The 69,883-nt window shown below is 42.0% G+C and overlaps 7 protein-coding genes across 9 annotated transcripts; 5 read left to right on the plus strand and 2 right to left on the minus strand.

The window, feature by feature from the left end:
* Window positions 1-7,938: 7,938 nt before the first annotated feature.
* LOC105045863 (uncharacterized) lies at window positions 7,939-15,522 on the plus strand. The gene is made up of 8 exons (XM_010924288.4): window positions 7,939-8,097; window positions 9,182-9,347; window positions 9,683-9,773; window positions 9,863-9,921; window positions 10,921-10,981; window positions 12,381-12,471; window positions 12,611-12,687; window positions 15,081-15,522. Exons 1-8 carry the CDS (start codon window positions 8,070-8,072, stop codon window positions 15,195-15,197), a joined length of 690 nt encoding a protein of 229 aa, XP_010922590.1. The 5' UTR covers window positions 7,939-8,069; the 3' UTR covers window positions 15,198-15,522.
* A 971-nt stretch (window positions 15,523-16,493) lies between these two features.
* Window positions 16,494-19,582, plus strand: LOC105045862 (ammonium transporter 2 member 1). Its single transcript, XM_010924287.4, has 3 exons — window positions 16,494-17,274; window positions 17,417-17,702; window positions 18,851-19,582. The coding sequence occupies exons 1-3, from the start codon at window positions 16,636-16,638 to the stop codon at window positions 19,384-19,386; spliced, it is 1,461 nt and encodes a 486-aa protein (XP_010922589.1). The 5' UTR covers window positions 16,494-16,635; the 3' UTR covers window positions 19,387-19,582.
* Window positions 19,583-22,145: 2,563 nt separating this feature from the next.
* On the plus strand, window positions 22,146-27,891 carry LOC140858054 (uncharacterized). The gene is made up of 6 exons (XM_073257492.1): window positions 22,146-23,196; window positions 23,350-23,438; window positions 23,535-23,753; window positions 24,336-24,929; window positions 25,346-25,684; window positions 27,886-27,891. Exons 1-6 carry the CDS (start codon window positions 22,146-22,148, stop codon window positions 27,889-27,891), a joined length of 2,298 nt encoding a protein of 765 aa, XP_073113593.1.
* Window positions 27,892-31,160: 3,269 nt separating this feature from the next.
* LOC105046176 (ammonium transporter 3 member 1) lies at window positions 31,161-34,004 on the plus strand. Its single transcript, XM_010924696.4, has 3 exons — window positions 31,161-31,936; window positions 32,615-32,900; window positions 32,992-34,004. The coding sequence occupies exons 1-3, from the start codon at window positions 31,301-31,303 to the stop codon at window positions 33,477-33,479; spliced, it is 1,410 nt and encodes a 469-aa protein (XP_010922998.1). The 5' UTR covers window positions 31,161-31,300; the 3' UTR covers window positions 33,480-34,004.
* On the minus strand, window positions 33,545-51,931 carry LOC105045860 (BAG family molecular chaperone regulator 4). 2 transcript variants are annotated; one of them, XM_010924284.4, is made up of 4 exons: window positions 51,428-51,903; window positions 50,796-51,052; window positions 50,554-50,700; window positions 33,545-33,896 (listed from the first exon to the last, which is right to left on the minus strand). In XM_010924284.4, the coding sequence occupies exons 1-4, from the start codon at window positions 51,618-51,620 to the stop codon at window positions 33,699-33,701; spliced, it is 795 nt and encodes a 264-aa protein (XP_010922586.1). In that variant the 5' UTR covers window positions 51,621-51,903; the 3' UTR covers window positions 33,545-33,698. The 2 variants fall into 2 exon arrangements, with proteins under 2 accessions (XP_010922586.1, XP_073114569.1); XM_073258468.1 differs by lacking the exon at window positions 33,545-33,896 and adding an exon at window positions 45,633-46,107 and having other exon boundaries at window positions 51,428-51,931.
* Window positions 51,932-57,607: 5,676 nt separating this feature from the next.
* LOC105045859 (probable N-acetyltransferase HLS1-like) lies at window positions 57,608-58,869 on the plus strand. Its single transcript, XM_073257493.1, has 2 exons — window positions 57,608-57,796; window positions 57,883-58,869. Exons 1-2 carry the CDS (start codon window positions 57,608-57,610, stop codon window positions 58,867-58,869), a joined length of 1,176 nt encoding a protein of 391 aa, XP_073113594.1.
* A 3,066-nt stretch (window positions 58,870-61,935) lies between these two features.
* Window positions 61,936-63,806, minus strand: LOC105045858 (uncharacterized). 2 transcript variants are annotated; one of them, XM_010924281.3, is made up of 3 exons: window positions 63,279-63,806; window positions 62,331-62,449; window positions 61,936-62,206 (listed from the first exon to the last, which is right to left on the minus strand). In XM_010924281.3, the coding sequence occupies exons 1-2, from the start codon at window positions 63,702-63,704 to the stop codon at window positions 62,375-62,377; spliced, it is 501 nt and encodes a 166-aa protein (XP_010922583.1). In that variant the 5' UTR covers window positions 63,705-63,806; the 3' UTR covers window positions 61,936-62,206; window positions 62,331-62,374. The 2 variants fall into 2 exon arrangements, with proteins under 2 accessions (XP_010922583.1, XP_010922582.1); XM_010924280.2 differs by lacking the exon at window positions 61,936-62,206 and having other exon boundaries at window positions 62,224-62,449.
* Window positions 63,807-69,883: the final 6,077 nt, after the last annotated feature.

Below are 69,883 nucleotides of genomic sequence, written 5' to 3' on the forward strand. Positions count from 1 at the left end.
AGGTTCATGGTCCTTGAGCAAGAATTTTTTTTCTACTCTTCAGCTGAAGAACACACAAACAAAAGAAAACCCTCGGCAAGCCTAGAGATATGAAAATCTCTGGTGACTTGTTATCTGATCCTCATCTCTCTTTTCACAAACTCTACATGAAAATCACGACTGAGGAACTTACCTACCAAGGCAAATTTCCAACGATCCATAGAACCTTGTATGTCCTCTTCTGTGAAGCCAACTACCTTCTCAAATATGCTTTCACGCATAGCAACCTCAGTTTCAGTTACCTTCAAAGTTTTTCAGCGAAAATACCGTTATCCCTAAACAACTTGATTCTAGAGCTGCATCGCCGCCCCCGATTTACCTTTCGATGGAGAAGAAGAAGGTCGTGAAGGCAAGCCACTCTCATCCTCTGACTGCGAAACTCCACTCTTCTTCGCACCCAGCATTGCTTTCTTTTTTTCCTCCAATGATTTTCTTTTCTTTTCATCAGATTTTTCCTCCAGAGAAAGGGAAATCCTAACCTTTGTATTTTCCATCGCTGGAGCCAAAGGCGACATGGTAGACTTTTAATCAGACACTTTTTACTGCAACTGATTATTAATTCAATAAGCATCGCTTGCATTTTCTCTCTTTTCCTACCTTCTTTTTGTATTGATTATGGAACAAATAATTATATATGTGCAGGGGTTAATCTTGTTAAGTTGCTATCTCAGGGATAGAACTTATGAGCAATGTTCAAGAATAATTTAAGGAACCATATATTAACCATTAACAACAAGATTAGATGTTGCTTGAACATGACTTTCACTGGCCCTTCCAAGAAAAAATATTTTTTTAAAAGGTTATTTAATAGGATTTATGTTGTGATAAATTATAAGGTTAACACTTACAGTCAATATACTAACACTTACCAAGACTCGAAATCTGCTTTAACCTCGACTCTATATTATCTTTTAGTGCATATTGCACTTAGTGATCAGTAACTACCATTGAGATTCCTGGTAAGAAATGCTCCTAAAAAGAATTTAGTAATGCCAAAAATAAATTGGTAGGGATCCTAAACAAAGAATCATTGGCTCTAGAAAGTAGATTTTATGATGATTTAGATCTCTCTCTCTCTCTCTCTCTCTCATTTGAGAATAGGGAGGCAACAGCCACCTATTTTATTGAAATAAAAGAAATGATATGTAGATCTCAAATTATCAATAAGGATAAATATGAGTTTGAAATATTGCAATTTTTCTACGATAAAGATCTGAGTGGGCTCAAGTAAGAAACTGTTCTTTGATCTTTGTTGAAGAATGTATGAAGTGGAGGGGAAGACTGAAGATAATACAAATGAAAATTGTGAGAAAGGATATTAAAAAGCTGGAACCAAGCATGAGATGCATACTTGGTATCTTTTTTTCTTGGTGTTTTCATTAGGTTTTGCTGCCTCAAATGGATTGATGTATAAATTAATATAACTTCTTTTAGAGAGCAATTATTTACTATGTAAATCTGCTTTTAACTTTGCCAAGCATGTTTCTTTGAGTATGTTTGTCTTTTTTGCCATAATGACTGCTGAAACTTGAGATGCTGTGATAGCAGTCGGCAATAGTAGGAATAATTTTCACTTTCTGTTCTATAGAGTTACGAGATTTGGCATCCACTAAACTAATTCTTATACAAGAAAAGAAACTAGGTGTTGATTAATGCCAAATCAGGCATTGAGTGGTTGCTTCTTTAAGGCCAGTACTCTAAAAATTTGGGAACATCTAGAGTCAGCAATAATGGAAGCATTTTTTGATTCTATATTGTTACTTCATTCAGCTTCCTTGAAACTGATTCTTGTGAAGAAGTTTGGCTTCCATAACCGAACTTCTTAGGAGTTCTGTTACTTCTTTAAGGATCTGTACTATTACCAAGATTGATTTTGAACTCCTTTGGGAGCTTGACACCAAGCTTGATTTATTAGTGACCTGCACTATTACTCCTTTCTAGAAAAAGCTCTAGTAATATGGGAAAATCTTCATTGGATATAATAGAATGAACTTTAAGTTTGTGCTGGTTTGCATGAGTTTATAGTTTTAAATTTGGATAAATTATAAGAACACTCTTTCAATTTTGATTCAATTTCATGTACACTCTCTTGATTTTAAAAAGTATCAAACTAGCCTTTTAGGTTGATTCAAATCGGTCCTATCATTCACTTACAATAAAAAATATTAGCTTTTCATTTCAATAGATAGAAATATCTCTTATTCATAGAGAAGAGATCACCAGCAAGAAAGTGGTGAAGGCGAGGAGAGAAACCATACAGAGAGAGAATGGGGTCGCAGAAGTTGGCGTGGAGAGAGATAGCGATGTTGAAGGTCTCATGGATGGGATTGGAAGAGAAGAAAAAGAAAGATAAGAAAAAAAGGGAGGGAAAAAGATGGATTGTCAGTGAGGAGAGATGGAGGGAGTCACTATGGAGGAAGAAGACTCATGAATGGGCTTGGAGGAGGAGGATGATGAGGAAGAGAAATGGATGAGAAAGAAAAGGATGAGGGAGAAGAAGGAGTCACTGACAAGGGGCGAAGGTGGAGGGAACCCACCATTATGGGAGAGGACTCATGGACAGGCTTGAAGGAGGAGGAAGAAAAGGAGAATAAGTAGATAAGGAGAAAGGAGAGGAGAGGGAAGGAGTTATCGATAAGGAATGGGTGGAGATGAAAGGGCAGGGCTCATGGTTGGACTTGGATAAAGAGAAGAATGAGGAAGAAAAATGGGGGAGGAGGAAGGAGAGGAGGAGAAGGAAGAATTATTGTCGAGGAAGGAGTAGAGTTTGAGGGAGCTGTTATGGAGAGATAGGGGTTATGTATAAGTGGGCTTGGAGGAGGAAGAGACATGGATGATGAAGAATGAGAGGAAAGGTTGCCTGTGAGGAATGGACAGAGGTGGAGGAAGCCACCGTAGATATGGAGGATTTATGAGCAGGCTTGAAAGAGGAGTGAATGAGGAGAAAATGGATGAGAGGGAAGGAAGGGTTATTGGTAAGGAATGAATAGAGATAGAGAGAGCCAAAGTGGAGGGGGAAGGCTTATAAAAGGATTTAGAGGATGAGGATAATGAGGAAAAGAAGGAGGTGAGAAGGAAGGGGAGGAGGGGGAAGAAGGAGGAGGGATGAGGGATGTTGGTGATGGAGGTGGAGGTGGAGAAAGGAAACAATCGAAGAGGAGGAAAGAGGGAGAAGATAGAGATACTTTGATTATTTTATAAAATAATGGTACTATATGATAGTCATATGATATCATTCTATTAATGGAGATAAATGTGGTAGGACTGCTTTGGAGCATCTTAAAATCTTAATGGACCAGTTTGATATTTTTTAAAGTTAAGAAGGTGTAAGTAAAATTGGATTAATATTGAGGAGATGTTCCTATAATTTATCCTTTAAATTTTTTATGATCGAGAACCAGAAAAACTAATAAGCTTTAAATTTCTGAAGCATGCAGCCATGGTCCCATCGATCCTTGAGCTGGATGTGGCTTTTGGCATATTGTGATACACATGAGAGTAAACTTTCCAGCAAACTTCTGAAAAATCTATCCTTTTTATTAGCATGATTCTATACTTCTATCTCAATGAAGATTAATTTATTTATTTGTCAAAACATAGACCGGAGAACTATCCATCAAGAGTTTAGAGAGTATAAAGTAGCCCTATTTTGGAAAAATGATAAAGTAGCACCATTAATTCTTGCTAAAACAATAGGAGATGCTATTAAGAAAGTTTAGGATTCGGTGGATCAAGGAAAATGATTGAAATATCGAGTTCTTTCACCAATCTACTATGATCCGGAGATCTAGCAACCGCATCAAGCAGCTGAGGGAGAATGATAGCATATTGGTGGATGACAGTGAGGAGATTAAGGGGCTGGTCTTTCAATTTTTCAGATCGAGATAGATGGTGCCTTTGATCAAGAATGTCCTATTCCAAGGGTCCCAGCCTATGACTCGTATATCTGATCAAGAGAATAATATTCTGACTTATCTGATGTCTACTGAGGAGGTACGGGGGGCCCTATAATCTCTTGGGGAGGAAAATGCCCTAGAACCAGATGGGTTTCCTCCTCTCTTCTTTTATGGGTATTGGATTATTGTCAAAGGAGAGGTGGTGGAGACAGTATAAATGGTCTTCGACTCTAAAGATCTCCCTGAGGAGTGGAAGAGGACTCTGATCATCCTCATTCCGAAGCATCCTAATGCATCTATCTTAGGGCACATCAGACTAATTAGCCTTTGCACCACGCTCTACAAGGTGCCTGTCAGGATCTTGATTGGATGGTTGAAGCCATTGGTGCTGTGCTTGATCAGTACGGAGTATGGTGCTTTTGTTAGTAGTCATTACATTATCGATAATATCTTGCTGGTCCGAAAGTTTATGCATGATTTGTTGTATGCCTTCGTTCGCTGAAGCTTTATGGCAATCAAGCTGGACATGAAGCTGGCTTATGAATGGATGAGTTGGCACTTTTTGTGTCAAATGCTTCGAAAGCTTGGCTTCCAGAAAAGATGGATTTGCTAGATCATGGATTATGTGAAGACCCCAAGCTTTACTATTCTGATCAACAGTGCCCCGATGGAGTTCTTTCACTCGATGGTTGAGCTTCGCTAAGGTTGCCTTCTCTCCCTCTATTTGTTTATTTTATATGTTGATGCTTTGTTTCAGACATTGAGGCCAGCAGTTCAGGGGTTAGAGCTGAAACCTTACTAGTCTGCCCCTAGGGCTTAGCCTCTTTCGCACCTCCTCTTTACAGACGACTGTCTTCTGATCGGTCGAGCTTCAATCCAGAATACAAGGTGCTTCGCATCCATTGTCGAGGCTTATTGTTAGGTTTCGAGCCAATGTGTGAATCTGCAGAAGTCTACTATCATCTTTAGCCCCAAGATGAAGGTCCAAATGAAGCAAGCTATTCAGGGCTATTTAGGGATCCAGGAGTACATCGAGGCCTTGACCTATCTGAGGATTCCTATCATAGGTGAGCATCTTTCGAAAATCGACTCCAAGTCTATGGGATAGTGGATTCAGGATCATCTCGAAGGCTGGCAAGCCAACACCCTTTTCATGATGGATGGGACAACACTTGTGAGATCAATCTTAAGCTCCATTTCGGTCTACCTCTTGACAAGCATGGTTGTGCTGAGCTCTTATCTTAGAAGGCTGAAGCAATTCTTCCAAAATCTCCTATGGGGCTTGATGCACGATGATCGGGGGCTCCATCTGTTATTATAGGAGGTGGTCTGCCAGCCTGTAAGGGATGAGGGTTTGAAAATTTAATCACCTTTCATCAGGAAGAAGGCTGTGATTGCCAGGCATGCTATCAGATTTCTGATCCACTTAGATTGCTCATGGATCCGGATGATGAGAGCTCGATATGGGATATGGAGTCAAAGATCCGTAGTCCTAGCTGATCGTGGCTGTTTCATTTGGAAGGAGATCTATGCCTACACCCTCATTGCTTTGGCCCGGGTGAGGTGGTTGATTGGGGATGGAGGTTGGTGTATGTGATCTAGGATGCTTAGATTTTCAGCTTGCTTCTCGTCTGTTGGCTGACCTACATTAGCATGAAGGTGGATGACTATGTTTGAGTCTATGACCTAATCACTATCAATAGTAGGGGCAGGAGCACAAGATATCAATCGTCTTTTCGATAGCCCTCTCACTGATCGGATCCTCGGCATCCCAATTTTTATCCACTGTAGCTAGAATTTAAGGGTGTGGGGCTGATCATGCTGCCCTAAAGTTTTCATGAAGGATCTGTCCGAGATGTGCATGCCTATGATGAGTAGGAAGATTGAGGTAGCTTGGATTTGAAAAGTGGTTGCTCACCTCAAAGTGAGACTTTTTCTTTGAAAGGTTGCTTGAGACCTGCTTTCGATGCATGCGCTACTCAAAGATAGGAGAATTGAGATTCTAGCTTCTTGCCTAGTCTGTGTCTTAGAGAATGAGTTGATGGATCATGCTCTTCTGTGCTGCCCACAGGCGAGGTTGATTTGGAAGAAGATGGGTGATCAACTGTGGGAGGTGAGCAGCAGCCTTTCGCTAGATTCTCTCCTAAATATGATTCACTAGAGTACTGCTGAGGGGCCGATCTACATCTGGAGAGGTAGGATGATATATCTCACCTATCAGATCTGATTTGTTAGGAATAGTCTGGTCTTCGAAGCTGAGATGGTGCTTGCTCATTGAATACTAGATAGAGCCTTTTACTTGGCTATTTAGTACAGCCGCGCGCTTCGATGCTATTGGTCAAATCCTTGATGCCTCCAATTTTTAGGACACCTATGTTGCTCCTGCAACAATCCTAAAGGTTCTCCTTATTTTCTGGGAGACCTCTCCCTCAGGATATGTCAAGGTTAACTTCAATGGTAGCATTGAGAAGAACATGGGTGGTGCTAGTTTTATCATACGAGGTTCGGATGCTAAACTGCTGTCAGTGGGGGGCTCACACCTCTTTAAGCCTTTTGTTCCGGAAGCTAAGCTTTGAGCTATCTGGACGGATATTATCTATGTCACGTATGAGCTTCGGATGAAAAAGATCCTTATTGAGAGAGATTCTGCCACCATCATCAGTTAGATTCGACATGACATAGAGTAGTTGGAGGCCCATCCGCTCATTCGGGATATATGGATTTTCTTGCTTGGTGTCGTTGCGGTGTCTGTTGAGTATTTTTTTTGAGAAAACAAATAGTGCCACAGATTAGGTTGCTTTCTGTGTGGGTGAGCACACTAGTGACTAGATCTGGGGACAGAGTCAGACAAGTTTGCAGCCGCAGGATTTTTTTTTTTTGATTTTTTGGGATATACTCACATTCGAGCGGTGTGAGCACATTGTACCAATAAAAAAAAAATGATAAATCTATAGTTGTATCTGATGGGTAAGTTTTTTGACACGCTGAATTAGATTTTGAATGAAATATTATCTCTCATCCTACCTCAATTTATAGTTGGTTCGCCTGGCCTTGTTCTTTTCTCCCTTCACCCGCAGTAAATACTGATTGATCCCCAATATCCTACTCAGGAGCTTCTAGGAATTCCAACTTCCTTCAAGGAAGAGCCATTTCCTACAGCAGCTTGTCCTAACTCCACAGCCAAAAGCCATCATTTTGTGGCATCATCAAGTTGGGGAAGTCTGCGGGCACCTCTTGAGATAACTAGGGACAAAGTCAAAAGAGTTTAAACGGGAACACCGATGAACTACCATCCTCTGGCATTGTGAAGGTAGACAAGTCCGCAGGTACCTCCTTGGACATTAGCCAGAGATGTTACTGGTTTAAAGATTAGTTGTGTCTGATTAATTATTAAAGGAAAGGAAACTGATGCACCCCGCAATCATGTATCTCAACTATAAGAGTTCCAACCAAAACAAGTGGAAGTATTTTTGGTGCATTTGGAAAGAGAAAATTCAAATGCTTTGTATCTAGTGTTGCTGCTGAAGGCTTTTTTTATTTTTATTATTTGAAATGATAGTCAGAACAATTATATATGCATATCAGTGAATAAGTCAATAATATTAATATTTATATAAAATTTAAAAATAAAAAAAAATATGATCTTATATCTATTAAAAATATAATAATAAATTTTTTTTAAAAAAATAGATGCTCAATTAAATATAAGCTATTTTGTAATTAGTCATTTTTTTATGATCAATCAGATATATCAAAATTTTATTTTCAAAAAATATTTTTTTAAAAAATATTTATTTATTTATTTTTTTGCAAATCAAACGAGCCTTAAAAGTCAGCTCTAAGGCCTAGTGAGTTTGGATCGAGTTTGAGGTTAAACAAAGTAGGCCCAGTGTTCTGGCCTTCTGGTCCAACGTTACTTCGGCCCATATAATGGGGCCCGCTGACTCGGCCCACAATTTCGAGCCAGCCATCGTTCCTCATCCCAATTCGGCGCGCACGTTGTTGTGCCCTAGGTATAACTTAGAAGCGTCTAGAAAAACCCTAGACAAAACCCCCTCCAAGAAGAGGTAAGCAGGAGGCCGCCGTTGTTTCGCTGCAGCAGCCGCCGCCGCCGCTCAATCTATCGAGAAGAGGATGCCGAAATCCAAACGCAACCGACCTGGTGAGATATTTGGGATCGTCGAACCTTTTCTTTCTTTTTTGTGCTCTTTTATGTTGTGATTTGAAGGCCTCTGGCTTGATTTATCGTTCTCTTATGATCTGGGCATCAAATCCAAGTATTTTTGTAGTCCTAGAATTATTGTTGTTGGAAATCGCTCATGCAGAATCTTTGTCTGTTGTTTGAAGTTCCATTTTGTCGGAAATTTTGGAACTTGGAACACCTTCTTGTTTGAAGACTTTGTTGGAAACTTGTGTTCGATTTCAGCAAGTTATAATAATGAGCAGGGCAAAACCCGGTTCTAAGTTGGTGTTATGAGAGGAAAAGAAAAAAGAAATGAATAAACGAGAAGGGTTGTACTTAGGAACTTAAGCAGAATTTGTTATTTTTGGGTTTGCGTTTTGTTTTTCATGATTCTCAACTCCGATTTTTGGGTGAGGAGATAAGAGATGTATGGTTTAAGAAAAAAAGTCACAAGAAAGTGAACATCTTGGAACAATATTCGAGTTAATTTGATCACTATTTGGAGAAATTTGGTTCAAAAGTATGACACTGGTGCTTCTGTGTACTTACAAGGAATTCTGTGGTTAAGTATGCTCTCTGAGGACAACAAAGTCCCGAGTGTTCTATGGCTTGTAGGAGCCCATGCATACTTTACTCAGACATAGTTTGCTCCATCTTTACACTGGCTCCAGTTAAGACTGATCTTTTCAGTTATAACTGATTCAATTCCTTTCCGTTTTGCGCATGCCCCATGTCTAAGGCTTTATTCCTGTAGATAAATATATGCAAAAAGGTAATCATAAATAGTCAACAATTATCATATTGACCATAATTCAATTAACTGTTCCCTGTTCTCAACGTGTCTTTGATGCTACTTTTATCTTTCTTGTTGTTTTAATCCCTTGGGGAGCAAAGTTCTTGCATCAGAGGCAAATAAAGAACTCGTCTCTCTTATCAACCTTTTGTTGACCACGGCCAGCCATGAGAATGAATATGCACAGATTGAGCTCTTATTAAATTCTTTTTGCCTCCTTCCCTCTCTGGCATGGAAACAATACCTGCTTTTCCAATGTTTGATATGCAGTGACATTGTCCAAGACAAGAAAAAAGGGCAGAGAGCATAAGGAAGCAATCGTGAACTCTATAAAGCAGGCACTGGAGGATTACAGTTCTGCCTATGTTTTCACTTTTGAGAACATGAGAAATCTGAAATTAAAGGAGTTCAGGGAGCAGCTGAAATCGAGCAGCAGGTATGTGATCTGTTTTTTCTTTTCTTCAATATATATCATGCATCATGCTTCTGCTAATATCAAGTAATTAGGTTTGTTGCTGTGTTTGCACATGAAGGGTAGAACTGCAGACATTAATATATGTTATAATTGAGTTAATCTTACTATAAGCCCCTATTCAGTTCTGTGGAGCTCAGAACCACTTTAGCTAGTTCCTAACTGAAACTACCACCTTTTTGCCTTTCAACTGGAGGACCACAAATATTCTATAGTTTCATCAAGATGTTCTTGAGTAGTGTATCCTCATTCTGCTACATGTTAGTCATTAATATGCATTGTTAAACTCTTGTCTGCAGATTTTTTCTTGGGTCGAATAAAGTCATGCAGGTTTCGCTGGGCAGATCTGTAGCTGATGAAGCCAAGCCAGGCATTCATAAACTTTCTAAGGTTATTATTTTTTTTTTAAATTGCTTGCGGCATTTAAGAAATTGTACTATTCTCATTCGTGCTTATGAAAATTCTTATATTATTGTCAGTTTCTTCGTGGTGATGCTGGACTCTTCTTCACTAATTTGGAAAAAGAGGAAGTCCAAAGGTATTTGCTTTTTTCTTTTGTATGCACATGTAACGATGCTCAGCCTCACATTTCCTGACAAGTTCATGTTGCTTTTCTTTTTTTTTTAATTTGAAGAATATCAACCTGATTTTTTATTCTATTTAAATGCTTGCAAGATATAGTTTATGTGAATTGCTTTTATTTTGTTTTTTGGGCTAACCATGCATGTTTTATCATTTCTATAAATGCAAATTCTTTCAGGTTCATCATGCTTAAACTAGGACTTGCAGGTTTTTTCATTTTGGTGATCTTGGCTTGTAAATTTATGCAGTCACAGTATAATCTTTCTTCGTCTATCATTTTGATGTAATGAATTGATGGTTAACCTGATTCTATCTGTAGTAAGCATTTCATCTAGTTGATATTACTTGGTCATGAAGATTCTTTAATTCGTGATATCATAAATAGGGTGTAATTGCTTGCAGGAATAGGAAACTTGGAATTCCAAATGTGGATCCATTTTGTGTTTTAATTTATATGTTGTAATATATTGAAATTAGAATGTGCATGTTCTATTGCTTAAGTTTTTTTTTTTTTTAAGCAATATTAAAAGCATGGTGAACTATATTGAGAATCATAACAGAAGTAGTATTACTTTGATGTAACTAGCTTTGTTCTTGTTGAAAGTAAATTAAATTCAGTTGATGGGGTTGAAAACATTCTTAAATGAGATTTTTGATAAGCTAAAGGAGTCTTTTTCTATTTAGATTTGTAGACATAGATTGACATTACCACTAAATGGACAGTTTGCTAATTTGTTCTTATTGCATAATATACTCATTACATTTGAGCATTATTGCTGTCATACTTTCTTGCAATCTTGCATGCCTATGTATTTATGATGTAATTGAACTTTATTAATTTTTTTAAGGAGATTTTCCTTTAATGAAAGGTGAAAGCATATATTTGATTCATAAACTATGGCCTGAATATTCTACATAAGGCAGAGCGGAGTTTATGTTTGAATGTCTTTTGCAGGTTGTTTGAAGAATTTGAAGAACATGACTTTGCAAGGACTGGATGCATGGCCACCGAAAAGGTTTGACATTTATATTATTGGTAAAAAGCTATTGTTATTTTTTTATTATTGTCTACCCATTAGAGTATCTGCTCATTTGAGTGGTTGGGCTAGTTTAAAAGTAAACATGGATCCACCCTGTATTGTCAAAGCATTGGCCTAGGCTTAGTTCAACCACCACCCAAAGACTTGGGCTCTGCCTTTTCTGCTCATGCGAAACTAAAGCATATTGATTGAAAACTTCAGTATTTTCAATGTCTAATTTCAATAGGTTAGAGATTCAGTTTTGTGGAAAATAGAGTTTGTTCTTCGTATAGGAACAACTTTGTTTTTGTAAGACAATAATGGAATTGGGTTATCTACAGGTTGGAGAAGATCAGTGAACATATATCAGTCCTCAAATAGTTTTACACATAGCATTTGGACTCAAATGTTGGATATGTGATATTGTTCATCGCTAAAACATATGAAGCATGGTGCCAACCAAAAATATGCAACTATATTTGATAAGATCTGGTCAAGTCTACTGTATCATCTTACCTTTCAACCAAATTATGTCCAGTTAGACTTCGAAATAGTTGTAGCTTCTAGCCAGCAAGCTTTAGTTTTATGCTAGTGGAAGAGGCAACAATGTTCAACCTTAGTCAGGTAAGTTGTTAGCATCCATGCTGAAACTGACATGTGATTACTTCTAATCCTACAATGTGCTTAAGAAGTTATGAGGTTTCTTGTTTGTTTTTTTGGAGTTATTCATTTATATCACGTGCCAAGCAACTATGAAGTTGAATGATTTCTTTAGATCGATGCACGTCGGTAGTGAATGACTTACAAGGTTTTGAGAAATCCTGATGTTAATTCTATGGCTTATATTGAATTTGGAAATGTGGTGACATTGAGTGTCGATTATTGCATCATTTATAACCTATTCAATTTGTTGAAAGGCAAATGGATAAATTGGTGCTCAGTGTGTGCATTATTGGAGGTGTTATATCTGTGAGCATAGCCCAACACTTGGATTTTTGATGTTTTAATGGTGATTGAATGAGCTTGTAAGATCTACAGTCGTATGCATGATCATATATCATTTGTGGATATATGCTGTTGCATCAAGGTTCTAGCTATATTCCAGATAATTAGTCATAACCAGAAATCAGTCTCATAATACATAGTAGCAACTCCTAAGCTCTCTCTCTCTCTCTCTCTCTCTCTCTCTCTCTCTCTCTTTTTGCCTTTTTAACCTAAGTTTTTTTCTTGTAGAGGTTAGGATTGCATGCATCTAACAACAGCAGCTTAATTTGTGAAGCTGTAGAATAGATGCTATGCTATCTTCTGAGTGCTGAAAAGGTCTTCAGTTTTTTGGGCTTGCTTATTGTTACCTGTAGTAGTGCCTGCGCCAACTAAATGTATAAGTCTATTTCAGGTGGAACTAAAAGAAGGCCCATTGGAACAATTCTCGCATGAAATGGAACCTTTTCTCCGCAAACAGGGATTGCCTGTTCGCTTAAACAAAGGTCTGTAGTTTCGGTTGAATGATAATTTTGCATTGCATATGCCATCATATACATCCGAAAGAAAAGAACGAAGAAAAAGAAAGAAAAGCTGCACCTTATATTATATGAAAGACTAATATTTTGACATTTCTCCTAGCAGGAGTCATAGAACTAGTCTCCGACTATGTTGTGTGTGAAGAAGGGCAGCCTCTATCCCCTGAATCAGCTCGAACATTGGTATGTGATTTGTACAGTCATCTGTTGAGTTTTCAATTCTATATAATCTGCTGGAAACAGAAACTAAACTATACAAATCTATCAGAATTAAATAAAAATCCAGATTCAAGATCATGTGAAGTATGTTGTGCAGAGCAAGGAAATATGGAAGGAATTTTCCATCTGATTGACCATAAAGTTGTCTATTTTGTTATTGTATTTTAGAGTTTGTTCTGTGATTTCTTTTAGACCAGATTCATTTTAGTATGATTTTATTAACAGAAATGATAATGATTGTTCTGACAAATTTATTGAAAGGCATGGTTAACTGTGCTGATGATTGTTTTTGTTTACTAAATACATTTTATTTTATTTACATTAAGATAATTGAATTGTTCCTTGTGTTGAATTTCTTTTAGGCTTCTGTAGCTTGCACAGTATGAGCCTGCTTAAAGTTACTTGTATCATGTCTAGAAAATGAATTTGGTTATCCTTTTTTGTAAGAGGCGGAATCTTTTCAAAGTCTTTATTAGGTAAATCATTCTCTTAGGCATGTATATTTTTCATTGGTGGGGTCAAATTGTGACAATCTTTTTAGGTAAATTTCTTTACAAATGTCGCATCAGTTTTTGGTAGGAAAAAATAGCTACAATATCACCACATTTCGTGACAGTATTTAACTTGTAAAGCTAACATTCATAATTGGATTTGCTTGCTAGTGCAAGACTTTCTTGCACATTTTATAGTTAATCCATGCCCACATGTATCATGAAGAAACTTTGCTGGCATTATGCATGAATGTTTATTTATTTGCTTGCTTCGTGATTGCATTTGAGTTTTTGAAATTTGTTTTGGTGTATCATTACACTTGGCTCAAGGCTGACACCTTTTGGCAGGTTACCTCCATTCTAGATGCTTTCGACCTGAAAGGTCCAGAAAATTAAAAATAATATCAACTAACCTACGGAACTGGACAATCTGGGACCTCTTGGCAGGTTACCTCCATTCTAAGATGCTTTCAATCTGAAAGGTCCAGAAAGTTAAAAATAATGTCAACCAAGTTATGAATTGGAAAATCTGGGACCTGAATTAAGCTACTAAACAAGGAAAGATGCTTTGAATCATGTTTTGTGCATTGTGTATACCCCTGAAAGGCACCTGACTTGAATCCTAAACACAGCCATAAAACTTCTACAAGAAAATACTGAAAAAAATGAAAAAAGTCAATGGTATTTAGAAAAACTAACTGAAGAAAATTATTAACTGTAATTCCTTCTTATATTGCATCAAATACTTATCTTCATTTGAGCACTAATTATTTGTTCATTAAATTAGGGAGAAATGCTATCATTCAGCAGTGCATGATGAAGTAAAAATATCATTTCAGTCTGTCTTTTCCTTCAGTTGCTATTTTGAGGCACCAAGATATCCTGTTAGTATGAATGTGAAAGTTCAATAGAGCCTGTGAGTAAAAAACATTATTCTCTTTAACTCATGTAAGGGTGTGCTTGGTGTTGGCTCTGCTTTTTATGAAGTTCTTCTCGCAGAAGGAGAAGCTGGAAGCTAGGTTTTCTAGCTTATCCTTAAACGCATTTTTTGGAATTTTTCTTCTTGGATGAGCACTTTTTAGATAAGAAAGACTTTAAAAAAAAAAAAAAAAAAAGGATTTTTTTTTTTTTTTTTTTTTTTGCTTTTAAAATTAGAGAATTAAACAATCACAAAACATGCCCCCGATATCCCGAATTTCTTGGGCATCTTCTATAGTGGATTCTTGCTTGCCTTCCAAATTATGAGGACAGAACTTAGCATGCATGGGGTTGGTTAATTTAGCCCCTCAAAACTTTCCCTCAAAGCTGTTACTTGGGTAGATAAAAGCACTCACCACCTTGGTATGGGGAGTCAACTCATTTTTATAAGTTTGTTCATGTTAATTGCACAGCAATTTAGAAATTCACTGCTTGTTGACAATCTGCATTGCTGTTGCTTGGTCCACAGCAAGTGGGTCCCAAAGAAAGTCTGGACTTGATTTCATTAGTAGCAGCAAATGTCGAAGATAAAGAATTGTTTTCTATTGAAACTTGGTTCTGTCAGTGCTTGGGTAGCAGACATTACATGGATTCACCACGATGTTCTTCCTTGGAAATAAAAGTTGTTTTTTAGGAGGATGATTCATCATGACTTGGTGGTTCTGAGTTGATTTTTTTTTTTTTTTTGGTTGTTTCCATAAGGCTATTGTCTTTCCTTATTTCCTGATAAATGAAGTTTATTTGCTTCAAACAGATTGTCTTGTAATATTGGAACATTTGAACAATTATAACTTCTGGTCAAATTCTCAGTTCAAGTGACCATATGTTTGTCATGACATCTAATTTCTTCATGATCTAACAACTCTATCTTTTTCCCCCTTTTTGCAGCGCTTGCTTGGAATCAAGATGGCTACCTTCCGCCTCCAGCTTGTCTGTCGTTGGAGCCCTGATGATTTTGAAGCCTATAGAGAAGGATTGGATCTTTCAGATGTCGAATCCTCATAGGGTTCATCCATCATCGAAAATGTGATTTCACCTCTTGCCTCTACCTTGTCTGTCGTTGGAGCCCTTATGATTTGAAGTCCGTTGGGAAGGAGGGTTGAATCTTTCAGATGTGAATTCTATGCGGTGCCAGTGATACAAGTGGTGGCGGAAATTTGGTGGTGCAATTTTTGTTTCCTTGTGTCACCTACGTCTAGTTAATTTGGTGGTGCAATTGTGAGCTGCTTTGTTTGGAAGTTGATTTCATGGCATCCATTGGAATGTAATTTTGCACCTTACCCCCTAGAAATAAGCGAATCTAATTTAAAAATTGAAAATGTTTCATCTATGCAGAAACATTTTTGCGTAAGGTAATCTGTTTGCCTCCCCTTACATTGTTAGGGTGTCCTCTTCGGATGGATTGGGGACATGTTAGCATCTGACTTCGGCCCAGCCCACAGATTCAACTCATCTGGAGAAATGGCAGAAAACAGTTATATTATCAAGCTGTGATCGGCATTTCTGAATCTGGACTTGCGTCTAAATTCCTGAATTCGTTCCTACTCTTCTAAGCGGAATGGCAATTTAGAGCTGACCTAATCTCATTGAATTTAGTTAATATTTTTTTGTTGCCACCATGCGCCATAGATTTCAGTAATGAGTAAAATCCAATTCTAAATTTGATCGAAGCTGACATACCCAAAGGTTGTAGTCCCAAGTTCTATATGTTAAAGCCGTGGGGACGGATAGAAAACATCTAACGGAACATTGTCATCTAAAGTCTACATACCCAATTTTAAGAGTGGGTTGTTGGTGCTTTTGTTTTCGGGCGACATTTTGAAACCTTCTGCCATTTTCTTTATAGCATAGAGTGTTATATTGTCACGTCACCCTCATGTATTTTCTTAAATCTTCTAATCACATGTGGCTTCTCATCATCCACGACCACCATGCCATCTGAGTCCATCCCTCCCAGCTGGCTAGGCATTTAAAAGCCAAACAATCTCTAAACCACGACGGAAACAGCATTATAATAATATTAACCCCCCATCCCCAGTTTCCGAGCAGCCACGCCAACCATCCGTGTACCGACCGCGTGATATGTACCTCCAAATCCGAGTCTGGCAGCCACATCCTCCATGTTGACCAGTGCACCCATGGAAATCGGTCAAGTCGATCCTGCCAGACAATCATACGGAAAACAGTACAAGTAGAACGATAATCCACGCATCTCTCTATTTATTATAACACCAAACCATCATGATGACAAGGCCAAAAATATGTAGAATATAGATATTAAAACTAATCCTTATGGCAGCCCAAGTTGACGAGAAACAAAGGTGACGACCTGCTCTCGCTTTTCAAATGGAACCTTTCGCACATACGTCCTCCACTTTTCCCCTCTAACCCTTGTCTCCTCCCACCCTGAAGCCCAGACACCGGTCTCCTTCTCTCCACATCCATGGCGACCCCTCTGGCCTATCAGACGAGCCCGGCGGCACCGGATTGGCTGAACAAAGGCGACAACGCGTGGCAATTGATCGCCGCGACGCTCGTCGGCCTCCAGAGCGTCCCGGGCCTCGTCATCCTCTACGGCAGCATCGTGAAGAAGAAATGGGCGGTCAACTCGGCCTTCATGGCCCTCTACGCCTTCGCGGCGACGCTCATCTTCTGGGTCCTCGTGGGCTACCGCATGGCGTTCGGCGACAAGCTCCTCCCCTTCTGGGGGAAGGGAGCGCCGGCGCTCGGCCAGAAGTACCTGGTGCGCCGTGCCAACATCCCGGAGACCGTCCATTTTTACAGCAACGGCACCGAGGAGACCCACATGACCGAGCCCTTCTATCCCATGGCCACACTTGTCTACTTCGAATTCATGTTTGCTGCTATAACCATCGTGCTGCTGGCCGGCTCCGTCCTGGGCCGGATGAACATTAAGGCCTGGATGGCTTTTGTTCCCTTGTGGCTACTCTTCTCATATACGGTTGGAGCGTTTAGTCTCTGGGGAGGAGGATTTCTCTATCACTGGGGAGTCATAGACTACTCCGGTGGCTATGTCATCCATCTCTCCTCCGGCATCGCCGGATTCACAGCTGCCTATTGGGTAAGAACAATAAATATCTAGCTAACTCTTTATTTTCTTTTCTTTTTGATTTTTGATAAATCTTGTCACATTGAAGTAATGCTTTATAACCAACCGAAGGTTTGATGAGAAAAGACTGTGGATATGGTCATTATTTAATTAGGTAGGGCCGAGGTTGAAGACCGACAGGGAGCGGTTCTCGCCGAACAATATACTACTGATGCTGGCGGGGGCGGGGCTGCTGTGGATGGGGTGGTCGGGGTTCAACGGCGGGGCGCCGTACGCCGCGAACAAGACCGCATCGGTGGCGGTGGTCAACACCAACGTATGCGCGGCGACCAGCCTCCTGATGTGGACTTGCCTGGACGTGGCGTTCTTCGGGAAGCCGTCGGTGATCGGGGCGGTGCAGGGGATGATGACGGGCCTCGTCTGCATCACTCCTGGTGCAGGTTTGTACGCAATTTCTATAACCGCTGAGTCGATGTTTAGGCGAAGTTATTAGTTTTTGGATATCGCTATCGGTTCCTTTAGATGATTCTTGAAGGGATCCACATTCCACCATGGGACTTAAAAAGTTACTTTTAGAAGTCAAAGTTAGCTGCTGCACGGGGCTAAAGTTACATCCTCGTGCATAAATTGTGTTCCCATTGTGCGATACATGTTCTTTTCCACTTAGCTCCTAAATGAAGCGACACGTTAGTGGATAAGGGAGATGAAACATCAATATTTTATCAATGCATTTTATGGTTTTACGCTATTTTTTCTATTTAAGAAAAAAGTACCCAGGGAAAACAGCAAGGTGGTGTGCGTTTCTTCATGTACATGTTTGCTCGATCGCTTACACATCCTTTCCCTTCCTGATCTTTTCAAGTGCTTGTGAATTTGCAACATGTCTTAGCTATCACCATCAATGCAATAAGAGAATGATTCAGTATTTTCCTTAAGGTGCTTGACGACATATGCATAACATAACGTGATATCCATTTCTCATGATGCAAACGGGGCTCAAGTTATAGCAGTTTCATCATATATAGAATGATTTTATTGTAACGCAAGAATCTAGTCTTGGAACCAAATTAGTCGACAAGGTACCTAAATACTTAGTATCATGGTGAGCCAAGCTTAAGCCCAAGCTTCAGGGCTTGCGAGCCAAGCTTAAATTCTTCAGGTCTGTATATGAAATGCGTTCAAACCAAGGCAGGATGGCGTCTACTTAGTCAAGCTCAAGTTCAGTCAACTTGGTAAATGTCTTAGTACTAAGAGATGATAAACTGGACAAAAAAATCTAGTAAATTAGGGAAATCAAACAAGCTTATAACTTAACATAGCTCTTCTCCGCACACTCAATTTTTCATTTAAGAGATGATAAACTGGACAAAAAAAAAATCTAGTAAATTAGGGAATTTAAACAAGCTCATAACTTAGAATAGCTCTTCTCCACACACTCAATTTTTCATTTTATTTTTTGTTTCTTGTTTTTCTAGCGAACAGCCAGACAATGTCTTTGAAGGTCTAAACAGGCCCATGCATTATATCTGTAGACTCTACCAGGTCAAAACTGCCCTTAATTTGTTTCCTTGGGCGTTGATGTTGGCAGGACTGGTGCAAACATGGGCCGCTATAGTGATGGGCGTTCTATCCGGGAGCATCCCCTGGTTCACCATGATGATCCTTCACAAGAAGTCGGCATTACTCCAGAAAGTGGACGACACCCTCGCCGTCTTCCACACCCACGCCGTCGCCGGCCTCCTCGGTGGCCTTCTCACTGGCCTGCTCGCCGAGCCCGCCCTCTGCCGCCTTGTCCTCCCCGTCCCCAACACGAAGGGCACAGCCTACGGCGGCGGCGCCGCCCAGCTCGGCAAGCAGCTCGTCGGCGCACTCTTCGTCATTGGGTGGAACCTCGTCGCCACCACCGCCATCCTGCTCGCCATTGGGAGGATCACACCACTGCGAATGCCCGACGAGCAGCTGATGATAGGCGACGACGCAGCGCACGGGGAGGAGGCGTATGCGCTGTGGGGTGACGGCGAGAGGTATGATGCCACGAGGCACGCACCGGTATTCCTAGCCGACGATGCAATGCAAGCGATGCAGTCATCCAGTGGAGCCAGGGGTGTCACAATTCAGTTGTAGGGTAATGGAAATAGGGGATGGAGGACCTTTGTTTATTTGCTTCGTTTTTTTTTTTTTTTTATTGATGATAGGCACAAAGAGGTGATTTATGCAGCGTTTTTTTTTTTTTTTTTTTTGAGCGAAAAAAAAGGTAGCCAGATTAATTGCAGCATGTGCTTGATGTCGACAAGAAAGAGTGATGCCAACCAGGCGGCCATTACCTCGTTTGACCTTTTTCATCTGCACTTGGGCCACTACTACTTTGTTCATTTAATATAGGTCTTGTGATCCACGAGGCACTCATTAGATTAGGATTGAATTGAATAACTAGAACGCTTACTAATGGCCGTGGCTCCTCTACCATCCAAGTTGCAAAAAATTTTTACAATTTGGATTCGTGGCAGGCTTCGATAGATCAGGCAAAAACTTCGATAAGATTCTCCTCCTTTCTTCTATAAACAGCATGTAGGCCCAAGTTTCACAACCAATAAACCTTTGGCCCATATGCTTTGATCGCAGACTTTTTCCATAACTAAAAAAAAAAACACATAATAATTGAACCACTCCTTTTTCCGGAGGAAATTTTGTATTTAAAACCTACCAGATGCTCTCTCTCTCACCTTGGCATGCTAGTTCTCTCACTGTTTCATCAGAATGATTGATAATATATTTCAATGACTACTTTAAACGAATAAAAATGAAAGCTACATTCGGGTAATAACCTCTTCATATACCGCGAATTTATAAAGCTCTCCATCAGCATCGGTTCGAGACTAGATGAGAGATCTAGGTTAGCTTGTTGCTGTGCGCTCAGGTTTCCGATCTTCTCGAGTGCCGGGAGTCGGCATCCGATTCACCATCTTCGTGGAAACGAGGATGCGTGCTTCAGGATGAAGACACGTCTTTATACAGAAGAAGTCACGCATTTGAGGAAGGAATCTCGCCTCAAGATAGGAGACGTCAGCATCCAATGGGACTCACTCTAGGCGATGGTCTTTTTTTTTTTTTTTTTTTTTTTAATGTGAATGGGAGATAGCAGGAAGCTACCTCCATTTTATTCAATGAAGAAAGAATACAAAGTGCTCTGTAATATAGTTCTTAACAGAGTCTGATAACCGAAATTCAGCTTACAAACACATTGCTAAATGGAAAACAGAAACAAAATGATAAGAAAGAGCTCTTGGATGCTGGAAAAATGGACCAATGATTGTAGCCTAACCTATTACTCTTGATGGTGAGTTTGAAATTTAGAAGAGCCCATATATCTCCAACAATAAAATGATTGAAGCAACTTCTGCAAAATCAAGAATACAGAATTTTTTTTGTTTAAAAATATGTGGGTGTTTCTCTCCTTTCAAATCTGCAAAAAGTTGATGTCCCACGTTCCTAGTCATCTTGGCTTTGTTCTTACTTATCCAAATTGTCCATAGGTCATGAAATATTGAAGGCTTTTCCTTTAATTTCAGCTGTAACTTAATGGGTGTCCAGAGATTTCTTGCAAATGAACATCTAAAAAAAAAATGATTAATAGATACGATTTTGGCTCCACAGAGTGAGCATCCAGTACTAATGCTCCCTCCCTTCCTATTTAGAATTTCACTGGTATGCAGTTTATTCTTAGTAGCCAACAACAGAAACACTTTCACCTTTTTTAGATTTGGTATCATCGAAATAACATTATGATACCGGTATCTCAATCCTCCAAAATTGAGAAAGTTATAGAAACAATCAATAGTGAAACATCCATTGCGGGCTAGTTTTCAAACTAGAACATCCATTGTTGAAATGAGCTGTAGATCCCTCTGATTAGGAATACAATCATCTAATTAGAGGGAAATATATTTGTATAATTCCTAAATTGAATCCCTCTAATTAGGAATGCAATCGTCTAATTAGAGGAAAATATATTTATATAATTCCTAAATTGAATCCCTCTGATTAGGAATGCAATCGTCTAATTAGAGGAAAATATATTTGTATAATTCCTAAATTGAGCCCATAAAAATTAATAAAAAGGACCCGTTTGGTCCTAGAGAAGTATCCCTTCTTCCTCTGAAATCTTCGTCTTCACCCTCTTTTCTATTCTTCTTCTGTTTATACTTCTGTTTGTCAACATGGTATCAGAGCCTATTTAGAGAACAGAGTGCTCTGTTCCGCCTCTTCAACCGTCGATCGTCCACAACTCAAATCTCTCCTCTCAAACAGAGTGGGATCTGTTCTCCCTTCAAACCATCGCCGCTGCTCTCTCTGTGGATCCCTGCAAACATTGAAAGCCATTCTCCATTTTCGTTAAATCTCTCACTCTCTCTCTCGCATCCCTTCATCTTCATCACCGCCTCTGCTATGATCGCCGCCTCCGCTGCCGCTGCTGTCGCTGCTTCTGCCATCACCACTGCAATCGCCACCGCTGTCGCTGCTACCGCCGCTGCCATCGACGTCACCACCGTTTCCACCCAAGAACCACGGGGTTGAAAACGGTTCTCATCCCTTATTAGGTATTTTTTAAATACCAAAAAAAAAAAAGGAGAACCTCTACTGCTGTCACATGTGTCTCCAATTGTAGATGCTGTTTTTTCTGGAGCAACAATAGAGCGTCCTGTTTTGAAGTTTCTGAATATTATCAAGGCACCTTTCATGGAAGCAGAGATTAGATATTTTTTCGTCATCTGAGTTTATCTCAGATCGTTGGTGAGAAAACTTCAATTTCCTCCCTCAAGATTGTTCTTGTTTACTTGATCATTTAAGTTTTTTTTCTTATGGGTGATAAAACTCCTTTAACCATGGAGGATTTAGAAAAGTTAATAGTTAGGATGATGAAATCTCGTATCTCGGGTAGTGAGTTTTCAAAGATCACCCTAGAAACTAACCCGATCAAATTGGATGGGCCGGGTACCTACTTAAGTTGGACGCGACATGTTCGTCTAATTTTGGATTCTCATAATCTTGAGGGGTTTATAAGTGGTACTGCAAAAAGGCCAGAAGGAGATGGGATAGCTGTTAGACAGTGGAATTCTAATAACTCTCGGGTGGTAGCATGGCTCTTTGCCTCTATGGTACCAAGTGTTGCTCATACGGTTGAGGCACTAACGAATGCTTATGAGTTATGGCAGGCTGTAGTCATAACTTATTCTTATAAAGGCAATAATATGCATGCCCATAAGATCCAGCGAGAGCTTCGAGGACTTAATCAGGGTTCCCGATCTGTAACAGAGTATGTTGGAGAATTAAAAAGGTTGTGGAACGATTTTGATTTTTATAGTCCCTTTACCCCTACTCATCCTGGTGATGTTGATGTGTTTCGCAAATGGATAGAGCGACAGCGACTTGTGGATTTTTTGGATGGACTAAACTCAGAGTTTGAGTATCGACGCTCTTCTATTCTTAGTACACAGAAGTGGCCAACTCTTGATGAAACTATTTCTTTGGTTCTTAGTGAAGAAACTCGATTAACCATTATATCTTCTTCTACGAACACAGCTATACGATCTGCACTTGTGGTACAGCCTAATACTCTTAGAATCTCTTCTCCTAATTCTGCTCAAGAAACTCAGTCTCGACCTCGTGGGGTTAAAATTTGTGACCACTGTCATAAGCCGGACCACATCAAAGCTTACTGCTATGAGCTATATGGTCGTCCAAATAGAGGCCGTGGTCGTGGAGGTGGTCATTTTGGTAGAGGCCGAGGTCAGTATAATCAGGCTCATTTTTCTTCTATGGAAGATTTATCAGTTGAAGAAATGCAACTTTTGGAAAAATTCAGATCTGGTGTAAATATTTCTGAAAGCAGCATTTCCACAAAAGATTCTTCAAATCAACCAGCCAGTTCTCAGGGTAATTTTGCCCAAATAGGTATCAGTGATTAAATTCATGCTCTTAACTATAGTAATTTTTCTCCATGGGTTGTTGATTCTGGAGCATCCAATCATATGACTGGATCCTTTAGAGATTTTGTGTCTTATATTCCCTGTTCTGGTCGTGATAAAGTTCGTCTTGCTGATGGCTCCTTTACCCCTATTTCTGGAAAAAGATCTATCAAATGCACTTCCGAATTACCCTTATCATCTGTTCTACATGTCCCAAGATTTTTTATAAATCTCCTATCCATTAGTGCTATTACAAATGATCTTGATTGTGCCGTAACTTTTTTCAAAACACATTGTGTCTTTTAGGAACCAAAGACAGGGAGGAAACTTGAGACTGGCATAATGCGTAATGGGCTCTACTATTTGGAGGGAGGAGTGTTTGAAGGCTACTCAGAAACCAGTTTGACTGTTTCATCTTCACAAAAGGAAGATCTGTTGCTTCAACACCGCAGGCTTGGTCATCTTTCATTTACTCTCTTAGCTCGTATATTTCCAACTATTTTTGAAACATATAAAGAGAAGCTTGTATGTGATGCCTGTGAACTAACTAAACACACTATAAGTACTTATCCAAACTCAGGCCGACGTAGTAAAGCAATGTTTGAGGTAGTTCATTCTGATGTAGGGGGACCCTGTGGGACCACCGCTATTTCTGGTCATCGGTGGTTCGTCACTTTTATTGATTGTTTTAGTCGTTGCACTTGGGTTTATCTATTGAAAAATAAGAATGAAGTATTTCAGTCATTTAGAGATTTTCATAAAATGATTGGTACTCAATATGGAGCAACTCTTAAGATTTTTCGCTCTGACAATGGGACAGAATATCTTAATAAAGAATTTGAGGAGTATATACATAATAATGGAATTATACATCAAACGACGTGTGTTGATACACCGGCTCAAAATGGAGTTGCTGAAAGAAAGAATAGACACCTTCTTGAAGTGACAAGATGTTTGATGTTTTCTATGAATATTCCTAAATTCTTACGGGGAGAAGCAGTGTTAACTGCAGCATATCTGATTAACCGAATGCCACTTCGAACTTTGGACTACAAGACTCCTCTTGAATGCCTGCAAGGAACTAATTCTTTTATAATTCCCCCCAAGGTATTTGGTTGTGTTTGTTTTGTTCGGGATCATCGACCTTCGGTTGGCAAGCTTGACGCTCGTGCCCTCAAGTGTATTTTTGTAGGATATTCAGCTACTCAAAAAGGATACAAATGTTGGTGTCCGACTGAGCGAAAGATGTTTATCAGCATTGATGTAACATTTCGGGAGTTTGAACCATTCTATATATCTTCTGTGCCCTCTTCCTCTCCTGTTATCTCTGGAACTGGTCGAGAGAGGGAGTCTTCTGGAGGGAGTCCTATTACTGTGGATGTTACTGTGGATGTTGGTACAAATGGTGCATCTGACACTCAAGGAGAAGCATCTGACACTCAAGGAGAAGCATCTGAAACTGCATCTGAGACTCTCCCACAGCTTGTTTTATCTGATTCATCTCCTCTCTCAGAGTCTATTACGCATTCTCCAGTCTCCAGGTCTTCCTCTCCTGTCCCAACGGTTTCATCTTCTACGACTAATGATAATTCTCCTGTACCTCCCATCCATTTTACATTAGATAATGATGATCTAAATATTCCTATTGCTTTACGAAAACCTATTCGTCATGCTGGTATTCCTACTCGACTTAAGGATGGAGTAGGGTACAAACATGACATCACTAACTTTGTATCCTATGAGTCTCTCTCTCCATCTTATCAGAGTTTTATAGCTTCTTTGTCCTTTGTCTCCATACCCGAGAATTGGAAGGTTGCTAAAGAAAATCCCAAGTGGAAAGCCGCCATGCTTGAAGAAATGCAAGCACAAAAAAAAATAATACATGAAAACTTGTACCTTTACCAGCTGGTAAACAAACTGTGGGATGCAAATAGATTTTTACAGTTAAACAGACATCTGAGGGTACTGTTGAACGGTACAAAGCTCGCTTGGTAGCAAAAGGATATACACAGACTTATGGCATCGACTATGATGAAACTTTTGCACCTGTTGCAAAAATGAACTCTGTTAGAATCCTTATATCATGTGCTGCTAATTTCGGATGGGATCTGTTCCAGCTCGATGTAAAGAATGTTTTTTTTCATGGAGAACTTCAGGAAGAAGTATATATGGATGTTCCTCCAGGATTTGCTACTGCTCAAACAGTGGGCAAAGTATGCCAGTTACGACGATCTCTTTATGGTTTAAAGCAGTCACCTCGTGCTTGGTTCGATCGCTTCCGGCAAGCAATCATTCAGATGGGGTATAAACAGAGCAATGCAGATCACACACTCTTCTTTCGACACAACAAGGGTAAGATTGCTGTTTTGATTGTCTATGTTGATGATATTGTGGTCACAGGAGATGATTCTGAGGAGATAGCTCATTTGAAGGCTCAGCTGGCACAGACATTTGAGGTGAAGGATCTTGGACATCTTCGATATTTTTTTGGGATAGAAGTTGCTCGTTTTTCAAAAGAAATTTTTTTCTCTCAAAAAAAATATATTCTAGATCTTCTTACAGAAGTCGGTATGTTGGGATGTCGATCTATTGCTACTCCTATTGAACAAAATCATCGACTAGTAGCTGATATCGGTGTCCCTATTGATCGAGAACGTTATCAACGATTGGTAGGACGTTTGATTTATCTATCTCATACACGGCCTGATATTGCATTCGCCGTTAGTGTGGTAAGTCAGTTTATGCATGATCCACGTTCAATTCATATGGATGCTGTGACACGGATACTTCATTACCTCAAAAGCTGTCCTGGTCGTGGTTTACTTTATTCTAATCATGGCAACCTACGGGTGGAGTGTTATACAGATGCTGATTGGGCTGGATCACTTGATGACCGTCGCTCTACCTCAAGTTACTGTACTTTTGTTGGAGGTAATCTAATCACTTGGCGAAGCAAGAAATAGAATGTAGTTGCTCGATCTACTGCTGAAACAGAGTATCGAGCTATGGCACATGGCATGTGCGAAATTTTATGGTTGCGGATCTTGTTATTGGATCTAGGCCTTTATCAGTCATCGCCCCTTATGCTATATTGTGACAACAAGGCAGCAATCAATATTGCTAATAATCCAGTACAGCATGATCGGACGAAGCACATCGAGATCGATTGATATTTTATCAAGAAAAAGCTTGATGCCAGAATCATTTGTATGCCTTATGTGCGATCTGCTAGTCAACTAGCAGACATTTTGACCAAAGGTCTTAGTGTGCCTTCTTTTTCATTTATTCGTGACAAGATGGGTCTTTATGATATCTATAACCCATCTTGAGGGAGAGTGTTGAAATGAGCTGTAGATCTCTCTGATTAGGAATGCAATCATCTAATTAGAGGAAAATATATTTGTATAATTCCTAAATTGAATCCCTCTGATTAGGAATGCAATCGTCTAATTAGAGGAAAATATATTTATATAATTCCTAAATTGAGCCCATGAAAATTAATAAAAAGGACCCGTTTGGTCCTAGAGAAGTATCCCTTATTCCTCTGAAATCTTCGTCTTCACCCTCTTTTCTATTCTTCTTCTGTTTATACTTCTGTTTGTCAACATCCATAATGCGAGACAACATAACTGAAGTAAGAAGACCATACAAGAGATGCAGCCTCTGAATCTCAAATCATAACAAAGGACCTCTTAACCGAATATACCGGCTCAAAGTATTTGGGTTCTAGTATGAAGAAATTCAAAGATTTGGTTTCATTGTCCGAGCATAAAGATCCTCGAACCAAGAGCATAGAGAAATTATATCAACTCCCACAGCTTCCCAAAAACGAATGGACTCTCTGTTTTCAATTTTTAAGGCCACACAGTTTCAAAATACTTCATTATTAGAACTTACATTATTTCAAATAGGTGAAAAGCTCGATGTTGACTTGTTCTCATCCCTAGCTTCCTCCTCCAATAGTAAGCTCTAGCAATCTGGAGCCACCACGATCCCTTTGGACTTTGGAGAAACTTCCATGCCCACTTTGCCAACAATAATTGATTCATGAGGGATAAATTTTTAATATCTAAACCATCCTTATTTTTTGGATCTACAAACAACATCTCAATTAACTAGACAATGAAAACTACTGGCGATGCCAGATCCTTTCAATAAGAATGCTGTTCTCATTTTATCGATTTTATTAATAATCTATTTTGATAATTTGTAGATAGACATGTAATAAGAAGACAGAGTTGTCGTAATGGGGTTGATTAAAATTAACCTCTCTCTCCAAGAGAGCAATTTTCTTTTCTGAAAAACAAATCTCTAGATGATGGTCACCTATGAGTTGGCCCATGGTACGACGTATGCCTTCCTAGCCTCTTGGCTATCTGTCGGTCTTTAATGCTGGTTTTTACCAACAGCTCAGTCAACGTAGTTGCGGAGAAATTGTTAGGTGATTTTTTTTTTTCGAAAAAGGAAATTGTTAGGTGAATCACCATGAATGGTGGGTGAAATGGATCTTCGTTCCCCCTTCTTCTTTTAAATGTGTAATAGCAATACGTGCTAGGATGATTTCATCCTAGATCCACCTAGTAATTTCAGGTAGTCGAGACTGTGATAAAACCCTCCCGCTTGCGTTAACATTTTAGCCTTTTTGACTGTTTCATAGGATTGACAACAGATTAAGTATTATTCAACGAGTCAGTCTTAGATTCTCCCTTCAACGCTACATCAGTGGTTGTAAGCACAATAATTGCATAAACCAAACCCTCCCGGACTCCTCAATTCTGCAAACGGGATGATGATATATGTCATAAATATGGTATCCTCTAGTTGCCATCGAGCATGATCTCTGATTGCAAATAACAAAATCCGCTCTTCCTTCTATGCCACCATCCAATAGATTGTTGTCAAAGTGGATCTAGAGAAAATCAGAATTTAGGACTCCAAGATGAAGTATATCATCCTACAAGGTAGAATGTGCTATATAAGAGATTCAGTTTTCCCAGCTATCTCAATCAAATAGGCTGCATTGGCTCAGGTTTACTTAGTTGCTCGAACCTATGCTTCTAGGAGAGTTGTGAATAGATTGTCATCTACATTTTTTTTCCTTTTTTTTTTTTTTTTTTGTGTGTGGACTGTGATCTACATTTTCAAAGATACAGACATTCTTAGGTGATCAGATATGGTATATAATGTTAGATGAAATGATGACTCTACTTGACTCCTAATGGTTCAAAAAAGCGCCTGCTCGATGTGATTTTTGTTAATTCTCTTGCCACATGGCTAAAAGAATCGGCGCAACTGGTGGATTTATGGCTAAGATACGATGGATTGGCTGATTATAAAAAGTTACCAAATCCGCAATTATAGATATGATAGATTTTTTTTTACACATTAACAGGCACCTAGACAAACTTTCCTTGTAGCTAAAAGAAGATTTTTTTTTTTTTTTTTTTTAAAAAAAGCATTTTTTTATTTTGAAAAAACCGTACCCGCTAACGGTGGGGCTGACCTTTCAACTATGTTTCACAGCCCTTCAAAGTCGTGGCTGTGGCGGCCAGCGCCAACCCGGACGATTTGACTGGTCAATTTATACTCTCGAAAGTGTCCGCCGAGCGCGTGGCTTTGAGCTGGTCGCTTCTTTTAATTCTGTTTCCACCACCGCTCTTTTGTTTTATTTTGAACAAGATTTCCGTTTGCATACCCCTTAGCATACCTTAAGGTGTACTAAACTGAACTTTTATACACCATTGGATGGTTCATGAAGAGGTTAACTGCATGGGAGACTCATCGTGTCCTTCCAATCTTTTTTTAAGATATTTTATTTTTTTTATTTTACTGTATATATCTATACTAGGATTATATGATAACCAAAAAGAAACATAATCATCCATTTTACCCATAAAAGTCGGATTGAGGTAGGCTAAAAGATATACAAAAGCTTTTTTTTTTTTTTTTTTGTGGTACAAAAAAGCATATATTTCTTTGCAGGACCTGTAAATATTTCGCTCTCCGCAAATTGGTAGGTTAGATTTGTGATCCAGAGGACTTTCGTGGTAGATTTCACCATAAATTAAAAAAAAAAAATTAAAAAAATGATACTCTACCCTTTGTGTTTCATGGTGTATGGAAATTTAAGCAACATATGCGTTGGTCGTCCCATTTATGTTCTCTAATCTTGCTGAAAATTCTAGTAGTGATCTCATTATTTTGTAAATCATCTCCTAAGTAGTTGGTCTTTCACATGGGCGCATGTGCGATAGTTAAATGATAACCTTGACCTATCTATGGGACGGAAAGTAAAAGCAGTATCTTTATTTTGAGGAGTGTATGTTCCAACTCATTTAGCATTTGGTTCTTCCAAATTTTTCTTTTATATAATAAATTACTAAGCATCCACATTCAGTCCATCAAACAAATTTTCGCTTTGCTCAAACTTTTCAATCAAAACTTGGTGAGGATATAATTTAGACCCAGGTCATCAATAATTAATATCGAATGATTTTCCAATTAAGTCCATTGACACCCTTCAAATATTTTTAAAATTTTATCAAAACTCTTATATTTTATCATATATTGTTAAGAAAATATTATCTCGTTTCATTTCAAAAGGCAACCAATAGCAGGAATTAAAAATTTCATCTTAGCTGAGATCTTGATTTGTTTCAAGACTTGATACTCCCCGACATAATTATTGTATCGATCAATATTTCATATTAGTATTTAAAAATATTTTTAATATTGAATTTATATCAATTGAGATTCTAAAATCTCACTTCAAAAGTAACAGTCGAGTTCTTAAACAAATTTTAACTCCTAAATTTTTTCACTAACTTTGTTGGCTGAGGTGAATTAAGGTTCCAATCCGCCTTGATATCAATTTCTTATGTGGCATCATTCTGACGTCACGGTTAGCTGGAAGAAGAACGAAATCACATGAGGTTCGCTTGCCATATAATTCCAAGATGCTTATTTTGGTCGTTTGGCATCTGACAAGATGATTGACCCCAAATCTACTGTGAGAAGTTACTCTAACGTGTCATCATCCTGTTCATAGAAGTGAGAAGGAAGCGACTGGATCGGAGCCTCTGCCCCCAAGAAGAAGATCTCCCTCAAATACACGACACAAAATTTAAGACCAGTCTAAGATTCGCCTCTTTCTTTGATTCTCTGGACCGAAGAGATTCGTCCCAAAGTCAATGCCAGCTCGTACGAAAACTTCCCCATAGATTTACTCTGCGACACTTCAGATCAGATCTCACCCACCATCGTAAGTAACATCGAGAGGCCATGATTCAATCGATAAATGGAAGGTCCGTATTTCGTCTCAAACAAAACTTGCTACACTTATTCGTACATATTTAACTCCACCTGTCACGCCAACATTAAAGCGCCCTTTGTCCTCTTTTAGCCATTGACCTTGACTCCACCTCGCGACCCACGATCCTCGGGAAAATTGGAAAATTTCCGCCACAAAACCATGTGCGGTGTACCCTTGGCTTGGAATACACTATCATCCATCTCGAAAACGGATGGCTATTTTTTATCTTTACCATGCGTTTTATCCATTTCTAAGGTAGTGGGTTCTCGTTTATCTACATGATGCACTGTATGTTATATTAAAAAATATCTAAATATATTTTCAGAATAAATAAGGATTGCTCAATAATATGGTGTTTATGTATCATGATACACAACTTTACAGTACCACAAAAAGCATGCACACCATGGAACAAAATCCAACAATCTTATTTTGTTTTTCTTTTTCTGATAAATTAAATTTATTAAACTAATCTAAAATAAATATATCGATAGGAATCGGCAAATAAAATATAGAGAAATTCAGTAGGAATATCCGATAAAATTGTCTATAGAGCACATCTGATATGTTTAGCTATATAAATCCCCGTCCAATTAATCTGTCACGCTATTTGTCTCTCTATATACATGTGGTTTTGAAGACATGTAGAACTGCTCTCTTTAAACATATATTTGTCTTATTTTTCTTCACTCCACCGCTGCCTCTTTATCTAGCTAAAGGTTCTTCCGTTGGCCAAGGAGGGAACTCGAATAAACTCCCGATGGCGTACCAGGGGAGTAACACCTCGACGGTGGTGCCAGATTGGCTCAACAAAGGTGACAACGCATGGCAGATGGTCTCTGCCACGCTGGTGGGCATGCAAGGCATGCCAGGCCTCGTCCTCCTCTACGCCGGAATCGTCAAAAAGAAGTGGGCTTTGAACTCGGCATTCATGGCGCTCTACGCGTTCGCCGCCGTCATGCCTTGCTGGGTCCTCTGGGCCTACAAGCTCGCCTTCGGCCGCCGCATCCTCCCCTTCTGGGGCCGACCCGGCCTCGCCACCGACCAAGAATTCTTGGTCTCCCAGGCCTTGCTTCCGGCCACCTTACACCATCACTCGAGTGGGGAGGTGGAGGCGCCGGCGGTGCAGCCGTGGTACCCGACGGCGTCGATGGTGTTCTTTCAGTTTGCCTTCGCGGCGGTGACGGTGATGCTGCTGGCCGGGGCGGTGTTGGGGAGGATGAGCGTGAGGGCGTGGATGGCGTTCGTGCCACTGTGGATAACCTTCTGTTACACCGTGGGGGCGTTCAGCATATGGGGTGGGGGTTTCTTGTTCCACTGGGGGGTGATGGACTACTCTGGTGGATATGTTGTTCACCTGGCATCCGGGGCAGCTGGTTACACTGCCGCTTACTGGGTAGGTGGTATTCTAATTATCATGATCCTTGATCTCTAATCTCATCTTGCTCCTCCTTACTTTGGGAAATCAGTAGTTGGAACTTGGGGCTGAAAATAGAATACGGATTGCATATCGGTATTATCAAAGATACCACTCACTAAGCGGAAAGTGAATTAAGTTAGTACCAAATTAATATGATCATTTTTTTCTTAAAAGTTTATGAGTGTTGTATGAGACTAAATAGGACTGCGGGAACTAGATATTCTGATTGGTTAATTATCTATTCATTACAATATCCTTTTTCTTTTTTTTTGGTAAGACGGTATCTCTCTTTTTTTTAAATGGATGTGGATATAAATATAGGTATTAGTTGAATACTCAAACCTATATATTTGATAGATTCGTGTATAAACTGGATTTGGATGAGTCTACCGCTACCTCTAATTCACTAGAGTCCAATAAATTGTTCTTCACTGTTTGCATATTTTTTATGTGTGGTCCAGCAGTTAATATTAGGTTATATAATTCAAATATAAAGTTTATTATACACCAAGTTAAAATGTGGGTCATGCCCCATTAAGCTAGAATCGTATAGCCCATAAGACACTGGACTGTAAGGTATATAGAGTGCAGAATTGCAGCAAAGTGAGACAATAGGGTCCCAATCTCGATTTAGACCATTTTCTACTTTACCAGGTTGGTCCGAGGCTGAGGAAGGACAAGGATGAGTTCCCTCCCAACAATCTCTTGTTCATGCTTGCTGGAGCCGGGATCTTATGGCTAGGCTGGACTGGCTTCAATGGTGGAGACCCCTTCGCCGCAAATGTGGACTCATCAGTTGCAGTTCTCAACACCCACATATGTGCAGCAACAAGCGTCTTGACGTGGACTTGCTGGGATGTTGCCAGCCAAGGCAAACCCTCTATTGTGGGAGCCATCCAGGGAATGATCACTGGGCTTGTTTGCATCACTCCTGCTGCAGGTGAGAGCTGGAACACATCCACAGCCAAATCTCAATTGCCAAGAGTCACTGACTGACGATTTAGTTGATAGCTAATTTTGAATCCTTTCAGGCCTGGTTCAGGGATGGGCGGCGCTGATAATGGGCGTACTATCTGGGAGCATTCCCTGGTATACCATGATGCATCTGAACAAGAGATCAAGGCTGCTGCAAAAGGTGGATGACACGCTTGGTATACTGCACACCCATGCTATTGCTGGAATTCTTGGTGGTGCTTTAACAGGCCTCTTCGCTCATCCCGACCTTTGTAGCATGTTCCTTCCGGTCACCAACTCCAAAGGCGCCTTCTATGGCGGCTCCGGCGGCATCCAGTTCCTGAAGCAGCTGGCGGGTGCATGCTTCGTCATAGGTTGGAATGTTGTGGTTACGTCCATCATACTGCTTGTCATTCGAGTTTTCATACCGTTGAGGATGTCCGAGGAACAACTGATGATTGGGGATGATGCAATTCATGGAGAAGAAGCATACACAATGGGAGACAATCCCAGCATTGTACAAAATGGTTTAAACAGAGATGATGTTGAGAACCAAACTCTGTGACAAAATTGTATAAGCTGATGAATATATATATATATATATATATATTCAGTATAAAGTCACAGCAATTTGCATGAGTAATGCAGCAGTTTGATAGAAGAATTTGGGGAGTCATATGTACAATCGATCACTGCTTTAGCAGAAGAATTTAAGCTCCAAGGGAGGGCAAAAACTATGGAAAGAAGAAAATTCAACTATGGATAACCGTCTCCCGCTATGCAGCTAGTCGAAGAGTTCCCAGTCATTGGTTCTTTTTGTGGAGGATGTCACAGGACGAGGTGCCTTCAGACTGCCCAACCCAGACCCAAATGTCTCCCATTGGGTTGTCACGGAAATGGCATTGCTACTTTCGCTGAACGGATTGGAGTTTCTTGCCTTCAGTAAGTCGAGCGTCTCCACAACGTTTTGTACCCGACGCACCTGAAAATATATTTTGAAACAGCATTGTAAAAGCACTGCATTCTATTTTCATTTCAGTTAGATAATTAATGACATAATCAATATATGAAAATCCATATTAACGTATTATATTGTAGCTATTATGAAGGATTGGTTCTACTAACTACAAATAAGAAGTGATTATGGTGTTAGGCTTCATACATGGTGAGCTCAAGATTAAATTTTAAAACAGCATTGAGGGATAATGACGTATCCGTAAAAATATATAATAAAGGCTATCTATATAAATCTTCTGCTGAACTATTTCCAGCTATGGCATTCTACGAAGGCGCCCATAGAAAGTGATATAACCTTTGCTTGGTGTACAAATAGGAAGAGGTATCACTCAAACAAGGATATCCGCAATCATCTTACTGACAATAACATACCCATTGCTAATAACACTTCATTGGTGTTGCAGCCGACAATCATGCTTCACTTGTCATTTTTAAGAGGAAAACATCCTCTTTAAACATGAAAATTTTGAAATCTATTTCTTGACCATCAATACAAGTATGAGCCTCATGCTCACTGGAGCCTCCTCTGTTCTGCCACTTAAATTAAATCTCCACATCGAATGAACTCCTAATCTTTCTTGCATATTATTTGCTTTCAGTTTTATATTTCTAGTTTTGATCTCACATCAGGATATACATTATGCAGCAGATAAGTTACTACAAAGATTGCATGAAACACAATTATTCATAACTCAGGCATGAGCAATTGTGCATTTATTTGTTGAACATCAAAGCTTGCAAATTTGTGAGGCTAATAGAATTGTGCCACAGCACATTCTTGCAAGTTACAGTGACAGAGATATCAAAAGTTTCTTTGCACGTTTACTTGTAGCGGTTAAATTTTAAGATAACATTTGGTTATGCTGACTCACAATATGGAAACTATGATAATGGCTCCACAAAATCTGTCAAAGAACTAAACTTGCATCTTCAAATGTCCAGATCTTATCTAGTGATATATTGTTCAAAACTCAATATTCTACTTTTGATTTATAACCTTATGATCCCTAATTCAGAAAACAGAAGATCCATTAAAATATATTTAGCATAAAGAATGACTGTAGAACATGCCTAAAATGAGGAAAGTATCTCATATTAGAACTGAGGAATGGAGAAATCATGCATCGAAGAACTTCATTCATTTATCACATTTTAAACCATCTGAGATCACATTGTTGTTTATTTTAATTTATGTCACTTGAAAATTATTGAAGCATCTAGAAGCAGTTTCTTTTTCAGTCCATTAATGATATACTATCTCACCTCAGATGGATTCTAGACTTGATGCATGATATGAGAAACTAAAGAAAACAAGAGAGAATTCAAAATAATTAACATATCATTAGAGGTAATTTCTTTAAATGCTAAAAGGTACTATTATATTACAGCATGAAGACTAAAGATTATTCACAAAGCTAATGTGGTAGAGGATAATATGGATCGGGCACAATAAATCAACCATTTGATTTAAGACTATGGAAGAGGAATACCAGAGCACAAGATTCAGGCCTTGTTTGGGTTGGGAATAGTATTCTCTGGGTTAGGGTTTCCATGAGGAGTAACTAGTGAAGAAAAGAGGGATAAACTAAGATAGCCATATTCTTCCTTTCCAGCAGAACATCTTTATTGAATCTGTGAAAAATATTTATCCAGAAAGTTTTTTTTTTAATAAATTTCTTTTTACTCTTGAGGAATGAAGGAGGTCAAAAGGTTATTTTCCACTTATCCCAGTTGATCGTCATTATAAGATGCAGTCAAATTTGATGTTTACTCAAACATCATCCAGTATCAATGCCACTAAAAACTTTACAAGAACTAAAAGAATGATGACATCAAGGCACATTTGCTGACACTATCTATAATTCATGGTTGGCCATACCGCCCCAAACCATCGGGTTCATGGTGCATTGAAGTGAACCAATGAGGAACCAGGATGGTTCGCCTTGTCGGCTCCGTAAATAGGCCAAACTGAATTCAAAAGGCCACTGGTTAGCCTATTTCATCAAATTAACAAATCCAATTCCCTCTGGTTTGTCCGTTGATTAAATAGATGCACCCCACACACAGTTTATGATCATCCCCCTCCCCCCAAACCACACCCCCCACCCAAAAAAAAAAAAAATTCCGCCGGAGTAGTATCCTCCCCCATCCCCGAGTTGAAACACGACTCATCCGTCATTGCTGCATCATTGCGGATCCCAAGCCCCTTTGCCTAGTGCAGCCCTTCAAACCCTCACCTCTCTCCCGCCTCCACTCACTGCTGCTGATGCTCTCTTCCTCCTTCCGGACTTTCTTCTGCTCCCCATCCTTCCCCGACTATGGCCATCAGACTTGGGAGGCCAACTAGACAAGTCCCTCCTCTCCACCCTCCCCGCCCCCCCCTCCTTCTGCCTCTCCCCTCTCTCCCTCTCCCTCTCTATCCTTCTTTGCCCTGACACCCTCTCCCTCTCCTTCTCCCTCCCAGTGGTTCCGGTGTGCCATGGTTCGACATGACATGGATTGGTACCATACCATATTGGTTGCCTGGCAACATACCTACTGGTACTGATTCCACCATCTTGGGCATATATAATTTGTGCATGATCACAAGATCGACATGCCACATGTATTGACTTCTACATTGACTGTCTTACTCAACACATGTTATTCCACCAATCAAGTTAGGCTACAAAGAGCAACGCCAACCAACTCTAATCTGGAATTGAAAACATTGGCGCAATGCCCTGCTATTGAATGATAAGTTCTACCACAGATTAAGTGAAAATAAAGATATACTTCATTAGCAATTATAATGATATAGAAAGCAAAAATACTAGTAGACTAGAGCAAATAACTGAGTATGAAGACACATTATATGGATGTAGTTTCCACATTGAGCAAATACAAGAAAGAATATGCATCTGAATTGATGAAAAAAAGATTGTTTTATGGCATTGTAGAAGATAAACAGAGTGATGGAACAACTAAAGACCACATGGATCAGAATGCACTGATGAGACAGGTAGAGATGATAAATAATGAATAGAAATGCAGCTGCACAAAAAAATTTGAAATTCTCGTAGTAAGGCAAGTAATACCAGTGACAGAGAAGGGATGAAGTATGTGGATTTTACTAGACTACAATTTTGGCATGCTATCTTATGAAAACCGAATCAAATCCTGCCATAATGGTTTCCTTGAGAACATTGAGTGCAACTTTTCATTATGTGATTACAAAACAAGAGGATACATGTTGTTGGGTATAAAATACCCGCGGCCGAAATTCCCATCAGAAAGGCTCCGCCCGGACTCCTACGGGAGCCGGGCTCCACCGACGGCATCAGCACAGCTCCGCCCGGACTCCTACGGGAGCCGGGCTCCACCGCCATCAGCAAGTGCAGCTCCGCCCGGACTCCTACGGGAGCCGGGCTCCACCGCCATCAGCAAGCGCTGCTCCGCCCGGACTCCTACGGGAGCCGGGCTCCGTCGCCAACATCAAAACAGCTCCGCCCGGACTCCTACGGGAGCCGGGCTCCGCTCTCAATATCAATCGCTGGTAAGCTCAATCCGGACTCCTATCAGAGCCGGACTTCACCCTTGACTTTGTTTGCAGCAGCTCCGCCCGGACTCCTACGGGAGCCGGGCTCCTACGAGATCACTCCACCTCCGACATCAGAACGGCTCCGCCCGGACTCCTACGGGAGCCGGGCTCCACCACCGACATCAGAACGGCTCCGCCCGGACTCCTACGGGAGCCGGGCTCCACCTCCGACATCAGAACGGCTCCGCCCGGACTCCTACGGGAGCCGGGCTCCACCTTCGACATCAGAGCGGTTCCGCCCGGGCTCCTACGGAGGCCGGACTCCAACCGCGACCGAACATCAATCGACAGATCCGCACCCCCTCGGCAGGTCGCGACAACAATCATGATCCTGTTCCAGGTCCTACAGCGGATTCTACGCGGCTCCAGCAGCGGACCCATTACTCCCTGACAGGCTGTAGCAAACGGCCACGATTCTGTCCCGCTCCCTGCGGCAGGTGCTGCACGATCCCACTACTCACTGACAGCTAGCGGCAACGGACGCCGCCCCACTGTCCGCAACAGGCCATACGTGGCAGACTATGACAACAGCCACGAGTCTACCCCACCACTCTCCGCAATTAATTTCCCTGACCGTGGGCGGCCCACTACCAGACGGTTGCAGGTGTCACCATCAATCCGTTGCCCCCTCTGCCTATAAAAGGGAACTCAGATACGTTATTTTTAAAAGCCTTCTTTTGCCTTATCTCAAAACTCTGCTAAATTCTCCGTTCGAGCACTCCATTCTTGTTGAGGCAGAGAACTGACTTGAGCGTCGGAGGGTCTTGCCGGAGCAACCCCACCTCCAGTTTAGACTTCCCTTGCAGGTCCCGGCGGCGACCGCGGCTTCCTCAACTCCAGCTTCTCCGGCGCAGGCGGATTTCTGCACCAACAGAATTGGCGCTAGAGGGAGGGCGCGAATCTTCGCAGCACCCTTGTTCTTAAAGGAGCGCTCAACGGATCCGCTTCCGGCCATCCTTTCCGGCACCCAAGCCTCCTTTCCCTGTCCGATGCCTTCTCGCGGGGTTTCTGCACAACTACCTCTGGCTATGACCGCCGATAAAGGGTGGTCGGGCGACCAGTCTCCGCGGGATTCCGTTAATGTCGTCTCGGGGGAATCCCAGCAGGAGGCGATCGGCAAATCAGCTGCACCCCCCAAGCGGCAAAAAGTCGAGGAACCCATAGCCTTCACTGAAGAAGACGCCCAGGGAGTCCAATTCCCTCACAACGACGCGGTCGTAGTTTCCTTGAACATAGCAAATTATGATGTCCGTCGCGTTCTCGTCGACAACGGAAGTTCGGCTGACATCTTGTTCTACAACGCCTTTTCAAGAATGACCACTCTTGGCGGTCATCTAAGGCCGATGTGCTCCCCCTTGATAGGGTTTACTGGTGACGCCGTTCCTACGGAAGGAACGATAGCTCTAACTGTGACCGCGGGTCAGCATCCAAAGCAGTCCAGGGCTCTGGTGAATTTCCTGGTGGTAAAGGCGCCATCTGCCTACAATGCAATTCTTGGCCGTCCCGGCCTCAATGCCCTCAAAGCCGTTGTTTCAACCTATCATTTAAAATTGAAGTTCCCCACTGACAAAGGGATTGGAGAAGCTCGGGGAGACCAGGCGCTGGCCAGGCACTGCTACAATATTGCCCTGCAAAGAAGCGATCAAGCGGACCTTTGTCCAGTCGACGGGTTGGATGCGCGCGACGACCTCACTGAAGAGAGGGGCGGCCCAATCGAGGACCTCATACCAATTCCTTTGAATGATGGGAATGCGGAGCACGTGGTGTTGATTGGCTCCAACCTGGAGGAGGAGGTGCGGACGCATCTCGTGGACTTTCTCCGAAGAAATGCGGACGTTTTCGCATGGGTCCCGGCGGATATGCCGGGGATCGAAACAGAGGTCATGGAACATCATCTGGCGGTCGACCCTAAAACATCGGCCAACAAAAGAAAAAATCCGGAGTCATGCCCCAGAGAGGCAGAAGGCGATAGCCGAGGAAGTGGATAAACTTCTCAAGGCCGAATTCATCAAAGAGGTCAATTATCCAGAGTGGATCTCCAATGTTGTCTTGGTCAAGAAAGCAAACGGCAAGTGGAGGATGTGTATCGACTTCAAAAAGCTGAATAAAGCTTGCCCAAAGGACAGCTACCTCCTGCCCAGGATCGACTAACTGGTGGACGCTACCTCGGGCCACGAGCTTCTCACTTTTATGGACGCATTCTCCGGCTATAACCAGATTAGGATGGCATCGGAAGATGAAGAAAAGACTGCTTTTATCACTAGTCGCGGCCTTTACTGCTACAGGGTTATGCCGTTCGGCCTCAAGAACGCAGGCGCAACCTATCAGCGGTTGGTAAATAAAATCTTCAAAGAACAAATCGGTCGAAACATGGAGGTGTACGTGGACGATATGCTCGTGAAAAGTAGATCTTCCGGAAATCATGTTGCTGACCTCGAGGAAGCTTTTGGCGCTCTTCGAAAATACAGAATGAAGCTGAACCCGACCAAATGTGCTTTTGGAGTAACCTCAGGAAAGTTCCTGGGCTTCATGGTGTCGGGGCGTGGGATTGAGGCCAATCCGGAGAAAATTCGCGCCATCCAGAAGATGGCCGCCCCGCGGTCGATTAAGGAGGTTCAGTGCCTCACTGGGAGGATCGCAGCTCTTAATCGCTTTGTCGCGAGGTCGGCTGAGCGATGTTTGCCCTTCTTCCAAACCCTCAAACAGCCGAAGAACTTCTGTTGGACCCCTGAATGTCAACAGGCATTCGAGGAATTAAAGAGCTACCTTAGCTCACCTCCACTACTGGCAAAGCCCGAACCTGGGGAGGAGTTATTTCTGTACCTGGCAGTCTCTCCCACATCCCTCGCGGCAGTCCTTGTCAAAGAAGAAATAAAAATCCAGCGGCCGGTCTACTACATTAGCCGCGTGCTAAGGGACGCCGAGACCAGGTATACTAAATTAGAGAAACTGACCTACGCTTTGTTGATTGCAGCTCGGAGACTCCGACCTTACTTTCAAGGGCACACGGTGACGTTGCTCACCGACCAACCGATCAAAGCGGTTTTGCACCGAGCTGATATTTCTGGGAGAATGGCGAAATGGGCAATCGAGCTCACAGAATTCGACATCAACTACCAGCCTAGGCCGGCAATAAAGGCCCAGGTATTGGCGGATTTCATAGTAGAATGCACCGTCCCTGAGGAGGCCGAACCTGAGCAAAGCAAAATTGACGACCTGAAGACTCAACCGGACTCCTCTGACGAAGAAGCCAGTTCCTTCGATGGCTTTTGGACCCTCCACGTGGACGGATCTTCCAACATGGCGGGCGCTGGTGCAGGCTTGATCTTGACCAGCCCGGAGGGAGTCGTCGCGGAGTACGCTCTGCGTTTCGGATTCCCCGCAACAAACAATGGAGCCGAATATGAAGCTCTAATCGCAGGATTGAGGGTCGCTAAGGAGCTTGGAATAAACCAACTCCGGGTGCACAGCGATTCCCGACTTATAGTGGGACAAGTCAGCGGGAGCTTTGAAGCGCGGGAGGACAGTATGGCCAAATATCTTGAGAAGGTGAAGGAATTCACCCCCGCCTTCAACAATTTCGACATCAAGCAAATTCCAAGATCGGAGAATGCTAGAGCCGATTTTCTCTCCAAGCTAGCAACATCGGCTCCGGCCGAATTGCCCAAGGGCGTCCTCTTTGAAGTTTTAAAGCACCCAAGTACGGAAGAACCGCAGCTCGTAATGGATATTGACCACGAGCCCAGCTGGGTCGACCCGCTGATAACCTATCTAAGAGATGGGATTCTCCCCCAAGACGCGAAAGAAGCCCGGAAACTCCGAAATCAGGCATCCCGGTACATCCTCTATGAGGGCAAATTGTACAAGAGATCGTACTCCTTGCCTCTCTTGAGATGTCTCCGACCCTCAGAAGCCGATTACGCTTTATGGGAAGTGCACGAGGGAGTTTGCGGAAGCCATTTGGGTGCCAGATCCCTATCCCACAAACTACTCCGCCAAGGGTACTACTGGCCCACAATGCATCATGATTCAATCGAATATGTCAAAAAATGCGATCGATGCCAAAGGTACGCCAACGTCCAGAGACAACCTGCTATCGAGCTCACACCCCTGAGTGCCCCATGGCCTTTTGCGCAGTGGGGGATGGATATTCTTGACCCCTTTCCCATGGCGTCCGGTCAAAGAAAATTCCTCCTTGTAGCAATCGACTACTTCACCAAATGGGTCGAGGCCGAACCACTAGCCAAAATCACAGAAACGAAAGTGCAGGATTTCGTCTGGAAATCAATAGTGTGCAGGTTCGGTTTACCTCGAACACTGATCACTGATAATGGACGGCAATTCGCGGGAGCCAGATTTGCTGAATTCTGTGAAGACCTAAACATCTCCCACAAGTTCACATCAGTGGCCCATCCCCAGGCAAACGGCGAAGCCGAGGTAACGAACAGAACCCTTTTGCAGGGAATCAAGACAAGGCTTGAAAAAGCGAAAGGAACTTGGGCGGACGAGCTTTACCATGTGCTATGGGCGTACCGAACTACCCGGAGGTTGCCTACGGGAGAGACTCCCTTTGCTCTAGCCTTTGGTACAGAAGCCGTCATCCCGATCGAACTTAAACTCCCGTCGGCACGAGTCGTGGCGTTCGACGAACCCCAGAATGCACAAAATCTCAGGGCCAACCTCGACCTACTGGAAGAAAGGCGGGAGATCGCTCAGGTCCGAATGGCGGCCTACAGACAGAAGGTTGCCCGATATTATAACGCCCGAGTCAAGAACAGGACATTTAGAGCGGGGGATCTTGTACTCCGACGAGCTGCTGTCTCACAGCCGCAGGCCCAGGGGAAGCTAGCCCCAAATTGGGAAGGACCTTATGAGATCAAAAAAGTAGTCCGACCTGGGACTTATTATCTTAAGGAGCTCGGAGGGGCGACCTCCCGCGACCATGGAACTCAGAAAACCTACGGGTATACTACCAGTGATTTCATCCTAATCGAAAAATGTGTGCCCACTTGTCTAGGGACAATTCAAGAAGACGGTATCAAAAACGAGAACGCAATCTTACAAAAGTAGAAGGCCCGGTTCCTTTAGACCGGATGGGGGGAGAGGCCTCACAACGCCCATATGTGCCCCCACAGCCCTGTTAGGGACAGGAGGAGAACCTCGCCCTAACTTGAGCAAAGTCGAAGGCCCGGTTCCTTTAGACCGGATGGGGGGAGAGGCCTCACAACGCCCATATGTGCCCCCACAGCCCTGTTAGGGACAGGAGGAGAACCTCGCCCTAACTTGAGCAAAGTCGAAGGCCCGGTTCCTTTAGACCGGATGGGGGGAGAGGCCTCACAACGCCCATATGTACCCCCACAGCCCTGTTAGGGACAGGAGGAGAACCTCGCCCTAACTTGAGCAAAGTCGAAGGCCCGGTTCCTTTAGACCGGATGGGGGGAGAGGCCTCACAACGCCCATATGTGCCCCCACAGCCCTGTTAGGGACAGGAGGAGAACCTCGCCCTAACTTGAGCAAAGTCGAAGGCCCGGTTCCTTTAGACCGGATGGGGGGAGAGGCCTCACAACGCCCATATGTGCCCCCACAGCCCTGTTAGGGACAGGAGGAGAACCTCGCCCTAACTTGAGCAAAGTCGAAGGCCCGGTCCCTTTAGACCGGACGGGGGGAGAGGCCTCGCAGCGCCCATACGTGCCCCCGCAGCCCTGTCAGGAACAGGAGGAGAACCTCGTCCTGACATGTGCGGGGAGTAAGGCCCGGACTCCTACGGGAGCCGGGTTCCGCCACCAAAAGGTTTCGCCCGGACTCCTACGGGAGCCGGGTTCCGCCACGAAAAGGCTTCGCCCGGACTCCTACGGGAGCCGGGCTCCACCTTCGACATCAGAGCGGCTCCGCCCGGACTTCTACGGAAGCTGGACTTTACTTATGACTTTGATTACAGAAAGACTTTGCCCTACTTCTTATGAAAACTATGCTGCTTCAACTTCCAGGAGCTTCTTCGAACCTAGCCCCAACTCCAGCGGAGAAAGATCCCAGCAAACCTAACAAGTGGATATCTCCTAACGGCAGGAAAAACCGAAAAGAAGCCCGGCGAAGGACGACCCCACATGAACTGAAAAGGTCGCCGACGGTCTTGGAACGGCATGACACAGGCAAAGAGAAGGAAAGAAGTTCGGCAGACAATTATTTGACACGAGAGGTAAACAAAGTACTGAAATCACTATTTTATTTGATAGAAGCACACGTTACAGGGCCCAGCGGGTCAGGAAAAAGAGAAAAAGAAAATACATGTCTCGCAAAGCACGGTTCGGGCAGGATGAACCGGAAGCCGATCCAAGCTGCAAATTCCTCTTCCCGTCTCTGTTCTTCTCAGTCGCATTCTCCAGTGCGTGTAACATCTCTCGCCCCATCTCTCTTCATTCTGTCCCCAAAGTTCCGACCTTAGCTAGAAAGGGGTGGGATTGATCTCCGAAGGCGGCGGGGGTAACAACGGCAGTAACGAAGACCTGTTTCAAGAAGAGCTGTAGCCATGACGGCCGCCACCTGAGACGCTCCGGCAAGGTCGGCATGCGCTACTTCCACCGTCTCCGCAACAAGTTCTACCGCCCCGCCGTCGACCGTCTCTGGTCCCTTGGCCCCGACGGCGTCAAGGATCCCGTCATGACTTGTGACGTCTATTCTGCCCTCTTGACCGGTATTGCCCCGCCTTACTGCTCCGAAATTCGCGGGCAGAATAGCTTCTACAACAGCCCCCGATATTAAACCCCTGTTGTTGAAGGAATTCTTCCTTGGGCCCCCTCTGAGATGACAAAGATTCTCACCGACCGTCGTCCTCCTCACCTTCCTCCGAGCCCTAACAATACCCTCAAGAACAGCCTCCAGAGTTGAGGACATGGTGTGGAAACCCTCAGAGAAGGATTGATGGGCAAAAGGCGGCGAGAATTGGCACGAGGGGAGCAAGACTCTCAGGGGAAAAGAAGAACGCCAGGATGAGACCGTGAATGGATCGAAGGGTTTAAATAGCCGGCGGATCCTGGCGCAGTTATGACGGCGAGAATTCCTGGGCCAGATGGTGTGTGCCGCGTGTCGCGCTTATCCGCTTCGTTGCTATCGAGGGTTGACCGCTCACAGATTCCCACAGAGCGACACCCGGGATCGCGTTTCAACGGGGGTTTCGAAAAGACTTTTCAAGTCGCCTTTGCCAAAAAACGGATTCTGACACGCGCACATTAAGTGGGGGCAGCTGCGCACAGGGATCGAGGGGGCAATTTCGGCTGCGCATCTCTCTCTCTGTGTACTTCCTTCGCTTGAAATTCAAACTTGGAAGTAGGGGGACTGGTGTTGGGTATAAAATACCCGCGGCCGAAATTCCCATCAGAAAGGCTCCGCCCGGACTCCTACGGGAGCCGGGCTCCACCGACGGCATCAGTACAGCTCCGCCCGGACTCCTACGGGAGCCGGGCTCCACCGCCATCAGCAAGTGCAGCTCCGCCCGGACTCCTACGGGAGCCGAGCTCCACCGCCATCAGCAAGCGCTGCTCCGCCCGGACTCCTACGGGAGCCGGGCTCCGCCGCCAACATCAAAACAGCTCCGCCCGGACTCCTACGGGAGTCGGGCTCCGCTCTCAATATCAATCGCTGGTAAGCTCAATCCGGACTCCTATCAGAGCCGGACTTCACCCTTAACTTTGTTTGCAGCAACTCCGCCCGGACTCCTACGGGAGCCGGGCTCCTACGAGATCACTCCACCTCCGACATCAGAACGGCTCCGCCCGGACTCCTACGGGAGCCGGGCTCCACCACCGACATCAGAACGGCTCCGCCCGGACTCCTACGGGAGCCGGGCTCCACCACCGACATCAGAACGGCTCCGCCCGGACTCCTACGGGAGCCGGGCTCCACCTCCGACATCAGAACGGCTCCGCCCGGACTCCTACGGGAGCCGGGCTCCACCTTTGACATCAGAGCGGTTCCGCCCGGGCTCCTACGGAGGCCGGACTCCAACCGCGACCGAACCTCAATCGACAGATCCGCACCCCCTCGGCAGGTCGCGACAACAATCATGATCATGTTCCAGGTCCTACAGCGGATTCTACGCGGCTCCAGCAGCGGATCCATTACTCCCTGACAGGCTGTAGCAAACGGCCACGATTCTGTCCCGCTCCCTGCGGCAGGTGCTGCACGATCCCACTACTCACTGACAGCTAGCGGCAACGGACGCCGCCCCACTGTCCGCAACAGGCCATACGTGGCAGACTATGACAACAGCCACGAGTCTACCCCACCACTCTCCGCAATTAATTTCCCTGACCGTGGGCGGCCCACTACCAGACGGTTGCAGGTGTCACCATCAATCCGTTGCCCCCTCTGCCTATAAAAGGGGACTCAGATACGTTATTTTTAAAAACCTTCTTTTGCCTTATCTCAAAACTCTGCTAAATTCTTCGTTCGAGCACTCCATTCTTGTTGAGGCAGAGAACTGACTTGAGCGTCGGAGGGTCTTGCCGGAGCAACCCCACCTCCGGTTTAGACTTCCCTTGCAGGTCCCGGCGGCGACCGCGGCTTCCTCAACTCCAGCTTCTCCGGCGCAGGCGGATTTCTGCACCAACACATGTTAAAAAGGAGGATAAGTTAATCAGTTAATTCAACAACCTAAAAAATCATAGAGGACCTAGCATGGACGTTACAAATGGTAACAAGTAAAATATGCAATAATGACAACAATATGAGGCAGTTCAAAATTCTACTTGAAGAGGATTTAGTGAAGTCATATAATATGATAAAAAAGAGAACATTTGCAGCATTATGAGGACAGACTTTAGGTACCAGAAGTTTGATTAGATGAAAATCTGTAATTTTGCAACTCTTTTCTTTTATCTTGTAAAATCTTTTTGTCCCTTTTGTTTAACCAAAGCAGGGATACCTCTTCTTAACAGAATGAAAAGGCTGAAATGGAGGGTGAGGACAGGGTCTTAACACATGGACAGACATTATGACAATATCATCTCTGCAATACATGGATGCTAACATATATGAAGATAGCCTTGAGAAATTGAAACACCCTGAAGTTCTGCAGCTTTCTTTGAATGGAGTACATGTTTACAGGCCAGCTAATATATTAAGGTTTTGTCAATTGGCCTTGGAGTGGAGAAACAATTAACAAGAGAGTGCAGCAATGATGTAAAAACTTAGAAATTTGACAAATGCAAGTATAGTTTAAGATTGTCATAATATGGGGTAAGAGTGCTCATATGAAACAAGTTAGAGCTGAATGACACATAAGAATCAAAAGAAAATGATGAGGTCGAGCCATAGAAATGCATGGGATGTCATGTGGGATAAAAAGTTGGGGAGTGAGAAGTGCAAGAGGTACAAATGACCAAAGCAAAGAGAGATGAGAAGTAAAATAAGAAAGAAGATCTCATAGCAGCCAAAACAACCATCCAGCTCATCAATGCACTCAATAACCATCAATACCATATCACAACAAGTTTATGGTAAAATGCTTCTTATGAACTTCCCCTTGATTGAGCTTCTAAGAGGTCTTAATGGGACAACAAGAGACATGGTAGTTGTGGGAAAAAGGAGTTAATTGCAAAGAAAAAATAACTTCCAGAAAATGAGCCAAAAATAAAAACAGAAAAGTGGTGGATAATGACCATGGCATTTTTCTAGGTGATAGGTAAAAGGAACTTTGAGACAAGTAATCTAAACAAACAATCCTACCTCCAGAACAAAAAAGACGAAGCAACTTAGGTAGTGCTTAGCTGCACATATTATCAAACGTCCAACAAAGATGCATAGAGAACTGGTCAAGATGATAAAGATCCAACTAACCCTGAAAAGTCTCAAAAATAAGAAGCTTGAATCAAGACCAAGTAAGGAAAAGTATTCAGCAGACAAAGAAACAACGCCTGTTTTCAAAAATTTTAGGAGGTAGTGTCACGCCCCGAACCCAACACCCGGGTCAGATACGTGATGGCCGCACACTCCTTAGAGCAAGCCCTAAAGAATATGCAAGGCCAAATTAAATCATTACAACCTTATCAACCATAATATTTAATTTCAATAATAATTCATAAAACTTGCATAATTACAATTAACATTTCTTCAATCCTCTGATCAGGTATCAATGGTACTCTATCTATGCATCCGCTCACTCACAAATCCATACCATAGCCAACCATGGACATCTTATAACTCTGAGAAGAAAAAGAAAATGAAGGGGTGTGAGCTTTACAGCCCAGTAAGAATTCCCATATCACACCAATATAATAATATAATCTGAAAATAATGATAGGCAATATCACATAAAAGTCGATGTTCACTGTCCAGAATACTGCAAACATTTATAGATTATCTGTTTTATCAAAAGAGATGCATCATCATATGTTAAATAAGTGAAACAATTTTATTCAACGATTGTTTCATGTCTTATCTTTCTATTTTCTTCTATTATCACATCATCTTTAATCCTTTCTTTTTGGCTTTAGCTTAAGCTTTGGCTTTGGCTTTGGACTACCAGGATCATGCGACGATCTTTTATTCGGATCGATTTCTGTGATCTTCCTCGGATCGAAATATTCATGATCTTTTTCGGATCAAAGTGGCCATGATCTTTCTCGGATCAAATCATTCATGATCTTTCTTGGATCAGATTCTTCATGATCTTTCTCGGATCATATTCTTCCACATATAAGCCTGTGGGGGCTGTCCCAGGCATAAGCTCCTGACAGGCTATTCCACATGACAAGGCCAGTCCAAACCATATTTCTCTTTCTTTTCATTTTCATGAAATTATGATATTTAACTTCATTAATCAATTCATCTTTTGCAGTGAAATAAATATGTCATACACATAATCATGCCATCAATCGCTGATACATATGTATTGATATAGCATACTCATGCTCAAAATCACATAAATAAATAACAATGTCTCAGATATAACAAATTCATCGATCTCAAATCCAATGATGCAAAATCAAGGAGATAAAACCAACGGTAAAATAACATATATAATGATGATCATGTACAGAGATTCTTACCTTTACCGGTGACTGATCCAAGCACAAAAATCAATGTTCTTCTTTGATTTATGAATTTCTTTAACAAAATATTCCACTCGATATCTTATGCAGACAATCGTATCTCTTCATGACCCTGATCAAATATAAAAATTATATATAGAGAAAATTACCGATAATCGATCCACAGATCGAGGACCTCTCTTCAGATTAACCAAAATTAGGACTTGTCTATGTATCAGGATCCTCCACTGATCCATAAGACTTCTAGAGAGAAAAAAAAAATCCATGAAGAGAGAGAAAGTAGAGAGAGAAAGTAGAGAGAGAAACCTTCGTATCCTTCCGATGAGGCACTCATGATCGAGATCATCAGAGGTCCTATCAGGGTGACTCAATATGAATCAAGTGTTACAAATTTCGAATAGGATCGAACTGGGATCAGATCTACCGCACAAATTTCGGAGCAACCTCAGATCATCTTATTTTCATCTCAATTTTATCCTAGAGTCCGTGATGAAATCAGAGAGAGGGTAGAAAGATTCTAGAGAGATAAAATCCACAAAAAGAGAGAAAGATCTAGAGAGAGAAAATAGAGAGAGAATCTAGAGAGAGAAAATGTAGAGAGAGAAGGTAGAGAGAGGAGAGAGAGAAAATTTTTCTCTCTTCTTCTTCTTCTTATTTTATTTTATTTTATTTTTATTTTTCTCTTTCTCTTTTTTTTTTCTTTTTCTTTTTCCTTTTTCTTTTCTTTTTCTTTTTCCTTTCTCTTCTCTTCTCTTCTCTTCTCTTCTTCTTCTTCCTTCTTCTTTTCTTCCCGCGGCCTCCCTTGGCTGAAACAGGGGAGGACCGTGAGGTCCCCCCCTCGGTGGCTCGGGCTCCGGCGGCTTGGCCGAAGATCCGGCAACGACGGCGATGGGGTTCGGCCGGCAGCGAAGAGGAGAACGGCGGCAAAAAAAACAAGAAAAAATTCAGAAAACAAGGGATTTCTTGTTCATGGATTTTCCAGCGATCCTGACGGCCGGAGAGGGTGCACGAAGCCGTGGAAAAGAGAGGAAAGAAGAGAGGAAGGAGAAGACGGGTTTACCTCCGACTCCGGTGAGGTCTCCGGCGAGTATTTGAGATGAACACGATGAGGACATCCGCGGCTTCAACGAAAAAATTCGAGAAAAATAAAAGAAAAATCCGGTGCTCGTCGTGACCAACCTTAGAGGGAAGGAGAGGGGGTTTTATAGGGTGTAGGGGAGGTCGAATCCGCCTTGGATTCAACCTCTCCACCGGTGATTTGGGTGGAAGAAGACTCCCAGCGGGAGTCTTCTTCATTTTTTTTTTTTTTTTTTTTTTTTTTTGGTAAGGCTTTGGGCTTTTTGGGCTGATTTGGGCCGGGGTGTTACAGGTAGAAGCAATGAAGATGTAAAATCAAGAGCTCCAGATAAGGTCAAACCTACCACACAAATGGCTACTCTGCAGCAGATTTTATATATTTGAAAACCACAGCAATGGGACTAGCTATTTACATAGTTCATCTTCTTGCCTAATAAAGAATCAACCAGGCTTTTGACATTGTTCTTAGATCCATATTTCCTCTCGTGTTATTTGAAGTATGACCACCATTTCAACTAAAAGCATCTCAGTCCTTCAATAAGCTGGCTGTTTCATAAACCATCTCATGATATCCTGAACTAGATTTGGCCGTATTGGTGACTTCAGCTTCTATATAAATTTTCCTATAAGCAGGCTTCTTAGGATGAAGAAAAGCAGCAGGTTCGGCAGACTGCATCATCTATTCTTTTAGGCATGTAAGATGAGAAATTTGGATAAGCAAACAAATATAAATAAAGGATAGACATATATCAATAAAGTTAAGACAATGAAATTCAAGATATATTATGAGCGATGTAAGTGTAACTAGGTTTATCAACCACTTCACTTGAGACTCAGAATAATAACAAAAATCCCCCATAATATCTGGCAGCAGATCCATAAGACAAAGAGAATTAAATAAATGGATGCCAGGTTACCTCAGTCCTCCTCTTCACCTTTGCTTCACCTTCTGCCTCGATGCTGTCCAATTTCAGCAACTGCATCATAAGCAACTCAGTCAATACAACAAACTCTTTCTCCGCAACCTTTGTTCCACTGTGCACGGCAGACTCCAAAGGAGTAACCTACACATAGTCAAGCACATGATCACCAAATTAAGATCATTTACACCTTGGAGCCAAGAAATAATCTCTCACGTTCTCAAAAAGGTGCCACCCACCTTCTCAGCGAGCTTATCTACCTCGACCTTGACACGGACAACAGCTTCACACGCCTTCGAGATCCCCAGGTCCCTCTTCATCTGCTCCAGCTTCCGCTCCTTGCTGGCGGGGTCCTCCAAAAGAAGCACCTTCGACATGTCCTTGACCCCCACCATGTGTAAACACTCGTCATTTTCCTTCTCTTTCCCTCTGAACAACAGCCTCTGCTCCTGAGGCTCCAAACCAGTTTCCTGGGCCAAGACCTTCTTCAATTCCCCTTCATACCATGAAAAGAAGTAACAAAATGCAATGTAATTCACCAAAATTAGCCTTCGTTCAAGCATCAGAGGAACGAAAAACAAATCCTGAAGTCTAATTTAAGAAGCAAAATCACTAAAAGGAGCACAAATTTATGGAAGAAATCCATCAAAAATTAGAAAATCAAATGGACATTCAAACTCGTTCGTCCAAATCCTTCTTTTTTTAACAAAGAAAAGCTTAAATTTTTAACAGAAATCAAAAGAGCAAGCAACCAAATAAGTGGCAGTAACAACCAAAAATCATCTCTTGCAGCATAATTCGGTCGAAATTAACGAACATAAGCAAAATCCAGCAAAAAATAGAGGAAAACAAAGAAAAGAAAAGGGATTACCAAAGGTGGACTGGGCAGGGACAGTGATCTCGTGCTGGTAGGAGCCATGGGAGACCTTAATCTTGATCGTAGGCCCAGCGGCTCCGACCCCGTCTTCCCTCTTCTGGACCAGCATCCCTCCAGGTCTCATCTCCCACTCTATCCTCTCTTTGCTCCCGTTATTGCTCGCCGGCTTCGAGCTCGATCTCCTCATCTCCGGTCAAGCAGAAAAGAGAACCAAGATAAAGCGAAAGGGATGTTGGGTGAGAAATGCGAAAGGCTTTCTCTCTCGGTGTCTCCTTCCCTCCTAGAGAAAGGAGGACTTGGCAAGCAAAGAGAAAGAAGGGGAGAGAGAGTTGATAAAGATACTGTGCCAGCTTCAAAGTACACAGAAAAAGGAGAGATTTTTATAGAGATTCACCTGGAGGCAGAGATGGGTAGGAAAGTGGGGGCAGAGGAGGATAAAGTGTTTGTACTTAATGGGTTTGGTATTTGTTTGGCGTGCACTCGAGAGCTAGCAGCGTGTCTTTGTTGGGACTTCGTGCGGGAGGCCAGGGATTTGCCTTTGAGATAAGAAAGTGGGATTTTGAAATGTTTTTATGGTGTTGAAGATTTACGTACATGATGCATCCTTTTTTTATTTTTTTGCTCACAATTTGATGTGTTCTTTAATTATTTTTGAGATTTTCATATTTATAAAAAAAATTAATAATGCCACTAATTGGATAGCATCTGATGTGACTAACCATAGGGATTTCTACGAATGCTTCTCTTCAGCTTTTCAATATTTCATTTGCTTGTTCTCATGGACGTATTTATTCGTCTTTAATATAATTCAATGCATTTGTTTTGCTTAAAAAAGAGTTTACTTTTCGCATATCAAGGAGGGAGGTAGAAGGTTAATGGATGGTTAATAAGTTGACAAGTGATGTGTTTATGGTATTGGTTGGACTAAAAGGTGAGGTAGTGGATGTAGTGGGATGTGGACTGCACAACCCCCCTTGGGGCGGTTGTGTAGAGGAAATGGATTGTGATTTATTACTTTATGAGATTGGGGCTTGGTTGCTATATCTTAGCTTAAGCTGATAAAGTCTTCTTTCATTGTTAAATAAAAATAGGTGTGGGAACTCTCATGCCTTGCATCGGACGTCTAAGCATGCGGCCATGTGACATTATTATGTAGCATGAAGCACTAAAAATATTTGGAGTAGAGGAATAGGAAAGAGAGATGAAAGTATACCTAGTCTAACGAGGAAAGAGAGATGAAAGTATACCTAGTTTAACGTTAATATTGTCAACATTCATATAGTGGTTAGGTCTCTCACTTTTCCATTCATGTATGCCTATCATTGAGTTCATATTGTTGACGTTCATATATTATATTGTGAACAATTCATATGGTGGTTTTTTTTGGTAAAAATTCATATGGTGGTTAAATGATAATATTGTCAACATTCATGTGGTGGTTAGATCTCTCACTTTTCATTCGTACGCCTATCATTGCATTCAAAATCTTCAGATCAAAAGTAAATCAAGTACCTAAATCAAGTTTGACTTGAATAAAAAAAAAATCTTTATGCGGTGCAATAAAATTAACATTGAATGTATCATCCAGCTACATTGAAGCACGCAGCTATCATTTTTCAATGCACATTTAATGTCAGCAGTTTCATTTTTTTCATTTGAACTTTTGAATGATAAAAATATCACTCTTCTCCTGAAAAAAAATTATGACACCATGTGGATCAAATTATGACTTCCTACACACATAATATCATAATTTTCTTTTATAAGTCATAAAGAGATAAAGGCATTATCATCATTGAAAATTTATGAATTTTTTAAATGATAAAAATGTCCCTTCCTTCTTTATGATATCCTGTATGCAGGAAGTCAGAATTTGACTGCAGGATATCATAATATAGTCATAAAATGTCATTATTTTTTTAGAAAAAAAGAGTTTTTTTAACATTCAAAATTTCAAATGAAAAAGCGGATCTATAGGTTTTAAATATACGTTGGAATGCAGTGGCTACATTGCCCAATCAGGTAGGCAGTGTATTTTTTCTATACCGGATGCAATGTACAAAGAATTACTCTCCGAATGAAACTTATTTGGACTGAAAGGTTGAGCCCAACCAAAATTGGTCCAATTGACCAGAATTCTTCACTCTTTTTATCCAAAATATTTGGGCCCAACTCAAATGAATCTTGTGAGAAGATCCCAGTAATGAATTTGTATCAGGATCTGGCCAAGTTTTGGGCTTAGATCTTGGGCCAGATCCAGGCCGGGCCTAACATCAACCCAAGCCAAGGCCTGACTAAATTAGTTTCGGGCTCGGGCCAAAACTCAACCTGAAGCTGGCCAAATCGAGGAGCTTTGAGCTAACCTGGACCCATGTGTATTTGTTTTTTCTTATCATATGCGAGATGTTAATCTAAAATTTTTATTACCTACTTTGGAATCTCAAGTCCCAACCGCACCTCTTCTTGTGGTCACCAACCCAAATATCCACATGAAAATAGAAAGACAAGTTGGCAGGCAAATGCACTGTTCCCATCTTCTGTACAAATCCAAGAACCCTACGTACTCCATTGTCTCCTCATTTTTTTTAAAAAAAAACTCAGTTGCTTTATTTCCAGATCTGAATCACATTATCACATCAGTCACTGTTGATGGAAGACTAGCAGAATTCCTTCTGTTTTGCATCTTAAATCCCAACAGTACCATCTACAATACATACTGCACCTCCCACATGGCTTGAACATTTTCTACTACTATATGTAAGGTAAAACAGCCCAAAGTGATTTTATATATTCTTTAATTAAAAAAAAAAAAAAAAAAAGAGAGAGAGAGAGAGCTCATTCTGGCAGATGGTTTCTTATTAGGCACTGGTCCGTTCGATTTTTTAAGTCTACTTCACAGAGATATACACAAAATTCCCAAAAAATATCTCATATAATAAATCTCCTTTGGAATCCAATAATATATTTATTAGATACCTTGCCTCTTAATTACATCAATTTTTTGCGAGTAAACATTTTATCATACTAAATGCTTCATCTAGATTTGTAGTTAAGTGATAACTCTTTTCACGTTGGTGATGCAACGATCATTGGTGATGTAGCTAACATAGCGAGACCCACGTAGAATCTAGATTATAAGTTGGAGATGATACACAGCACGCCAAAAAACAAATGGAACCAACACATTACACTAACAAATTTGTGCCCTCATCACATCTATCTAGCAGATATGGGACCGCTAGCTTGTGTTGCATGTGCCCTACTCTAGTTCACATAATTGGATACCATATCTTCATGGTGATTGGTAGCTAAGCGGACGAGCTGCAATTTGGGTCAATAATAACTCTAGCAGACCTGATACAGGATCTTCAATAAATATTAAGGTCTGGCCAAGCCCTATATCAGTTTATTCAAAATTTAGCTCAACTTAACCTGACACCCAAAGATAAATTTTGACTAAGTGAGTTGGTCTAGCTCGAAACTATTAACCTTACCACAGAAGGCATATTTCAGACCAATCAACCTGGTTCGGACCCGACCTGACCCAGCCCACTAACACCCAATCCCATCACAACTACTAACCAAATGACTTAATTAGCACACAACTACAAGTCCATTTGGGATTCTCGGCAGAGAAAGCTGGGATTTGTTTAATTAGATCAAGGATTAAACCAGGCCTAATATTTAAGATAATATTTTGGCCTGCATAGCCTATTCTGATCCAGGGTGACATGGAGGACTCCTCGAAGAAAGTCCATCAAAGACTAGGGTTCTTTTTATCCCATCAGGGACGACTCTTAGTAGCCATGGCCATCATTTTAACAGGAAAATTTAAGCCCCTCTAGGATTAGATTAGTATAATTATACTGGATAGAAATAAGTTTATGTTTGTTAATAAGCTAACATGTTATGACATGAAAAATCTGCTATCTCATTCCCCTACGACTCCAGAAATATTTGGCTATCCAAATGGCGCCACTGGATTCATAGCATGTCATATTTGCACTTGAAAAGCCTCCCATGATTTTTTTTTTTCACTTGCCTTGCTCCTGTTTGGGTGCCTGAATGGGTTACTAGCCTAGTGCATCATATGTCTCCATTCCCAATGGATGACACATAATGGTGACATCATGTCTGATTCAATGATATGCATCTTGGTTTTGTAAGCTGTTTGTGAGAAATCATATCGGCGGAATGATTTGCTAGGGGAACCTTCTTTCTGCTCCACAATGAACTGATGAGGAATAATTCTATCAATAAATTTTACCCAAGAATATAAAAGGGGTTTGTGCACCCAACATAGATCTGTTAAAATAAACCTTCTCGGCAATTGTGTGCGATTATTCTAAACCATTCGAACACAAGATGCGTGCATGTCTCTTTTGTTCTGTATCAGCTAACCAATCATTTCTTAATTAGTTGGGAGCTAGGGGACCTGTCTACTCTTAGGCCAAGGGATTAGCATACATAACTAAAAGATGATAGTTACAAAAGAACGGATAGAGAGGCTTTTGCGATTGAATGATGATCAGAACAAAGGCATGCAAAGCGAAGTTTGTATTACATGGTAAATAATAACAATCATAATGAACAAAGATATGGATGCTTACTCCACTAAGTAATTAGGTGCATCGTCTTGTCCACACCAGCACGAAAAGCATGCACAAGTGTGTGAGCACACGTATGTACTCACATGTGTGTGGATGAAATGGTAATTGTAACACATATTTAAAACAAGTTATAACATTTAATATGCAAGGCGACATCTTTCTCTTATTACTATATTTGAATATTTGAATTTTTCATTATAGATAATCGATCCAACAATTGCTTGCTCAACTGGTTGGCATCCTTTGATCTAAAAGTCAGAGATGTCAGGCTCAAATTCACGGGGTGGCTAATAATTAACTACCATCTTCTCCACACACAAACACACATACACAAAAGAAGAAAGTATCGCTTAGCTATGACTCAAAGCAATGTAACATTCTTTTTCAAGAAGAAAAACGTTACTTCGTTGATTAATCAAATTACCCTAAATTGGCTTGTTTATATTTAGTTATATTTCGACCATCATCTATCGAAAAGATCTGGAACTCCGGAGTTTATTCCTGTGTCTTGGTTCTTTGGATGTACTCCTTCTCGCTCTTGTTTCAGAAGTTGCCACGTCTCCCGTTTCTCCTCATCTATGTATCTGTAACTGACCGCCTGTCTTCAAACCTATTGTAAATATTTTATCATCCTAAATAAAAGCTGGGTGGCTACCTTCTTAGCCTCTCATTTTATCATTAAAAAAAAAAAAAAAAGAGAGAGAGAGAGATATATTACGACCATGACTGCTAATGTTTAATTAAGTGTGCATATGATGTCTCCACATGCATGGATTGCTACCCGAACACCCACTCACGTGTGTCAGTATTGTATGCTTATGGAAAGTGTTTGAACTGTACAGATAAACCAACAAGGTTGTATGGGAGATTTATGGAAGTTATTAGGGTGAAAAGGACAGTTTTTGGGGAGATATAGATGAATTGGGGGGACGAGCACTTCCTTAATTTCCTTCCTTTAGAAGTGCTCGTAATGAATCCTTTAATGTTCTATTTGTTTTGTTTATAGTGGCTTGAAAGCTAAGTGTCATGGTAGTGGGCACTACACTCTGGGAGCTCTAGTTCGTGTGGAGGACCACTCTGGCCACATGCAATACAAAGGGGAATCCTGGACAGTACAAAGAGAAAGCAAAGCCATAATGTAGCATGGGTGCTGAGAGAGTGACTACATTCCCGTAAAAGCTCTAAGAATTTATGGATGGCCACTCCATGGCTTCCTATGTGCTCTCACTCCAAGAGATAATGCCCGTTCCTTCCTCTACTTTAACTGTTTCAACCAACTGATGGTATATGTGTCTTCTTTTCTGGCAAAGATAATATATGTTTCTTGGCCCCACATGTCGGTGCACAATTGGGTGAACAAAGGAATTGGCAAATTATTTAGTGCATGGCCTTCTATCACCATCTCACACTAGGAGGTCATGATGAGCGTCGTGATAGAGTTTGATGATTGTTCTACTCCTTGAGCTGTATAAAAGGACACATGACTGTGATTCGATGCGTTGTACCCGGTGGTAACAAAGAATATCCAGAGGCTGTGAGGTTTCTTTAGCAGTGCTGCTTGCGAATGTCTTCAGTAAGAGTGGGGAGTGACAAGGTTGTTATTCGAAGCTATGACAGGGAGAGAGATCGAGAGAGATTTGAAAAGCTTGAGAGAAACTGCGAGGTAGAGCCGAAGAAGAGCCCATTTTTCAAGACCGACGTGTTGGGTGATCCTCTCTGCAGGATCCGCAATAGCCCGACATATGAGATGTTGGTAATGTTCCCTCTAGCTAAGATATCTCTACTTTGTAGTTCATAATCTTATTGCATCATATCTAAGTACTCATGGATCTATGTTAGGTGGCTGAACTGGGAAATGAGCTGGTCGGCGTTGTTTGTGGCTCTATAAAGGTCGTCAGAGCCGGTGGCTCACCGGAGGGCCGAGCTAAAGTTGGATATATACTTGGTCTCAGAGTTTCATCTCTACACCGGCGGAGAGGGATTGGTTCAAGCCTGGTGTTCAGAATGGAACAATGGTTTGCAGCCAACCTTGTAGATTATGTATACATGGCCACTGACAAAGACAACGAGGCCTCGGTCAAGCTCTTCACAGATAAGCTTGGCTTCATTAAATTCCGAACACCTACAATACTAGTGAATCCAGTAGGCAATCGAATGATTCACATCTCTTCAGGTGTGGAGATAAAGAAGCTCGATGTAGAACAAGCGGAGGTCCTTTACCGCAAAGTCATGAGCTTGACCGAGTTCTTCCCACAAGATATAGATAGCATACTGGCAAACAAGCTAAGCTTGGGTACTTTCATCGCATATCCACTAGGGGAAACATGGGAGGGATTATTGGATGGCGGTCCATCAACACCGAAGAGCTGGGCGATGCTAAGTGTGTGGAATTCTGCTGCAGCATTCAAGCTGAAGGTAGGAAGAGCACACCACCAGGCTTGTGTTTTAATGTCAAAAGCCTCGAGGTGGATGGATCGACTGCTTCCTTTGCTCAGAATACCGGTCCTGCCTAATATTTTCTCTTGGTTCGGGTTCTATTTCATGTATGGCTTGCATGCTCAGGGACCAGAATCAGATTCACTCATGCGATCTTTGTGTCACCATGTCCACAACATGGCAACCAGGTGCAAGGACTGTAAAGTTATCGTCACAGAGGTTGGAAGCCAAGATCTCGTTGGGACTTACATCCCTCACTGGAAAATGTTATCATATTCAGAAGATCTTTGGTGCATCAAAGCACTCAACAACAAGAAAGGAGCTGCCTTATATGACTGGACTAAAGCGCCGCCGCCACAAACCCTATTCGTCGACCCCAGAGAGGTGTAAAAAGATAGAATCGCCAAGCATTACCATTTGGACTTCTTGAGGCATTCTCCTGTTACTTAGTGAGCTTGTAAAGCATTAAGCATTGCCTTTTCCCATGTAGTGTTTCTCTCTCAAAAAAAAAAAAAAAAAAAAAAAACTACTGCCTTTTTCCATCCGAACTCGATATAGTCCAATTTAGCTGTCTTTTGTTCTTGTTGGCTGAAATTAATAACCAATCATGCTATGACATCTAAACTTAGAAGACAGGCATGTCTCACACGCATCCAATAATATGGCATTAGCCGCCCTGCATGCTCTCTCACTATTGTTTTGAGAAGTAGATGAAATTAATTATTTACCAAAAAAAAAGGTAGATGTACTTCATCCTGCAACCACCAAAGTCGAACATCTCCTAATACCTTCTGCACGCTATTTCTGAAATTCTCAAGTAGTTGCAGTACTTACAGGTGAGAAGTTGCCATCTCAATCGCCATATGCAGCCAAACAAACACTGAAATGGGTCCATGTATTCACCTCTCAGCAAGGAAGCCACTGTCTTTTTTTTTTTCTGAATAGAAGGAAGCCACTATGTCAACCACCATGTCCTTCTCATTAGGTATGCTATCACTTAAGCGTCACATAACAATCGATCACCAGGAGCGTCGGTGAGTGATGACGATGATGATGCCGGAGGCAGTTGGCATGATGAAAAGGCATCACTAGAGCTGGAATATTTGATTCGATGAAAGAACCGGGCTCTTGGTGCTATACGTGTGATTAGATCTTCAAATGTTGCTGCAAAGTCTTGATGTTTCAACCAAGAAAATAAGCGATTAAATATATTGAATTGAAGCAGAACTTAGAATGAAGAAGAATAGATATTGGTCAATATACAGAAGTCAAAACTTTGAGGGAAAAAAAGGTCATGAACTACTAACAAACCCTAAGAACTAATGCAGGGGCAGCACAAATGAAGAAATGCTTGACCAATTGCTATGTCCATTGTAGATATGCCTTGCAGGGACGATTAGTTTCCAGTGTCATGATCTTGCAAGCTTAATAGCATCATTGGCATAAGGAGATATGGTGGTCATCATTGGCAGTGTTGTGGGGTTGGCCCAGTGCAGAAGAAAATCAGAACTTGTGGACTATTATAACAATGATTGTTCTCTGCAATGATGATGAATATGTTCCTCCGAACATAGTTTCAATCATCATACGATGGCAACAGGCTTAAATTCATGTCCAGAAACTATAGATTCTTGGCTCTATTCTGTGATGACCTATCTACTTCCAGGCCTTTTGACTATTGAGCTTGTAACTAAGAGGAATATATATGCACACATTAGGTTAATTTGTTAACCGAAAAAATATTGGAGGAGGGAATGGTGGGACAGGAATGATTAGCAGAGATACTTCATCAGTAAAATCTGACGAAGATTAATTAATAGATGAACGTAGGACCACCAGACCAACTTCTAAAGAATCCAAGATTGCATATGGCATTCTGTTTTCGGTAAATAAAGTTACATTAATTTTAGGAATAAGAAAAGATGAAATAGGAAAAGTTGTAGCTTTCAGAATGGCTATTTCATTTTTTTTTATTTCTAGAATTTCTGTCTTTGTCGATAAAGGAAAGGATAGGAATAAGCGAGAATTTAAGGTCAGCCCACTCTTGAAATAATTATTCTCAGTATGAGCTGGTTTGACTAAAGTAGTTATCTGATCCTTTTTGTATATTCCATTTCATGTGTTGCTTCTTTTCTTTTCTTTTTCTTTTTCTTTTTCTTTTTTTTAAAGAAAAGTTTCTTACAAAAGAGGCAGCTAAAAACTTGACTTCGTGACTTATTCTGAAAATACTGTTTGACCTTCCTTTCTTTTATCTTGTGAAAACACTTCCGTCAAACTAATTTTGTCTTTAAAAATTATAAAAATGTTTCATTCAATCAATCTTTAAAAGCTATTTTAGATGTCAAAAACTTATCTAAAACTGTCCAAATGTTGCCTAAAATTGTAGCCAAAAAAAATGTTGCTTAAAATTCATCTTCAAATTAACCACATGCCTCCTTTTCTTTTTCCAACCCTGTAGCCAATGTTGCCTAAATTCGAGCTCTTAAATTTTAAGCGTCCCAATTCTTGTACCGGAAAAAATCTACTTAAAAATATTAGCATTACAAATATATTGGGACAGCTTAAGCTTTTGGGACCTAAGCCTCTCGTTGGGATGTTTTGTAACAGCGGACACACATAAATTGCAATACAACTACGTAATATCATTACTACCAAAAAAAAAGTAATATCATTGTAATATCTTTATTCAAAATTGAGAAATCGGTTTAGATCATCACAAATGATGATATAAAAGACACGTAGGTCGCACCTCAATCTTTGTCCAATGGGCTTCAAATCCTTGTCCGCCGCCTCTCCAACGGCTATCGGCCACGCATTGCGATATGTAGCAACGTAGCTCCTGGGCGACGAGTAGTCCAAAGGTTACAACTATGAGTGCGTGACTCGCTGGGCCTACCGCACATTGGCAGCAGAGATGTACACATCACTCACGACCAGACACATGTGGCATCTAATCCGCAGGTCTTCATTTTTGTTTGCTTTTTCTAATATTCTCAATAGAATACGAGTCTCATGGGCTATTCCATCTTACTGGGCTGCAACACAGCCCATCTCAGACCTAAAGGTCAAGCAGAAATTAGTCTGCAGTACAACCATACAATAAAGAGCAAAAAAAGTCTTTCTCTTTTTTTTTTATCGGATCTCTCACTCTCTCTCTCTCGTTTTTCCCTTTTCCAGCTCTTTGTTCTTAAAAATAATAATAAGAAAACCTCTTTGTTCTAAAAAAGAAGCAAAAAAAACCTCTTTGTTCTAAAAGAGAGGCCAAAAAATGCTGCAGATTGGATGACAATACATATGATGAATCAGTCACACAGAATCTACTCTTTGGATGATGGTACTAGATTTTTTGACAAATTTTCTAATATTTTATTATTTATTGATTCCTACGAATGTGTTTTTTTTAAATTGATTTAACAAATCCGACTTACCAACAAAAAAAGCATGCAACATGCATGCAATAGTCATGATCCCAACCAATTCTTCTTAATACATATATGGATTTGTGACATGCATGGTAAAGGGTTGCACAACCTTAGACAGCTGTCACATCATCCATCCTGTGATGCATCATATTCGGCACCAAATACAACCCGATTCAAATTCCCTGAATGAACGAAACCATCCATCTTCAAGACGACGACAAATGATGTAGCAGCAGCTCTTATTATCATGCTTCCGCCTTGTATTATTTATAAAAGTTTGATGTGTCAAAAAGGATTGGGAATAGCTGCAAATTGATCAATATATAGTACAATGCGATCAAAGCATGCCTTATTAAAATTAGCACATGTTCAGCATAACAGCAGAGTGGAATGGAAGAAACCCAAGAAAAAAAAGGGAGAAAAACACACCAAACTTAAACAAGGAAACGATTAGAAGGCTTCTTTCAGCTTGTTTAATAGATGGCCACCAATTCTGCTTCTCCTAGCACATGTCCTTCAATCGCATCCAACAGCTTATCCTTGGTTACCTGCCACGAGCATAAGCAACATGTCAAAGAAAGTTTTTTTTTTATATATTTTTTTTATTTTTAAGGAGAAGGAAGAAAAAAGAAACTATAACCAATAAACTTTTTTTTTTCCTTCTTTCTTGTACGGATTCTTCTTCATCTTGGCAGCGAACGATTCACAAACTCAAGATCTGGAATAGCTAGGACAAGGTTCTTTTTAATTGTGTCATGCATTCCTCTTCATCTTTAATTATTCTCTCTATTCAGACCTAATCAAAACAAAGAGTTGAAACGAATTTTTTCTTTTTCTTAATCATAATCTTCAAGTCATAGTATATATACTTCCAGTCAGATCTTCGACAATAATAATTAATTACACCTCTTTATAAAATTGCACAAGTTTTCAGCTTCAGAATTATGCATGTGCCCATACCTCGCTCGGTGCAAAATTACGCTGCGCAAAGATTTCTCTTCATTGGCACATATTTTGATGCACATCAACGTGCTAAAATGTCTTCACAGTGCAAGTCCATCACAAGAGATTCAAGAAGAAGAAGAAGAAGCGGGGGGCGTGTGTCAAATCTAACAACGCATGCAAGGGTTGACGGGTGAATATATCATCATAATGACAAATCTAGCAAACAATCTTTGTATCTTATCCATGGTAAGAAGTAATAAGCACAATCGATAACAGATGGTGGAATGGAAATAAATGGTAGCTCAAAATAAAAAATAAATAAATAAAAAAATCAACATCCAAGTAACAATACTTAAGATGCTTCAACGCCCAGGCGTCCTAACAGGACTTGAACAAATAAGTAGGTCTTTGGATAGCGATGAAGATATTAACCTTGTTGCCGAGATGGACCAGGTCGTCGAGGGCATAGAGCTTGAACCGGAAATGGTGGCCGGCCGACGGTGGCTTAGGGCCGCGCCACCCTGGGACCTTGAAGTCGTTGGTGCCCTCCTTGATGCCGGCGTATTCGCCGCCGAGTTCCTCCTCCTTGGCGGAGAAGCCCTCAGGAAGGCCCTTGACGGAGGGAGGGATGTTGACGACCACCCAGTGGGTCCAAGGGACGATGGGGCCCGACGGGTCGGGGGCGTCCACGTCCTCGACCACGAGTGCCAGAGATTTGGTCCCCTCTGGAACCCCGTACCACTCCACCGGCGGCGAGATGTCCTTCCGGGCGCCCTGGCCGTCGCGGGTGTACTTCCGGGGGAGCCGGCCCTCGTGGTCGATGCATGGGGAAACAAGCTTCAACGTTTCTTGCGCCATTTTCAGCTTATGTTATCTTCTCTTCTTTCTCGGTAACGCAAAGAGAAGTCTCAATTTGATGAGAGCTTTTTTTTGGGAGAGATGGAGGAGGACGACCCTCTCTTTCTTCTTCTGTGATCTTGCTCTGGAGGTCTCTAGCATGGTGTTAGCGGGACACTTGGCGCTTGATGGAGGAGTGAGATGGTGAACGTGGCGATGCGTCGTGGACATGTGTCGAGCCTGCCGGGTTTGGAATTTGAGGTGCTTGAAATCGTCATGTCGTGTCCTATCGGTCTTTTCTTTACTTGTGTTATTTTCCCTGGGATCCATCAGCTAGCAGTCACACCACCTGACCTGCTATCATAGGTATGGGAGTGGCCTTCTCCTCCTCTTTTTTCAGGTAGGAGTTATATCATGATTACAAGAATTATCTACAACCAAGATCATGGTGAGAGTGCAACCGGGTATTGTCACCACTCATACGTATAAGAGCTCGTGAGACTTACATGGAGTTAGATCATGTGCACCATGTCAATATTTCTCAACCAATAGATAGGAAAAGTGTAACGGTCTATTAAGTTGAAATATTTATAAGTTTTGGAAGGACCAATGGTGAACAATTTTTTGCTCATAAAAGGGTCTAGAGGTAATTATCTACACAACAGGTAGCCTTTTCCTAAATCTTAAATCCTAGATTATCTCGTTCGATTACGAAAGGCTTTATCAATTTGATAGTTGTGCCTTTGATGAAAATTATAAACTATAAAAATGCATCGTAATGCGGCGTCTTCCTATGGGTGTTTGGAAAACATTAATCCTACCACATGTATCATCGGCCATGAGAGCATCATACCAATCGTCTTCTTTTCTTTCCATGAGCTCATTCATCATGTATCCATCTCGATAATTGACCCATAGCAAGAAGATAATATGATTGGTGTAGTCTAGGGCCATATCGGTGTATGTAGTATAGGATATAGTTTCTGATATTTTTATGATTGGTTGTGCATGGATCCGATCTCATTATTGGCTCAAGGTGCCACTCCCTCCATGTAGGCCAATCACCGAACATTAAAAGCAAACCGCACCATGTGGGTCTAGAGAAACCAGTCTTTGGTTTTTTGCTCCTCGACCTGGCATAGCTTAACAAATTCAGTTAAATTTCTCAGTTATTGCTTACTGTTATGCTTGCCATATTTTATCTTGAGTATTGGAGAGTCTAATCTTATAGCCCAGCGTCTATCATTGACGGCGATTGACCACCACAAACATACAGTACTACGTGATCCATTTGCAATATATGTTGGCAACAGCTGTTGACTAAGCTGGTTGTTACTCTTACATATATTAAGAGCTTCTCTTTTGGAGGAGGAGGTTCAGGATTATTCATCCAAATCCAATTAAGAATCATATATAGGGGATAAATAGCATACTCTACAAAATCAACCAACATGAAGATTAAGAAAAAAGCATACATATATATAGGTTTTATAAAATAGGAGTCGGTCCCGCATGGCGTCGCATAAATAAAGAGATTAGAAGAAATTATAACCCTTTTATTCTTATCCCAAGGCATGCTAAGGAAACCGGCAGACTAAAGCTCGAGTTAGCTTAGCATGGCCCAATTACAAATATTTCACGATGTAAATAGGATTGATATATACGTCACATAGCTCCCATGTTCGGTTTTACACATGCAACACTAACATCTTGGGATATTTCGATCCAGGATTTACACCACGACATTCATGTTCTGCAATGAGAACAAATGTTCTATGACTTCAACATTTGAAAGGGCATTGTAACAATAAATAGGTCCATGGGTTGGCCTACTTTACATCATTGGTGCCTTACATCGAATGCACATCCTTCTGTTTATACCTCGCATTACGAACTCCGAGTTTTCACAAAAGAAATTTTCAGAAAAAAAGAAAATAAAGAAAAGAAAATTTCTACCGAGGACAAATCTTTCCCAGATATGCAAAAGATTTATTCCAATATTCTGATTTTAACTACTTCATATTGTATTTCTGAAAAAGAAAAAGGAAAATTCTTTTACAGTGAATCACAGTTTTTTTATTTAATGTAGTCCGCATATCTAGTGTGAGAGTACCAGCTTTTATAAGAAAGGAGAACGAATATGAAAAAGAAAACAAAGAAGGCATCTGTGATAGCTGCAGATGTGAGGAAAGAAATTGAAGAGCGTATCCACAAAAGGACGCCCGTGATCTCCTTTATGTTCGATGAAGAGCACCCCAGGGTCGAGATAGCCTGGAATCTCTGAATAAAGAAACATGGAGAAGAATTGTCCTAGAACGGTCATTCAGTCAATTCATATGAGTCTTGATGCCCCCATACCACCCCAGCATTCATATTCTATGTGCCCTGAGGGTTCTATACCTATGCTACCTTGAATAATATTTGATAGGGGCTCTTCTCCCGACGTTTTCCCTTTGTCTCCTTTATAGACGACCACAAAATCTAGTGACGACTGGTTAGTGTACAAAATAAGGGATTATATGAATTAGTCCTTGCATATCTGCGTGGGTGCAAATAGATTGGATCAATTTTAGATCTAGCACATCATATATGCTACTGCCTCTTGCGGCCTATCTTCGATCGAAAGAGAGTCGGCCAGGAGCTGACTAAGAATCATGCCTGGGTATAAACTGGTGGGACATCGGAAGAAGATGTTCCGTCACTTGGGGAGGCACGCATACTCGAGACCTAGAACGAGAGTGAGTACTGATGATGAACAGTGATGCATGGCTTCCGTCGATTGTCGGAGAAGGAAGATCTACAAAGAAAATCACGTCGGAGATGACTCCAACGAGGATCCTCTGACGTTCAAGTCAATGAGATGAATCAATGGAGAGAGGAGAGCAGTAGAATTTCAACGTAGAGCCAATCTTTTCTTACCTAGAGGGACCCTCGCTTACCTCTATTTATAGAGGGAGCAAAGCGGATAGTGAGAGGATAGACAATTATGTCAATCACGTTCTGTCATACGATGTCGCATGGGCGTCTTTAAATGATTCTGATGGCGGGCGCTCCGTCTTTAAATGATCGAGGTATGGTGTCTGCATGATATGACCTGACGTGGCCTGTCAGAGTGGCATAGCGGACACATTTGGCTCTCAGCAAGTAGGCTGCGGCTCATGCCAAGGGAGTCGGTAAAGTGAGCTCGCCGTAGGGTGGCACCCCATCGTCGATTGGCATAGTTGGCTTAACGTCGAGTAAAAGGTAGTCGGCTATATCGGGTGTCGCTTGTCGTAGGAGGCCTACCAAACCTAGCCGACAAGACACCGACTTGGTCATGCCCACTGTCTCCAGTCGATCAAATGTCGTCGATGGTAGTCGGTGAAGTGCCGATCTGATGGGACTCAATAATCCGAGTTAGAACAAGCCACAATAGCTTAGTCGGTGTAGTACTTCTAATCAGATGGGGGACGAGATGGCAAACTTCTCGAAGAAGTGATGAGGATCTACCCGCAACTCACGGGTCTGATTTTTCAATCGGGCGACGGGAGTCAGCCGTAGTGTGGGACCAAGTCACTTTCCTTGTTGGTTTGCCATTTAATGATGTCCCGAAGATCATGTCCGACCATTTTGCCGCTTCGTGAAGTGAGGTGCCGTCACATCACAGATCATGCAGCTATAAATACCACGGTGCTCGAGGCAATTCTCCCTGTTACTGACAGGAGATCAGGCAGTAGAGCAATAATGAGCAGGCGTGCCTGAGTCTTCCATGTGTCGTTCACCGATTGACCCAACTTGTGGTCACACAAATTCGACTGACATGGCATAATCTCAGTGGTGGTACATCGAAAGGTCGGAGGGACGGTCGACTAAGATGGCCGACACGTGTTGACATCTCTGACGAGGGCATGACCTTTCGGGCTGATCCTGACCGTCGAAGGGATCTATAAAAAGAGGTCCCCTTCCTCTAAACCCATCTTCTGGTCCCAAAGCCTCTGCCCCCTGCTTCTCCGATCCCCTGATCCTTTGCTGTCTAGTAGAGCGCCCAGGGCTTTTGGAGGTTAAGGCATCATCGAAGTTGGTCGCCTTCATTACAGTCGGTCTTCATCATCATCGGACCTCCAATATTGTCGACCATCCTGACGTCGTCTTTTTCTTGCAAGTTTACTCCCTTACCCATCTATTCTCCTTTCAAGTTTTGCTTTTCCCCCTTGTCCCCTTCAGGTAGAGAGTCTGGGGGTGAGAATGTGGCAGGAGACCATAGTTCTCGGACCCCGTTTGTTCGGAGAGAGATCGAGGATGTTACTCGAGATGATCCCAAAGATATTTCTTCTCGACAGAACCTCGGTGATCCTGAACAGTCAGATGGTCAGCCGGCTCCCGAGAATCTTTCTGGGCCTTTCATAGAGAGGTTCGAGTTATCCGAAGCAGCCATCCATCGATTAAGGGATTACTATTATATCCCTGATTGATACCGACTGATGGGGCCCGACGAGGAAGGTCGGATCGTCCGTCTTCCTAATGGCTACATTGCCATCTATGAGGAGTTCCTTCGCTCGGGGCTCCGATTCCCTCTTCATCTTTTCTTCACTAATTTTTTTGATTCGTACAACGTAATTCCTACCCATCTCAACCCGAACTCCTTTAGGATTCTTTCTTCTTTCATTATTCTTAGCCACCTCCTTCGGTTCGAGCCTCGGATTTCTCTCTTCCGGGCTCTCTTTATGTTGAAGAAGTATCCCTAGGAATGGAAATGGTGGTTCTTCTGCTTCTGGCCTAAACGGCAGTTTATCATCAGGCTTCCCTCTTTCATCTATGGGTGAAAGAATAAATTTTTTTATATAGCAGCCGACCATCCCTAAGATTTCGACTGGCTCTGGACTGCCCCCAGTTTGTCCCCGCATAGGAACGACACAGTCTTGACTGAGGATCGAGAGCAATACAACAGGCTGTTTGGCAACTTGGTCCCTTCACAGTGGGAGCTCTTGGGGGAGTAGCTACTGTATGACATCGGAATAAGCCCGACCAGCCACCTAGATAGTTTTCTTTTTAGAGGCTTCTCTTCTTCTTTTTGGGCTCACTCCGTGGACTGATCCACTTTTGTTGTCATTTTGCATGCATGAAGGTTACGTCGAAATCCCTCTGACAAACTATCAAGAAGAAGAAGAAGGCATCATCTGGGCTTGGTGGTCCGTCACGGCCACCGAAGAGGCCGAGAGAAAAATCCTCCCCTCGGGTGCCAAGGAGCACACAGCCGCCTTCGCCACCCAGACCACTGCCAAAGCGGTCTCCACCATTGCCCTCTGCTGCCGACATCACGATCGCCATCTCGAAAACCAAGACCACCATTGCAGATGATGATGTCATTGTCGTCGAAGCTCTGCCTAGGTCAACCACTACCATCCAAGCCCTGCTGATCCGAGTTGGGACCGAAAGAGGCCAAACGACGAGTCAGGTGGAGGCCGACAAGGGGAAGGCCCCTGCCGACAAGGGAAAGGCCCCTACCGATGAAAGGAAGGTGCCCACCTTCATGGCTGACTATGGCTCGGACACTCCTTCTAGGGAGGCCACTGTCACCCTGGGGTTGCGCATCAAGGCAACCAACCAGGCACTCCGGGATCACCATTTCGTTGAGGAACTAGTGATGATGGTGATGTTATCCATTGACTGAAAAGTTAGGAAGGCCGCCTAGTCAGGGAGATCTTATTGGGTTCCTACACGTCGTTGCTCGTGGTATGTACCCGACTTTGCTTCAGTATTTTATCTGGGTCAAATAACTTACCCAATTTTTCCTCTTTGTAGATGATGCATGACATGATGGTTTTGCATGATGGGTTGACCTTTGCAGATTGCTCACACCCGGGCTGAGATTGCTGAGCAACTTCTTCGCACTGCTGAGGAGCGGGAGAAGAGAAATTGGGAGAAAATCGCCCTGCTAGAGGTAGAATTGGCATCTTCGACAACTCAGCAGAGAAAGGAGAAAGACGAGTTCGAAAAGCTGAAGGCCGACTACCAGAAGATGCTGGAGTCGGCTGAGAGCGCCCTCACCGAAGAGAGGGAGAAGAGGCAAAAGGCTGAGAAGGCCATCGAGAAGGCCGAGAACTCTAACAAGGAGGCTGAGAAGACTGCCATCGAGCTAAAGGAAAAGCTGACAGCAACAGAAACTTGGACCCAAGAGGCAGCTTCTCGGACTCGATCGAGTTTCGAAATTCAAAGGAGTA

Source organism: Elaeis guineensis, chromosome 5 (assembly GCF_000442705.2).
Source record: "Elaeis guineensis isolate ETL-2024a chromosome 5, EG11, whole genome shotgun sequence".
NCBI lineage: Eukaryota > Viridiplantae > Streptophyta > Magnoliopsida > Arecales > Arecaceae > Elaeis > Elaeis guineensis.

Excerpts from the sequence above, each read along its gene's own strand:
- LOC105045863 (XM_010924288.4), top strand. The coding sequence starts at position 8,070 with ATGCCGAAATCCAAACGCAACCGACCTG. Across the intron at positions 8,098-9,181 it reads ATCCAAACGCAACCGACCTG|TGACATTGTCCAAGACAAGA; the intron begins GTGAGATATTTG and ends TTTGATATGCAG. Across the intron at positions 12,688-15,080 it reads CTGAATCAGCTCGAACATTG|CGCTTGCTTGGAATCAAGAT; the intron begins GTATGTGATTTG and ends CCCTTTTTGCAG.
- LOC105045862 (XM_010924287.4), top strand. The coding sequence starts at position 16,636 with ATGGCGACCCCTCTGGCCTATCAGACGAGCCCGGCGGCACCGGATTGG. Across the intron at positions 17,275-17,416 it reads GATTCACAGCTGCCTATTGG|GTAGGGCCGAGGTTGAAGAC; the intron begins GTAAGAACAATA and ends TTATTTAATTAG. Across the intron at positions 17,703-18,850 it reads CTGCATCACTCCTGGTGCAG|GACTGGTGCAAACATGGGCC; the intron begins GTTTGTACGCAA and ends TGATGTTGGCAG.
- LOC140858054 (XM_073257492.1), top strand. The coding sequence starts at position 22,146 with ATGGAGGATTTAGAAAAGTTAATAGTTAGGATGATGAAATCTCGTATC. Across the intron at positions 23,197-23,349 it reads TCAACCAGCCAGTTCTCAGG|TTCGTCTTGCTGATGGCTCC; the intron begins GTAATTTTGCCC and ends GTCGTGATAAAG. Across the intron at positions 24,930-25,345 it reads CTACTCGACTTAAGGATGGA|CTCGATGTAAAGAATGTTTT; the intron begins GTAGGGTACAAA and ends GATCTGTTCCAG.
- LOC105046176 (XM_010924696.4), top strand. The coding sequence starts at position 31,301 with ATGGCGTACCAGGGGAGTAACACCTCGACGGTGGTGCCAGATTGGCTC. Across the intron at positions 31,937-32,614 it reads GTTACACTGCCGCTTACTGG|GTTGGTCCGAGGCTGAGGAA; the intron begins GTAGGTGGTATT and ends CTACTTTACCAG. Across the intron at positions 32,901-32,991 it reads TTGCATCACTCCTGCTGCAG|GCCTGGTTCAGGGATGGGCG; the intron begins GTGAGAGCTGGA and ends GAATCCTTTCAG.
- LOC105045860 (XM_010924284.4), bottom strand. The coding sequence starts at position 51,620 with ATGAGGAGATCGAGCTCGAAGCCGGCGAGCAATAACGGGAGCAAAGAG. Across the intron at positions 51,053-51,427 it reads CCCTGCCCAGTCCACCTTTG|GGGAATTGAAGAAGGTCTTG; the intron begins GTAATCCCTTTT and ends CATGGTATGAAG. Across the intron at positions 50,701-50,795 it reads TAGATAAGCTCGCTGAGAAG|GTTACTCCTTTGGAGTCTGC; the intron begins GTGGGTGGCACC and ends GACTATGTGTAG.
- LOC105045859 (XM_073257493.1), top strand. The coding sequence starts at position 57,608 with ATGTCTTCAGTAAGAGTGGGGAGTGACAAGGTTGTTATTCGAAGCTAT. Across the intron at positions 57,797-57,882 it reads GCCCGACATATGAGATGTTG|GTGGCTGAACTGGGAAATGA; the intron begins GTAATGTTCCCT and ends GATCTATGTTAG.
- LOC105045858 (XM_010924281.3), bottom strand. The coding sequence starts at position 63,704 with ATGGCGCAAGAAACGTTGAAGCTTGTTTCCCCATGCATCGACCACGAG. Across the intron at positions 62,450-63,278 it reads TGGTCCATCTCGGCAACAAG|GTAACCAAGGATAAGCTGTT; the intron begins GTTAATATCTTC and ends TGCTCGTGGCAG.